Genomic DNA, 66,153 nt, shown 5'->3' on the forward strand with positions numbered 1-66,153 from the left:
ACCAGAGGCAAACGCTGGCTGGCAGTGTCCCCTGGGGGCTCTGTTTGGCACAGCGCCCTTCTTCCTGGAACTATCAAAGGCTCTGGAAGGCTATAAATACCAGCCGGGCTGAGCAGGCAAGCGCTGCCCTGTGGACGTGGACTTATCGCCCTCTAGTGGTCGATTGTAAAATTGCACGCATACAGAGAAGGAGATCAACCAGCCACTCACTCCATCCTCCTGAAAACATGCAAAGCCCCGCTTAGAATGTGTATGGCGACAGGTCAGGGACAGGAGAGCACGGCTGGGGGACATCCCACTCCACGTCTCTCCTGTCCATATGGGGGCTCCCGCACCCAGACTGAGTTCTAATTACCCTTCCCACATCCAAAAAGGTTCCTCCTACTGAAATGAGGGAGGGAGGGAGAGAAGGAGGAAGGGAAGGGAAGGGAAGAGAAAGGAAGGGAAGGGAAAGGAGGGAAGGAGGGAAAGACGGAGACTGACAGAGACTGAGACAGACAGACAGACAGACACACACACACACACACACACACACACACACACACACGGTGGGCTAACAGCTGGACCATTATAGACCTTGTCGGCTCCATCTGTATTCCAGAATATTCAGGACATCCCCGATTCTACGAAGGTCAGCTGCGCAGGTACGTGCATCGCACACCTGTGCTGTCTGAGGTGGACCCTTCTACTCCTGTGAGTAAAACTCCCGAGAGTTTCTGCAGGAAACATGAACACGTGCGTCCCTAGGATGACCAAGGACAGAGACCACCAGCTGCCTCCATGGGGTCAAGCTTGCTGCTGCAGTGTAAATTCTGCTGGGAAACTGTCCTAAGCTATTTAAGTCGTTGAGAGTGGACTCTTGTCCCCATCACCCGTCCAGTCCTGACCCAGGCTGTCTGGGAAGGGAAGCCCTGTAAGCAGCCAAGGGCGTGGAAGACACTGAGTTCTTGAGACCATCTAGGAGACAGGCCATTTCCAGCAGGGTTTACCATGCTATAAAAATGCCCACAGAGGGGCTGGAGAGATAACACAGTGGTTAAGAGAGAGCATCAACCGCTCTTCCAGTGGTCCTGAGTTCAAATCCCAGCAACCGCATGGTGTCTCACAACCATCCGTAATGAGATCCAGTGCCCTCTTCTGGGGTGTCTGAAGACAGCAACAGCGTACTAATATACATAAAATAAATAAATCTTTTTAAAAAAATGCCCGCAGAGATGACAAGAAGCAGAGTACTCATCCACGGAGGGAGCACTCAAGTGGAGCACCAGCCAGCTGCCTCAGCTTCTCAGGTGGTTTCTGCTGGGGCCTGCAAGTTTCTGATTCGATGACGTCACCTGTTTTCTCTCTCATTTTCTGTCCTCTGGTTGACTGTGCTGAGTGTCATTAGCGCCCGCTTTGACGATTGATATCTTCCCATCTATCTGTTGTTTCTCTGTTCCGTGGGCTGTTGAGAGGCAGACAAGCCACACGTGTGGGGTTGATGGGGCACATACGCAGCCTGAGTCGGGGCCGTCCGCGGGATGCTGAGGAGAGGGTATTGGTGGGGCAGCGGCATGAAGACCTCCCAGAGCAGCTCAAATCTCCAGACTGCTCCTTGTCCTGGCTCCAGGTCCCAGTGGACCCCTGAATCATTTCCCATCATCCTCTTGGATGCCCCGCCCCGCAGTCCCTTGGGAGCGGATTCTCCACCATTTCGTGAGTTGGTGTGACTTTGATCACATGTCTGAGTCATTTTGTAAACCCGAGACAATAAAGTTCATGAAAAAGGGAAGCGGAGATGAATGGAGATTTCTTTTATTAGGGGAGCTTTAGGCTCCTGGCCACCAGAGGCTGTGAGGTTGAAGACTGCTAGGAGAGACAGACACTGTGAATAGCCCAAAGGCGACCTCAAGGCAGAGCGCCTTCAAATCCCTTTAGTTCTGGGTTATTAAGGGAGGGTCACCGGTTCAGATCCTAAAGGGGGTTAGAAAGCCCGTCAGCATCAGGAAACAAAGCGGCCCGCCTTTTACGAAGTCCGCTCTGCTGCAGAGGATACGATCTATACCACAGGACCGAGCCTACATGCTTGCCGTCAGGAAGCCACCGGTAAGGACTGATAGCACTCGGGACTGACTCGAGTTTGGGCAGTTGGGAGGGAGGCCCAAGGAAGGGAGATGGAGAGACGCCGATGGCGTGTAGAGCAGCAAGGTCTCCTCACTGGGTCGTGTGCCTTGAGTTTTGGGCGAGAGGGCTGGAGCTCAGAGGACCTGTGAGCTGACGGGAGAGACAGGACATGAGCCCCTGCTGCTCTCTGTCTGAAGGCTCAGCAGGCCACCTGTGTGTGCTGGTGGAATGTCTGCATGGAGTCCCTGTTGGCAGAGGGTGGGAGCTGTCCGTCTGTGGGAGAGGCAGCATTTGCCCCTGCTCTGCAGGGATCTGCAGTTAAAGTTAGCTACCCTGTAGCTGGGCAGTCCCAGCACTCTGGGAGGCAGAGGCAGGTGGATTTCTGAGTTCGAGGCCAGCCTGGTCTACAGAGTGAGTTCCAGGACAGCCAGGGCTACACAGAGAAACCCTGTCTCGAAAAAACCAAATCCAAAAAACAAACAAACAAACAAAGTTAGCTACCCTGTGCCCAATTTCCCAGAATGCTGTGCTGTCTGGGATGGGACCCTGAGGATGTGTCCTAACAGAGATGGGGTGGTGTCTGAGACAGAGGTACCCTGGGACCCCAGAAGGCAGTACCATCCCAGCCTTGCTGTCAGAGTTCACGGGAGAGATAGGAACTACCCAGCTTTCTGCTGCTCCCAGGCCCGCCCACCACAGTCACTGTATTTTGAGTGCTTCCCTCTTCTGCTTCCCTCTGTGGCATTTCTGTCCCTTGTACCGAAAGGACCCTAACAGATGCCAAGCCAATGCTGTAGGCTCTGGAACAGTCTTCCTCAGGGCAATGAGGGAGAAGGAACACTGACTACTGAGTGGTCTCTGGCCGAAAGAGGAAACGCTCCCGTGGACCAGCGTGACAGCTGGCGGCCCACAGGAGAGTGCAGCAGGTGCCCCTGGGTGGGCTGCCATTCTCGGTGCGACTTTCCTGAGAGACTCTTGGATGGCTTTTAAAGAACAAGTCTGAAGTGGGGAGGTGGTGTCGCAAGCCTTTAATCCCAGCACTTGGGAGGCAGAGGCAGGATGATTTCTGAGTTCGAGGCCAGCCTGGCCTACAGAGTGAGTTCCAGGACAACAGCCAGGGCTACACAGAGAAACCCTGTCTCGAAAACCAAAAACAAGTCTGAAATTCAGTCAGAGACTGAGCCTGCGGACGGACGTTAAAGAAGCCCAGAGCACTGCATTGTGGGTAGCGCCTTCCTCGGGAGTCAGAGGTTGCTTGTGGAGCACAGGACGCCACAGCACAGCACCAAGCCCTGGTGGTGTGGCTCTGCAGACGCCCCTACCCCCTCGTCGCAGTGGGTCTGTGCACCTTCAGGGGGCACTGGAGAGCACACCCTTCGCCTCATCACAGCCCATGAAAGTCTTAGGATCAGAGCAGAAGAACTACGAGTATTTTTTTAGTTTTTATTGTTTGCTGTTATATTTTGATATAGAGTCTCACAAGGTTGCATAGGTTGACTTTGAACTACTGGGGATCCTCCTGCCTCAGGCTTACAAGTTGCTGGGACTACGGGCAGGTGTCAGTATGTTCAGCGTCTTTCTTTCTTCCTTTCTTTTTTCTCTTTCTTCTCTCTTTTCTTCCTTCCTTTCTTCCCTCCCCCCTTCCCTTCTTTTTTCCTCCTCCTCCTCTTCCTCTTCCTCCTCCTCCTCTTCTTCTTCTTCTCTCTCTCTCTCTCTCTCTCTCTTCTCTGTCTGTCTCTCTCTCTTTTATCTTAGATCGTGGTTTCCAGCCATGAAAGGGGGCAGGCAGATAAGAGGATAAAGGTGCTGAATCAGCTGTCGGAAGGGCAGGGCCAGCCTGTGGTTTGTGCTCTGGTTCCTTAGCTACCCCAATACCCAGCAGCCCCCTCTGCTCTCTGTGTTTCACTCAGTGGTTGTTCCTTTCTACCTCTGGATGCTAGAAGATGCCCAAGGCCTCAGCAAATCAGTCTGTCCTCCTCCTTCATCAACACTTAGACTTGATGTTAAAAAAAAAAAAATCCCGAGCTGAATGCTGTGGGCCACTGGCAGACGGGCCCACGCTGCCCGGGGAGGATTCTGTTCATTTACGGGACGGAGGAATGTGACACCGAAGGGTGATCCACTTTCTTTTCTAGTTATCTAACGAGAAACAGAATAATTAATACGTAAACCCAAAATGATTTCAAAGTCATTTCAGCCTCGGAACAAAGCATTTTACATTGAGAAAACACCAAAATTCCTTCAGGGGCACCGTGTGTGCCTGTTACTTTTAATTGTAGTCCCAACAGAACCTAGGATCACCTGGGCAGAGCGTTAGTAAGGAGTTGTGTAGATGGGGTTGGCCTGAGGGTGTGTGTGTGTGTGTGTGGGTCTGGGGGAGCAGGTCTTGTTAGCTAGGTGTGCAGACCCATCATCCTGAATGTGGCTGGTAACATTTCATGAACTGGCCAAACTGTGTAAAACACTAAGAAAGCAGTGAGTGTTGGGGTTCTGTCTAAGCTCCACCCCACACCTACCTGGCAATAGCCAGGTATGCCCCGCCCCAGAGATCTGGCCCACTCTAAGAGGGGCTACTTGCCCCTCCTCTCTCTCTTTGCTCTCCGCTCTCCCACATTCTCTCTCACCTCTCTGCCCCTGGGGCTCTTCCCCCCCCTCCACGTGGTCATGGCCGGCCTCCACTCCACTCTCTCTATTCTCTCTCCCTCTCTCTCTGCCTCTCTCTACCACTAACTCCCATCCCCTACTCTGAATAAACTCTATTCTATACTATGCCAGTGTGTGTGTGGTCCCTCAGGGGCAGAGGTGCCCAGGCAAGGGCCCGCCTGGACACCTTCCCCCACGTCCTGAGCCACACTCCCCTAACCCCCTATGCTCCCCCTTTTTAAGCCCCCTTCAGTGAGCGGCAGGGCTTCCGTGCCTCCTTCCCCTGCTCCATGTTGAGCCTGTGGTTCTCCTTCACTGACTGACTTCACCACCACAGTAGTGGGCAGGGACTTAAAATCGCAAACTGAAACAGGCCTCTTCTTCCCAAAGTTGCTGTTGGTCCCACTGGGGGTTTTATTACAGCAACAGAAATTAAACTAGGACACCATGAAAAGGCAGTGGGGGAGCACAGTCTGTTCCCCACATTCTTTCTTTCTTAACAGTTCTTAAGGTAAGACAAATAAAATGACTCAGAATTATTAAGGTTCGTAAGTAAGTTCATATTTTAATGTGGGGAAGATTGGAGGAAGCGGAAGAGTAATGTTTCAATGCTGGCTGGGAGTTGGTTTAGGCGGGAAAGCATTTGGCACAAAGACCAGTTCAGTGGCTAGAATCTATGTAACAATAACAAAAACAAACAAAGAAAAACCCTTGGTGGTGGTGCATGTTTTTAATCCCAGCGCTAGCTGAAGTAGGTGGATCAGGCTCCCCACAGTCTAGTTACTCATTCAGCTCTGAGGCACTGAGAGACTTTGTCTTAAAAAAGAAGAAAAAACAAACAAACAAACAAAAAGAACCCCCCCCCCCAAAAAAAAGAGGCTGTGGAATATACTGGAGGTTGTCCTCTGACCTCAGAACTTGAGCAAACACACACACACACACACACACACATGCACGCACGCGCGCACACACACACACTCACTCATTGTGGATGGCAACAAAGGCATTGCAACAGCTCGCTAACCATTCAGCTTTCAAACCGTGTATGAGAACAGAACACGTTCGTATCTTGGCATTCACATCAGCAAGTTTTGTTAGGAGGTTTGTGTTGGTGCATCTCCAGGACACATTCGACGTCTGCTCACGCAACCCTCTAAGAACTAGAGTACTGTGAGCTTCTAACGAGGCAGAAGAGACTCACTGACACTTGTTTTTATGACTAACTATGACTTTGGGTAGAGCTACCTTAAGACCAGTCTGAGATCCAGGCAGAGTGGCACAGGCCTGTGACCCTAGCTATTTGTATTGCTGAGGCTTGGGGATTGCCAAGTTTAAGACCTGCCTGGACACCTTAGTGGAGTCCCCCCTCTCTAAATGAAAGATGCAGAAAGGTACTGGAGTTTATCTAACACAGGGTAGCACAACTGCAGAACATTATGCAAAACCCATTATGCAATTTCCAATTGAAATGAACAACAACATAAAATCCACTTGGTCTCAGAGGCCGGCATGCTTCCTACTGTTGAGGGACTAACTTGAAGCACGTGGTGACCAGGATTTTCACCTCTGTTTCAGAACTAGAAGAGAAGCACTTTCAACTACAGACAAGCCAAGCTTACCTTCCACGGGATGCATGGTAAACTGGGCTAGAGTCTGCTAAACCCAGAACTCAGCCTGGAGCAGTATCCCAGCTTGCTCCTCAGGCTCCACCCACCCCAGAGGGGAAAGGGGAACCCCAGGGGACCAAGCAAGCTCACGTGACAGTAACAAGCCCAGGCACCCCACTTCCTACTTGGCTCGTGCCCCCTCCTGCCCGGGGTTGATGTTCCAGTTTATGAGCGCTTGCCCCTGACTTCCTCCTCCACAGCCTAGGGCTCGCTGAGAAGATAAGAGGGAACCATCCTTGTTTTGTGCTACTGGTGCTGGGGGTCACTAGGTCTGTGACCCCCTTCAGGAACGTTTCTGAATCTGTTTACATTCATTAGCACTTTTCAGTAATCCGGCATTGCCCACCCCTTATTTCGTGGACACCAACCCAGGAGGTGGAGGTGCTACGATGTTTCTTGTCAACCACACCTGGGAGAGCTTGGCTCATAGCGCCACCTCCGACTAGTTCTGATCTTGCAGGAAGTCTTTGCTGAATTTCTGTCGTTACTGTGCATACATATTTGGGCATGGCTTTTTTTTTTTTCTTTCTTTTTTCACGTGTATTAGCAAGTTTCACAAAGTTTTTCGGGGCATGTTGCTTTGTGCTCACGTGTTACATGGTAAAGGATGATGCATTATCGTTTTCCACAGTCTCACTGGTCTGCCTGGAGATGTAGCCTTCTGAATAAACCCGGGCACAGAGGAAACCAGGCACATTGTTCTTCCTTCTCATACACCACACGTCCTTCATGATCTTCATGAAGTAGTTTCTGAATTTCTGTCCAATAAATGCGTACAACACAGGGTTCAGGCAACAATGCAGGAAAGCCAGGACCTCAGCCACATTCCTGGTGTAGGCGAGGACCTTCTCCGTGCTGCATTCCCGGCCTATTTTGCCCGTGTTGACCGCAGTCACGAGGAGGACCACATTGTGAGGGATCTGACAAGCTAGGAACACGAGAACCACAGCGATCACGACGCGGATGGCTCTGTGCCTCTTGGAATTCTGGGCCTGCACCAAGGTCTTGATAATGAACAGATAGCAGAACATCATAAACAGCAAAGGGATGAAAAACCCAAAGAGCAGCTCGAGTCCCACACCCAGCAGTTTCCACCTGAGGGGCTCCGAGACGGACTTGTACTGAGGCTCACAGACGTACCGCTCCTGCAGGCTGTATTTCTTGTTGAAGATAAACGTGGGGCTCGAGATGATGAAGGAAACGAGCCACACTGCCAGGCAGATGACCTTACTGTGCGTCAGTGTTCTGGAGCGCACCCGGAAGGATTTGGTTGCCTGGACAATGGCAATGTACCGGTCCATGCTGATACAGGCCAGGAGCAGCATCCCGCAGTTAAAGTTGACCGCATAGGTGCCTTTCATCAGTTTACACAGCGCATCACTGAAAACCCAAGCGTCGATGGCATGAGTAACTGCCCAGAACGGTAGGGTGAGGACAAAGAGTATGTCGGTGATAGCCATGTTCAACAGGTAGACGTCAGTCATGGACCTGGCTTGCTTGTAGAAGGCAAAGGTCATCACCACCATAATATTGCCCAGGAGGCCAAAGACACAAATTAAGGAGTAGGCAATTGGTACAAATACCTTGGTGAACTTTCTGACCTCTTTTAGGGAGCATGGCTGGTCATCTGGAGGCAAGGAGTAATCCGTTTCATAGTTGGCCTCATAGGCCAAAGTAGTGGAATTCATTGTTTCCTGGAAGACAATGAAAATAGAAATCGTGACAGCGTGTTTTCAAGCCTCCACACCTAGCCACGCTCACAGTCCCTAAAAGTAGATTCTCACCCCCAGGCAGGAGTGGCTCTCTCCATGGGTAGGAGAGACAGAACTGGTGTCGAAAGCGAAGCAGGCAGTTTACCCACACACTCGCTAGCTTAGAACTTAGGAGAGTAGAGGGGAAGCTGGGGAGGGCATGGGGAGGCAAAGTTTGCTGCCGTCACGCTCTGTTCTGGAACGTTCTACCCCATCAGAACACACTGTTGCTCGATGCGAAAATACCCACTTGACAGACTTGCCTGGCCCCTTCGGAGGCTGAGAGCAAACAGTGTGCGCTCTGTCTCCGCGACTCAGACCAGCTTTGGTGGCTCAGAAACAGTCACAGCGAGCACGTGAATGAATGAGTCTCACCAGAATCGGTTAGCCATAGACTGTGAATTGCCAGTTTGTAATCTTTGGCCTAAGAAAAGTCATATCAGGAAAAAAAAATTTTTTTTTGATCTGCACAGAAGTCTTCACCTGAAATTCCAGTTAATTGTATACAAGGAAATCTCACAGAACAAAAACTATAGCTATCTAGATGCAGCTAGAAGCTCATGTTTTGAAGACTGGAGAGATTGCTCAGTGGTTAAGGACATCTGCTGCCCCTCTGGGGGCCCTGGCTTTGATTCCCAGAAACCACACAGCACCATGTCAGGGGGCTCATAGGGCTAACTCCAGTTCCGGTGGATGCGATGCCCTCTTCTGGCCTCTGAAGGCACCTGCATGCTTGTGGTATAAGCGTATCAGGATGAACATCCTGAGTAGACACAGGCTTCCTGCATGATTCTACCCTAGCAAGACGACACAGAAACTGAAAGCTGGAAACCAAGTATGGCGAGGCCTGCCTGTAACCTTAGCACTCAGGAGGCCGAGGCAGGAGGAAAGTGAGTTCAAAACCAATCTGGGATATATGGTGAGGCTGTCTTGAAAAACCAAAACAAATAGCAAAAGATAAATTAAGATCCGGAGGGAGAAGAAGAGATCAGGAGGGAGAGAGGGAGGAACGGAGAGAGGGAGGGAGAGAGGGGGAGGGAGGGGAGGAGGGCAGGGGACAGAAGAAGGGGAGGCAGGAGGGAGTAAGGGAGGGAAAGCAGGATGGAGAAGAAGAAAGGAGGAGGGAGGGAGGGCAGGAGGGAGGGAGGAAGAAGAAGAGGGCAAGAGGGGGAGGGAGAGGGAGGGAGGGAGGACAGGGAGAGGGAGGGAAGGATGGAGGGAGAGATTAAAAAGAACCACAAAATAAATTGTGAACAAGATTTAAACGCTGAAAATCTTAAAAGCTGAGGGCAGAGTATGTAGATTTAGGAGAAAGATGTCTAGCATTGGACAGATGGGTTTCTCCACCACCATCTATGTAAGCCCAGCACAAACTAAGTCAGAGCTCTCAGGGTTTTTAACACAGAGCCTCTGGCTAACGATTCTCATTCTACAACGGATTCAAGAGAAGAAATGAAGGTGGAGGGTTCACACAGCCTCCTTGTGAAACTTAGGACACCTCAGTGTCAGGTCAGGGGCTGATGACGACAGAGAAGGCGGGAGCCAGAACCCATGGGACGAACACAAAGCCCAGAAATGAGGCATATATGAAGAGCTGAGCTCTGAACGAAGTGCCAGGGTAAGTCCATGGTGGAAAAACTATCTAGAGATAGTGGTGCTGGCACCGCTGGGTACTTTGTGAAAAAGTCGTGCCTCACCCCACCCTTCCCACCACAAGAAAAGTGAACTCAAACTGGTTGTACCTCTAAAGGTACAAGAGCAGAGACAGACAATATCTAGAAGAAAAAATAAGAAAACCTTTGTGACCCAAGGAGTGGAAGAATTTTCTTACATAAGTTGTGAAAAGCAGGGTCTGGGGAGATGGCTCAGTGGTTAAGAGCACTAGTTGTTCTTCCAGAGGACCCTGGTTCAATTCCCAGCAACCACACATGGCAGTGCACAGCTGTCTGTAACCCAAGTTCCAGGGGATCTGACGCCCCCACCCAGACATCCAGGCAGGCGAAACACCAGTGCACATAAAATAAAAATAAACTATTTTAAAAAGTGGAGAGAGCATATATTGCAATGTAATCATAATAACTTGCACTTAATCTGCTCTTGGCAAAATACTTGAAAATGAAAAAATATATATATTTGAATTGGAAAATAACATTTGCAAGTCAATATCTGGTCACATCCAGACCTTACGAAGAATCCCAATTTCTCCACACCTGAAAGACACTTGAGAAAATATGGGACGGTCAATCTGCACACAAGATGTTGACTATATCCATTGTTGGAGAAGCCAAGTCACAACCCCCTGACAGGCCACTGAATGGTTGCCCACAAGATGGCCATGGAAGGCAAGGGTGTCTGCAAAGACATGGGGCAGCTGCAGATGTCCTGGCGGGGTGTGGGGGAACGTGAGGTCACACAAGCATGTGGATCAAAGAGTGTTCATCTCATGTAACACCGGCTGTGCACTGGCTGCTCGAACCAGTAACTGGATATTAGCATTCACCCAGGCAACAGGCAAAAACTCTAACTAACTTGAATTTTTAGAGAAGTTCCTTTTAATAACTCTCACTGGGAAGAACCTAAATGCCCCGGAGTCACCTGAGTGACTCATGTGTCACACAGTGGAATAGTTGGTGTGTGGCTACGCGTATGTCAAAACCCCTCAATGGTTGGCTTCAATAACTGTGTGTAATTAGGCCCCAGTAACGCTACCTAGAAAACTATAGAACATTCTTTAACACAAATGTCCTCTCACCGTCAGGAAGTGACAGAGCAGATCAAAGGACAGCTACAGAAAGTATATAGGCCAGTAGGACTGAGGGGGCCCTGAAGGGTGGCATTGGTATGGATTTGGGGCGGGGTAGGAGGCCTTAGGTGGTAGAAGGCACAGTAGGAGGTGTGGCGGTTCAGAGTAGTGCAGCGGTGGTCACAGGGCAGTGCTGTTGGGGAGAGTTGTGTATCCCTTAGTGAGACCAAAGCAGGGGAGTCTCCTCCTTACTTAGCTGGAGGGGGCTGCATAGAGATGGGATATGGTGATTTCTCCCCACATACATTGGGCTGGTAGGGAAAATCATTGGAATTAAAAACTACGAGGGTCAGCCAACCACACTGCATAGACTCTCCACCTAAGACCACTATTTATCTGCACAGTTTCTGAATTCAAGTATAACTGGTTGAACGGAAGCTTTAAAAAGTCTCCTGAGACTATGAGTTGACCTACGACATAGATTAAAGGTGAGCCTGGCTGTCAGGGAGGTACCAGGCAAACACGACCACCTTAAACAACGTAATTCAGGCCTGTACAGCTCCTGATGGCCCCTGAAGGAATGGCCAGAGAGATGGTGCAGTTCCTCATGGTCAGGAGGATCTGATTCCCAGGCCAGGCCCGAGGGCATCAGTTACAGGCAGACAATTGTTTGTCTGCACATTATATTCAAGAGAGGGTGTCTTAACTTACTCTCTCTGATTAGAATGATGAACCAAGTCCAAAAGACCCAGGCTTTGTAAGTCCCCCAGGACCAGCACCCTGGAGCTCTGAATAGCGCTGATCTCAGCACTGCTGGATTGGCAATCAGAGCTCTTGGAGAGAAGATAGCTGTCATGTTTACTTGAATGCCAGACACTCACAGTACCTGGAAATGAATCAGCCTTGTCAAACCACTACAGTTACCACAAGAATGGTGCACGCTGTTGCTAGGAAATCGCACTGGTTGCAGATTGGTATCTGGGCCACCACAGCAGGTAGAGCCCGATCACAATCCACCCCGGTGCCTCGACCTGAGCGGTGGTACTGCATTCGCTGGAGACACGGCCTGTCCATTTTCTGTTAGGAGAATTTGTGTTTGATGAGAAAGATGTTGGCGAATTCTTTGTTTCTGTTTTTGCTTTTTTTTGGGGGGGTGGATGGGTTGAGGCAGGGTTTCTCTGTGTAGCCCTGGCTGTCCTGGAACCCACTCTGTAGACCAGGCTGGCCTCAAACTCGGAAATCCGCCTGGCTCTGCCTCCCAGAGTGCTGGGATTACAGGCATGCGCCACCACCAACCGGCGTTGGCAAATTCTTAATTCAATGTTTCCTTCTGTCCTTTGAAGAGTTGAGAGCAAAATAAACCATCAAGATAACAAGGAGAGAGCGGCTGGAGGTCCAGAGCCTTCAGCCTGTTTTCCTGTGAACCTACAAGCAACCACAGCCAAGATGCCCACAGCAAACTTTCATTCTGGGTTGTTTCTCAGGCTCGTTCACACACTCATGGAGTCTTACCACATGTAAACTACATGTATGTCATCCGATTCTCAGTGTGCGATATGGTTGTCCTCAGTGTTTAAATGTTCCTAAGTCAGCAGTTCCCAAGCAAGTGTGGATTTAAATAGTCTAAAGAAAAATTGACATTAAAGGAATCTATGAAAAAAAAAGCCCCGTGTTATCTTTTAAAGAGAAACCTTGGGGGTTCAGTGAGGGCACCGTTAGCAGTCACAGCACCTTGCCTGCTGTCAGTCACCTTGACTAAAGTGTCACTGTCTACCACACTCCTGCCTCTTGTCAGCCTTCCCCCCCCCCACACACACTCCAGAGCAGTGTGGTCCTACAATGTGTGCCAGGAAAATATCAAAGTGCGTAACACCCCGCAGATTCTTCCTCACCACCAAGTGCGCATAGGTGAAGTTTATGACATCTTCAAAAAAATGGAACTTTCTCTGCTCACGTCTTCTTCCTGTCTGCTCTTTAAAACCATTCCACAGACACTCAGAGACCATCATTCTTAGGCTGCCTACTCCGTGAGGTGTCAGGGAAGGCTCAACGGCTGTCAAAAGTTTCAAAACTTAAGGCTTAGGAGATAGCTTCACCGTGAAGCCAGAGGATGAGGGTTTGGATGCCCAGATCCCCTGTAAATGCCAGGAAGGTCTGGGAGCTTACCTGTAACTTCAGCCTCTGGGGAATGGGGGTGCGGGGGAGAGGTGGGATTCCCAGAGCAACTGGCTAGTGAGGCTTACCACACACCAGGTTCGAGGGGCTCTGCCTTAAAGAGTCAGATGGAATAGCAGCTCAAGAAGATGCATGTCATCATGGCCTGAACACACATCTGCCCACACATGTGAACATACGTGTGTACATGTTCCACACAAGACATGTGAAACACTAGGATAAAAGCTTTACAATTTATCTGTAGGTACAGAAAAGGTGAGTGCCACCTCTGAGGTCTGGAGTCAGAACTCATTCAAGAGTATTACGAAGGACTCTCATGTACCAGTCACAGACTTGGTGGGTTACCACGTGTTCGCTGACGTGTAGCGATTGATCTGGCCCTAAGCCTTGGGTAGTCATGGTCACAAGACGACAGGTAAAGGGAAGTGTGATAGACTTTGCAAATCCTATGACTAAATCTGAAATTCGAAAGTTATCAGGAGAAGGAAGCATTGTATGGTGTGCTGGCACAAAGAGATGGATGGGACGCCAGTTGGGCAGTGGGACGGGTCACCTCTCTGTGGGTGTGGTGATAATCCGTGTGGAACCTGTTCCCAGGCACACTGGGGCAGACTTTGGCTGACATGGTATACCTAACGGAGTCAAGTGTAAGAACAAAGAGGAAGCTTGGGATGGCACGTGTCTGAGCTGCTTATGGTGAAGGCGGAAGTAAAGCCACAAGCAGAGCGGGTTTCCTGGAGAGGTTGGCAAGGGCTCTCCCGCTCCAGCAGTTGTTGCGAAAGGAACTGAGGCCTGCCCACAGCGGGGTGGGCCAGAGGCACACAGATCCTCCATTAGAAGTCCAGAAAAGGGCGTGCCCACGTGCCCCACAACAGAGGTTTGGTATCAGATTCCCTGGCTGCAAGAACCAAAAGGGAGCTCAGCCCCATGAGTTGCCAACTGAGTGGCAGGGGTAGGAGACTCCTAGCTCAGCAAAACGAATGTTCGTTTAACTTTTAGGCAAAAAACCACCAAAACCACCAGGCTCAGAATGAGGTCGGTGCCACATCTGCACCTGGCCAGATTCACACAGTGATTAGGGGGCGAGGGAGGAGCGTATTGAGCAAGCATGATAAAGTGTTGTTTGTCTGCCTCAAAACTGGGGGGTCAGCTAGAAAGGACATCCTCTGTCGTGGCTTGAGAGATCGCGACTTGAAAGAGGGGCTTCTACTCCACCCTAAAGCAGGACTCTGCCTGGGGTGAGAGATAACGCGAGTGGTAGAAACAATTTCAGACAGCTCAACCACAGCAGCACAGGCACCTCAAGACACGGCGACCCCCCACCCCCACCCCAGTTTGAGTGCATGAGTTGAACACAGGATGGGCTGGACCTCTTGGACCAGACTGCAGGTGATGGGTGAACGTGAGGTATAACTAAAGGTCCTGTGAGACCCAGGAGTCTTCCTGGGTCATATATACAGATATATAGATACTTCCCAGCCTAGAGCTGATAGCCCATGAGCCTAGACTTCTTATTATTGCATATGTGTCTGGAGTTCATGAGTGATCTGAGCAAGGTCTCTTGGAGACGGAAGGTAGTTAGTTACAGGGGCATCTCCAATCTGGTGAGGACTGGGGATAACACGGGGTGCTTTTCGTTACTCTGAAATCACGTTCATTCCTAGTTAGTCGTGCAGGGTAGGGGTAAGAGGGGATCGGCCCTGCTCTGGGAAAGGACTGCTTTTCTTTGCTAAGTGCCCACTCATGCCCCTGGGTTACCGGGAAGCCTGCAGTCAGATGAGGCCCGTGGGTCCTCGGATGCCTGTTTCCTCCCTTTCAAGCGGCAAAGCCTTAGTTTTCTAAGCATTGTCATCAGAAACCCATTTGCATGAGAAAGACATGTGCTCAACTCTGTATGGCCCTAGTTGTTCCTGGCTTAACTTCATATGATAACTCCATCCAAGACATCTTCAGTGTCACCCCATAACCTCATATGCCAAAAGAAGAGGTAGAGGGAAGTGTCTTAGCAATATTTTAGGATATACATTGAGGGTCACCAAATGGCACATACGGCTAATGCCCAGACACTTAAGCACGTCACTTAGCTGTCGTACTCTCAGTGATTCATAGAAAATCTCCCACCCAGGTCCCCCAGGTACTTCCTTTCCCCCTTCCTCCCCCTAACCTCTGTGTATATATTCAGATAACTTTAATAAAATCTCCATATCTGCTTCGGACTAGCTGTGCCTGGAGTTCTTTTTCCGCATCAAACCCATAAAACTCGATTTGGCATGTTTCAAGATTCCCTAAAAGATTATGGGTGTTTGTCGGGATGCCGGGGGTAACATTGTGGGGCAGTGTCTCTATCCCCTCATCAATGACAAACCTACCGCCCATGGGACCTTTTGAGCCAGTGTTCTCAAACATTGAGGAGTCTTTGGAAAACGCTGACCTCAAAAAGGCAGGCACAGGGGCTCCCCAGAGCCTGTCCCTGGACCATGCTGTGCTGGACTGCAGTGGCCTTACTATCTCTGCAATGCTGTTCCCCCTGATTCGGAAGGGAGAGCTTCACAAGTCACGGTGACCTCTCTCCTCTCTTTGGCATGCTGACCCATCTTCTACCCGAGTGGAACCTGTCTCTCACAACTGGAAAGATCAACCTGTACTCAAGCTGTGTTCACTCCCTTGACTAGCTTCTTCTTCTTCTTCTCCTTTTTAAAGATTTATTATTATTTGTAAGTACACTGTAGCTGTCTTCAGACACACCAGAAGAGGGTGTCAGATCTCTCTTTACCGATGGTCATGAGCCGCCATGTGGTTGCTGGAATTTGAACTCAGGACCTTTGGAAGAGCAGTCAGTGCTCTTAACCCTTGACTAGTTTCTTATGCCTCTAGAATCAGAAACCTGCCCTTGGGGACGGCACAGCCTTGAATGGCTTTTTGGCTCTTTCAGAAGCACGCTGTCTCCTCTCTGTTCACTCTCATCTCTGCTCTGTCTTTCCCCTCCCTCTTTCTCCTCTCTGTCTCTCCTCCCAGTGCCCATATGATTAGGTTGGCTCACAGCTTTCACATTTAAGGTTTGAAACCACATAGGCCCGCCTCTTCCACTTTCCAAGGAAAGCAGTGTGGGGGTGCCAAAGCGTGGTTCGTGCTCACGGCCTGGGCCAACCCTGCTTCTGCCTCCAGGCTCTAACACTCCAGAGGCAACATTTTTAATCTCATAGAAAAAGAAACCACTACTAGAGGGAAAATTCAAGACTAGTAATACTTTCTACACAGTCTAAAACTAGTCTTTAACGTACTGTAATATGGTTCCCTAGAGCCGTTTTCATTATGGAGTCTGTGCAAGGAAACTGTTTCTAAAGGTGACGGGCATCCCACTCGCAGGGCAGTCAGAGCCTCAGCTGGTATCAGAGAGCAGGTGATAATCCTGGGAGAATGGTTAGGGCTGGCTTGGAGATGGGACAGAGACAGGCCACCCAGAAAGAGGGAGGGGGAGAGGGAGAGAGAGGGGGAGGGGGAGGAGGAAGGGAAGGGGGATATGGGAGAGAGTGTGTTTATGTATGTGCCCAGATTTGTATGTGTGTGCATGTCTGTATATGTGTATATGTGCATATGTGTATATGCATTGATGTTCACGTGTGTAGGTATGTAGGCATGGATACTTGTGTATGCATGCACAAATCTACATGCATGTGTCTAGAGGCCTGTATATGCTGTCTATCCATGAGCGTTTCTAATGGTGTGTATGGAGAGGCACATGTCTGTGCTTATGTGTACATTTGGACATATGTGCACGCATGTTATATACTGGCCTAGGTCTGTATGAATGACTACTCATGCAGAAGTGAGTATACATAGACAAGGTGCGTGTGTGTGAGTGAGTGTGTGTGTGTGTGTGTGTGTGTGTGTGCAGGCTGTAAACCAAGTTCCAGTCAAATGCGGGGCATGGAGATCACTGCTTTCCATCACAGCAGATAGGTCACAACCCATCTGAGACTATTAGCTGTGTTTAACCCCGACCCTCACCCCTGTCACCCTGTCACCCACCATCTGGGTCACTTTGCCATGCAGTTCCTACAAGACCTTCCTTCCATCGTAAGTTTTCTTACTACAGCACTGGGCATTTGGTGTGTGTGTTAAAAGTTCACTGGACTCCCAGGCTGGCTTCTTTGTTCTGCCCACCTCAGTGCGGCTGAAACTCTACACTGCTTCCTTCTGCTTTCGAGCCGGTTAGGAAGAACCCAGAAGGTATTTTCCAGTGACTTGCTTTCTTGTCTGGTAGCCTGCTTTTATACTGTATATTTTGTTTGCCTTGGTGTTTGAGGCAAAGTCTCACTGTTTGCCCAGGGTAGAGTTATACCCACAATCCTTTGCCTTTATCTCCCGAATTCTGAGAGAACAGGCTGGTGCTATGTGCACAGCTAATATTTCCTTTATTTATTTGCAGGATTTAAATCTTTAACTGCTTCAAGGGTAGCTGAAAGGCTGCTCTCCACAATGTCCCTTGCGTTGCCTAAAGCTCCCACTACCCGTGTCTTAGGGCTTGGTTTCAAATCTCTCTGTGTACTGAGTTAAATAAAGAATTGTGCCAGGCAGTGGTGGCACACAACTCTAATCCCAGCACTGAGGAGACAGAGGCAGGTGGATTTCTGAGTTTGAGGCTAGCCTTGTCTACAGAGTGAGTTCCAGGACAGCCAGGGCTACACAGAGAAACCCTGTCTCAAAAAACCAAAACCAAAAAAAAAATTGTATTTGTGGGGGGTCTAGAGAGATGACGTCATTGCTAAGAGCACACACCGCTCTTGCAGAGGAGTTGAGTTCCATTCCCAGCACAGGTTGGGCAACTCCAGCTCCCGTGGAACCCAATGCCTTTGGCTTCTATGGACACTTAGATTAATGCGTTCATGTCCCCACCCACATATACACAGAATAAAGAATAAATAGCAGTTGTGAAGGAGACCATGACATTGCCGGGACAAAGCACAGCTAGGGCAGGGCTGCCCTCTAACGTTCCTGAGGCCTGTGCTCCACTCCCAGTGTGACAAAAACAACTAGCTGGACCTGGTGGCCCTTTGCTGTGATCCTAGGACCTCAGGAGGGTGAGGCAGAAGAATAGCCTGGGCTACAACGTGAATTTGAAATCAGGTCATATACCCTAGTGAGACCCTGTCTCAGAATAAAGTAAAAATATATCTAGGAAGATAGCTCACTGATGGAGCACATGCCTGACATGCATAGTACCCTAGATTCCATTCCTAGTAACACACAGACACACATACACTCACTCACACATGCACACACATGCACACACACACACACACCATACACACACATACCCATAAGCATATACACACCACATATACATATGCACACACCACATATGTATATACACCACACATACCACACACCAAACATACATCAAGCATACATCATACACACACCATGTATACACACATTCCACACACATACTATACACAAACCACACACATACCAGATACACACACATACACCATACACAAAACACATATACACACATCACACACACACACCCTTCCTCTCCAGACTGATGTCTTTCAGATACTTCCTAAAGAAACTAGAAGTAACCACACCATCTCCAAAGCTCTGGTGTGAGGCAGTGAGAATAAACTCTCCACCAACCCATATAGAAAGAGCCAGTTTCTGGAAAAGATGCTCCTCTCCTAAAACCACATAACGGAAACATAGGGATTTCCTATGTGGAAGCTTGGTGCACCCACGTCCCATAAGAAAGTGTCCTTACCATAGGTGACAATGTCCGCGAAGCTAAGACATGTCTGCAGAAAACACTGGGGAAGGATGCATGCTCACCCCAGGGAGTGCTGAGCTCCAAGGTGGGCTGGCCAGGTCCCCCCGCCTCAGTGGCTGTCCAGGCTCCAGTCCTAAGAATGTGAGGACTCTTCCGTTGACAGCAGCAACCAGTAGTGCTCATTGAGAGACGGTAGTGAGATGCTAGAATTGCCAGAAGAAAGTTCACCAACTCACCACTTCCTATTTAAAAGCAACGCCTATCTGCCTGGATGCAAATGGTTAACCACGTACAGCCTGTAAGTTTTAAAGGAATTATTAAATACCAATACCATCACCGTCACTATCACCACCACCATCATCACCGCCACCACCACCATCACCATCACCTGACTTGGAGTCAAACCAGTGCACAAACAAACAAACAAACAAAAAAGGCAGGGTGGGGGGAGAGAAGAAGAGAAGAATTTGGTTTTGTGGTTTCTTGAGGAAGAGCCTTTGTGCTGTTTTCTACCTGAGGTGTTGGAAAACTGTATCCAAGTCTCCTGGGACTGAGGATGCTGGAGCCGTCTGGAGGCGGGGTTCAGAGAAACTGAAGACAGGGTTTAGAGCCTGGCTTGTACCCTGCAATGTCCCAGCAGTCCTACAGCCACAAGAAAGCCGCCCTAGGCTGCAGCCAGTTCCCACAGTGGTCCCCACCTCAAGCACTGCAGAGAGTGGGAGAGGGGTTTGCATAGGGCAGAGATGGAGGAACAGTCTTCAGTAGAACCATGTCTATGCAGTGAGATTGAAAATATGCACCCCCGGGCTGGAGAAATGGCTCAGTGGTTAAGAGCACTGACTGCTCTTCCGAAGGTCCTGAGTTTAAATCCCAGCACCCACATGGTGGCTCACGGCCATCTGTAATGGGATCGGATACCCTCTTCTGGTGTGTCTGAAGACAGCTACAGTACACTTAACATATAATAATAAATAAACCTTTTTTGTTTTGTTTTTTGTTTTTTTGGTTTTATTGAGACGGGGTTTCTCTGTGTAACCCTGGCTATTCTAACTCACTCTGTAGACCAGGTTGGCCTCGAACTCAGAAATCTGCCAGCCTCTGCCTCCTAAGTGCTGGGATTAAAGGGTTGTGCCACCACTGCCCAGCTAAATAAATCTTAAAGAGAGAGAGAGAGAGAGAGAGAGAGAGAGAGAGAGAGAGAGAGAGAGAAGAGAGAGAAGGTAAGAAGGAAGGAAGGAAAGAAAGAAGGAAGGAAAAAAATATGGATCCTAAAGCAGAGTTCCTTGTGTCCACAAACTGCCTGGCAGGGGTTCCCATGACTGCCCTGTCCTTAGCCAGATCCTGGGAAGCAGCCCACCAGTGAGGACTCACTCAGGAAACTCACTTTCAAGTGTGTTTGCTGTGTAGGCAGCTCCTCTGAATGGAGACACTCCCTCCTGGATTCCAAAAGTAAACAAAGCTTACAGTTGAGGAAACTCCTGAAATTTACAGGATCCATAAGGATTGGAACTCTCCAAGGATCGGTGCACAGTGAGAACTCGGAAGGGTGGAGACTCCGGGCTGGGAGCTCCGGGGCTATCAGTGCCACAGGGGAGGTCCCAGGATACAGCCATCTCTGAGTCACATAACCCTCCTTTTTAAAAGCCCATTTTACGTGTGTGAGTGCTCTGCTCGCATGCATGTCTGTGTGCCACACGTGCATCTGGCGCTCACAGAGGTCAGAAGAGGACATCTGAAGACCTCCCAAAATCGAAGGTATGGACAGATATGAGCCGCCATGTGGGCAGCGGGGATCGGAACCCAGGTGTCCTCTGCAAGAACAAGTGGCCTTAACCACTGAGCCATCTGTCCAGCTCCATGGGGCGAAGAGATTTTTTTTTTTTTCTTCACAGCTCCAGTAGTTTAAATGCAAGCAAAGCATAGACTCACAGAACTGTGAAGTTCTTCACACCTCGGTGGCCAGGAAGCAACTCCCAGGAAATACCGACCACAGCTCAGGGGACACACGGCGGTCGGTTCTGAGCAGGGCTCACTGACCCCCACTCTCACTTCCTAGAGGTGCTGACCACGTGGCCTCGCAACCCGAGTTGGCTCAGTCTGGATACACTTCACCTTACACCTTTCTGCACCACAGAACCCTGAACTCAGTTTGTCCCCGAGCTTGAATATGAAAGGAAAAACTAGAACCTGCCCTGCCCTGCCCTGCCCTGCCCTGCCCTGCCCTGCCTTCCCCTGCCCTCCCCTGCCCTGCTCAGATCCTCCAAGGAGCTGACTTTCACAACGGGATCTTTGTCCACGCAGAGTCCTGCCTGCGTGGCCGAGCTTTTCCACTAAAGACCCCGTGGCTTCCTGCCCTTGGCTCTCCGTGGGAGGTGAAGGGTCTGCAGACCTTGTGTGCACAGCCATCCCTGTTGTTTGAGCAGACACCCTCCTTTCCTCTTCCCTGTTCTCTGCCAGAGCCAGGGTGTAGTGAGTGTGTGTGTGTGTGTTTGTTTTCGAGACAGGGTTTCTCTGTGTAGCCCTGGTTGTCCTGGAACTCACTCTGTAGACCAGGCTGGCCTCGAACTCAGAAATCTGCCTGCCTTTGCTGGGATTACAGGCGTGCGCCACCACCACCCCGCTCAGGGAGCAGTGTTCCAAGTGGCCTGGTGCTCTTGCCTGTGGGAAGCCTGTGTTGCACCTGTATCCCTCCAGCCTAGAACTGTCACACACCCCTCCCTCCTAGGAAGGAAAGCTAAAAACCCCTCTCCTGGCCTGGCCCTCATTCTTCCCCTGCTCCGGCATCTCTGGGACATCTGATCCTTTCTGGAATAGAAGCTGGGAGGAGTGTACACACACACACACACACACACACACACACACACACACACACACACACACACACACACACACACACACACACACACACACACACACACACACACACACACACACACACACACACACACACACACACACACACACACACACACACACACACACACACACACACACACACACACACACACACACACACACACACCTGGGAATTCACTGGCTGCACAGAGGAAGAGGCCAGACCTCTAGGATGCTTGGGAATATATGTACCTGGCTTGTTTCTCTTCCCCAGTCATCCCCGCTCTTTTCCTGACCTTGTTCGTCATGACGTCATGATGTCAATGTCATGATGATGAGACAGGACCTCACTGTGCAGCCCCGGTTGTTCTGGAATTCATGGTGTAGAGCAGAGACCTGCATGCCTCTGCCTCCTAAGTGCTAGGATCAAAGGTGCCCACCCTACACCTGGTTGAACTTTTTTGTTTTTAAACTGCGCCCAGCTGGAAAGTGACTCTCTAATAGAAAAGCCCCCCCCCCCCCCAGAAAAGACTTGAGTGAAAGAAATCAAAATCAATAAAACAGATGTAACTTTGTCGAGGACCAAACAGAAATCCTGCGTTTTGGGCTAAAGTAATGTGAGGCGACCACCACGACGGCGCATCTTTCCCTGAAAACGGGGGCTTTTCTGACCTCCCTTCTCCACCCTTGAGAGTAAAGTGAGCCACAGAACACTGCCCCCCCCCCAGCTCCTACTTCCCCCACCCTCCCCCTCCCCCTGCCTTCCAGGGCTCAGAGCCCACACCAGATGACTTCCGTTCCAATGGCCGCTGTTCCCTGGCCTCTGTGGATGGTGCGGAGCTGCGGTCTCTCCAGCCCTAGGGTGCTTTGTGTGTTCTCTGGTTTCCACATCTCAAAGAAAAAGAAATCAACACTGTACCTCGCCTTCAGAACTCCCAGGTGCGTTTGTTTTTATCTGGGAATGCCCCATGCTAAGCTCCGCCCACAAACGTGAACCGTCACAGCGTCACTGCTGGATGCTCTAAGTACGCAGAATGTCAGCCCCTCTGCCGGCAGCAGTACAATTTATATCAGCACTTTCTGGTCTCAAAAGCAGTCAGTGTGAAAGTCCAAGCCCGGTGGCGCACACCTGTAATCCCAGCACTCTGGGAGGCAGAGGCAGGCGGATTTCTGAGTTCGAGGCCAGCCTGGTCTACAGAGTGAGTTCCAGGACAGCCAGGACTGTTACACAGAGAAACCCTGTCTCGAAAAAAAACCAAACCAAACCAACCCAAAACAAAAAGAAACTAAGTCCAGAGGCAGCTGGCTGGATTGGTGGGTTGCTAGGCAACGCGTTTGAGCTTTCACCTCTGGCAAGCAGGAGAGGACCTGAGTGTCCTCTGAGGTTCTCAGGTGGAGGAAATCAAGGACTGTGGGCGGGCCTGCAGTGGCTTGGGCACTCCTGACCCAACTAGGCTCCCAAAGCCAGACATTGGTTGTGTCCTAAGTCGGCCTCTGCGTGGTTAAAGGCAGCCTGACATCTCCATAAAGACTCAGATGGACTAGGGTGACTTGACACGGCTTTGCAGTTATGATTGGGGGGGAGGGGGGAGAGGGAGAAAGGGAGAGAGGGAGAGGGAGAGGGAGAGGGAGAGGGAGAGGGAGAGGGAGAGAGAGAGAGAGAGAGAGAGAGAGAGCATGTGAGCTCGCATGAGGTCCAGAGAGATGCCATGTGAGGTCAAAGGGCAAATCGAAGCAAGGGAGAGAAACCAGAGTACTATCTTAGAAGTTCAGGTTTCTTAAAAACCCATGCGGGGTGACTGGGGAAGGCAGGAGGAAAAGCAGTTAAAGGAACATCTGCACGGGGAGAAGGTTCTCACGAAAAGCAACTGTGTGTCTAAGAGCTCCGGGCCCAGCAGCCTGAGAATCACCTCTTGGTATGAGTGTGGGGGAGGAAGCTCTACTTCAGGGAGGGAGTGAATGCTGAAGATGCCTAGGGCAGCCTTGGAAAGACTCCCACAGGAGACAGCCAGCAGCGAACACGGGAGTGTACTGTCACTCTTCGGTGTCGTCACGCAATGCCACCTCTCATGCTCCACGCGGTCTCCCGATGCCCCTTCTGGCTTCAGTCACAGCTGCAGGGGACTGGGAGGTAGAGGCTGTCCAGGAAAGAAAGACACACAGAGACACGGGGAACGGAGATGCAGAGCTCGTGGGGCACAGGGTTCATGAGATGGTGGGGGACTGGGGCATACAGACTGTGGAGGACACTGCAGGGGACAAAGGCGGAGAGACAGAGAGACTGTGGGGACAGTGATGCACAGACAGTGGGGGAAGAGCTGAAGAGACCATAGAGAATGCACACATAGAGTCTGCGGGGACAGCTAAGGGACTTGCTGTCCCCTGATGGACATCTCTTATCCAATAGGACTCAACCCTTAACCAGTAAGAACCGCTCAGCAATTCTTGATCATTTGCCCTCGGTCTCTTCTCTCAGAGTGGCTAACACCTCTGGTTTTCCTGGGCTTTCCCTCCATATGACCTGGGATTCAGGCAGTCTGCTCCTCTGCAGCTGTGGGTAGGCTCAGGGGAGGGGTGAGGGCTACCAGGAAGTCAGCCTCCATCCAGGGGGCAGTGACCACAGGGGAGTGCAACTGTCCTGTGTGTGGAGCATGGTCCAGCTCCCCCATTGTACCATGGGAAAGCATGGGCCAGTGCCTTCAGCTGGGAAAAGGCACATCACCTGACACCTGGAAATGGAGGGTACCCCTTTCTCCTGCTAACTGCCACCCACTCAATAGGTCACTCACAGATCCCTTCCTGTGGACCTGTGTTCTGAGGGAAGGTAAAAATTAAAGTGAGGGAGGCCAGCTGTGTGGGAGGGGCTGGCTGTGTGGGAGGGGCTGGCTGTGTGGGAGGGGCTGGCTTGTGGGAGGGGCTGCTGTGTGGGAGGGGCTGCTGTGGGGGAGGGGCTGCTGTGGCGCCTGGCAATGCAGGCAGGAAGTTGACATGCTTTCCTCTTAATACACCTTTGACAGCTTCCCTTCTGTGGGGCTGTTCTGAAAACACAGAGAGAGACACCCGGTGCCTATGGCTGATGTCCTGCCCCGGGGTGGGTCCTGTCTGGTCACTGTTTCCTAACCATGATCTCCATTAAACCAAGAGTTGGTCGCTCTTTATTGAATAGGACATTTTGATTTGATCATGTAGAAGAGGTAGGGCCTTCAACTCCATTCCGCCTGCCGGGAAAGGGCCATGCCGACTTATAGAGATGGGTCTCCCCCTCTTCAGTGTTCCAAGGCAAAAAAATGTCACAGCAACTGCCCTGGCTGCCACCAAACATCACAGAGCCCATGGGTTACACCAGGGAGGGCTAGCGACCCAGATGCGCCTCTGGATGCCTTTCTGTGGTGATGGTACCAAAGGGAGGAGGCCTGGAGAGAGGCGGGGCCGGTCCTAGCCGGCTCTTCCATCCTACACCCTCGAGCCCTCTTGGTCTAAGCCGCAGGCCCCACTCAAGCACAAGGCCACAGTTATCAAAGGCCCTACTAACTCCTAACGACAGAGCTGCTGACCTGGGGCCTCAGAGTCAGCTGTGGGGAGCATGGCGAATGGGAGGCCTGTTTCTGAGCGCCTTGGAAGGGAAGAAGCTGGAAGGAAATACAGACGTGGCCACAGGGGCAACCCACACTAAATACTAGGTTCCCTCGTCCCCGGCGCTGTGAGGAGCCGTTTTTAGCAGTGTGCCTCTTTCCTGTGATGAGTCTGCCCAGCCCTACCTTGGTCCTGACTGGCTATCCTACCCATGAACATCTTGGAACACAACCCCTAGATTTCTCCTTGGTTTTTCAGATATAAGCCTCTCCTTCCACTTGCCTTCCCCCCCCCCCCCCCTTGGTTTCCCCTCTCTGCTTGGTCATCTGTAGGATTTTTTACTCTTTGTCTAAAAGAAACATTTTAATAAGTAAAAGGAAATGTATGGTTGGCGGGATCCATTCCTCTGTTGGGAAGTGTTACATTTTGTTTTCTTTGAGACAGGGTCTCTTGTAGTCGAGACTAATCTCCAGGTGGCTGTGTAACTGAGGGTGAACTTTTTTTTTTTTTTTCCCAAGACAGGGTTTCTCTGTGTAGCCCTGGCTATCCTAGAACTCACTTTGTAGACCAGGCTGGCCTCGAACTCAGAAATCCACCTGTCTCTGCCTCCCAAGTGCTGGGATTAAGGGCGTGCGCCACCACTGCCTGGCAAGGGTAAACTGATGCTCTGGCCACCACCTCCAAAGTGCTAGCATTGCGGGTGTGTGTCATCTGTTTTGTGCAGTACTGGGGAGCAAACCCGGTGCCTCTGTCCAGACCTACCTTAGATTCTGAATGCAATCTCTCCCTCTTCTTTCGCTGCCTCCCTGCCCCCTCTCCTTCTTTTCTTTTTTTCTTTCTTTCTTCCTTTTTCTAGACAGGGTTTGTCTAGCTCTGTCTGTCCTGGAGCTAGCTCTGCCTCTGCCTCCTCTGCCTCTGCCTCCTCTGCCTCCGCCTCTGCCTCTGCCTCCTCTGCCTCTGCCTCTGCCTCTGCCTCTGCCTCCTCTGCCTCTGCCTCTGCCTCTGCCTCTGCTTCTGTCTCCTCTTCCTCTGGGAAGAAGGCATGGGGTTAAAGGCATGCATCCCCACCGCTGGCCTGAATTCAGTTTCTTACCATCGACTCCTGAGCTCTGAATGACTCGCTGGAGGCTTGCGGTCTTATATTCAGCCACAGCAGTGATGACCGCTGGTACCTGCAGACATCTCATCCTACCTCACTGTCAGTGAAGGTTACCCATCTGAGCATCTTACACACCTGACTGTGAAACCCTACGATGGGAAATCATGCTGTCACACACCACCCGATGCAGTTCCTTCTAGCCTTGTCTTGCCTTCCTCAGCCTTCACTCATAGCCTCTGCCGAGGACAGGGGAGCATCCTCTCTTCAGCAAATGGAGCAGTGTCGCGCTCACAGGACTGTGAGTCTGACTCAGTGGCCCTGTGTGAGTGCATGGAGTTGGCATGCCTATGTTAGTGGATTTCTGCCAGCCTTTGCCACTGACTCATGGTCTACCCGCCCCGTTGACTGACATTCCCACGGACTCTTTGCGTCTAGAAGTTCCAGGCTGAGAAATCAGACAGCCCTATTTATCAGAACTGTGCCTAAAATAAGTCAGTCTATATGAAGACACACCTGAGTGAGCAATCTCCCCTGAGAAGCACCCGGGCTGAGGGCAGGGGCTTGCGGTATCTATTTTGGCTACGGCCTCTCGTCTCTGCTCATTTCCTCTTTCTGGGGCTGGTTTAGAAGATATTATTAGGTAGGAGGTCTCCAGGTAAGCCAGGACTCAGGAAGCCCAAGGCACTTAGTACACAGGGGAGAGCGTGGACGTCCAATACTGTCCTAGTAAAGCACAACGGCACCTTTAAGTGACACTCTTTAACCCAGAGCACAGAGAAACCCACAAGTTTGTCACTTTCACTTGGAAGTCGATGCTATCGGAAGAATGCTGGCCGACCAGTCGCGCCATCATGAGTTCTCTCGAGAAGTCCATAGAGGTGTTCAGTGGATTTGTGTATTCTGCTCGGTGGGCTCTGAGCTTACCGGCTGCTTTTTCTGTCAGTAAGAGGCAGAGGCTCCTGCTCTGTCCTGGCCTTGTCCTTTCGCCTCAACCCTTTCCTCCTCTCCTGGGGCCATTTTCTCTGCTGAGCTTCATCCAATTTAGGGGACCACCCTGCGTGCTGCCCAGGACAGCCCTGGGTAACAAGGAGGCCAGAGCTTGGGTGTGTGGAATCTGCACTACTTTCTGTCCCTGTCACAGACAGCGCCTCTCCAGAGGGCTCTCTCGGACTGCAAACGTTTCCATGATTCCTTGCCAAGTGCTGACTGCCTTACAGTAGCGCTGCCTGTGCTGCGTTCTAGGTGTGTGCCTGTGTTCTCAGTTTCTGTCAGCCTTTGCCACTAACTCAAGGACTATCTTCCCTCATTGGTTGGCATTCCCACGGACTCGTTTTGCTTCTAGAAGTTCCAGGCTGAGAAATCAGCTATAGGCACACCCGAGCATCTCCCCTGGGGGAAGCACCCAGGCTGAGGGCAATAGAGAAGACCCCGAGTAAGTCACTCAGAGCTCAGCAGTTGATGGGAAGACACTGAATCCAGGCTAGGCAGTGGTGGGGCATGCTTCTAATCCTAATACCGGGGAGGCAAAGGCAGAGCTAGCTCCAGAAAAGATGGAGCTACACAAAGAAACCCTCTCTTGAAAAACAAAAAAAGAGAGGAAGGAAGGAAGGAAGGAAGAGAGAGAGAGAGAGAGAGAGAAAGAAAGAAAGAAAGAAAGAAAGAAAGAAAGAAAGAAAGAAAGAAAGAAAGAAAGAAAGAAAGAAAGAAAGAAAGGGGGTAGGAGTCAGGAGAGAGGAGGAGGAGGAGGAGAAGAAGAAAGAAGAAGAAAGAAGAGGGAGGAGGAGAAGAAGAAGAACAAGAACAAGAACAAGAAATGGAAGAAGAGGGAGAAGTGGGAGAAGAGGGAGAAGGAGAAGGATGAGGAGAAGGAGGAGGGAGGGAGGAGGAAGGGAGGAGGGAGATAGAGAGGGGCAAGGCATACATGGAAGACCAGGTTCCATTCCCAGAGCTCAGAAAGCCTGGTACAGTGGTACATGCCAGTAAGCTCAGCATTTAGGAGATGGTGGCAGAGGATCAGGGCTATCCTTGGCTACATTGTAAGATCAAGGCTAGCCTGGGATATTTGAGACCTTGTCTAAAAAAATATAACCAAACAAAAAATACATCATATTCTATCTCCTTATGGGGTAGAAGGGGCAGAGACCCTAACACCTGAAAAGCTCGTACTCCGACTCCTTTGCTGCAGCATCCAAGGGCATGACTCCTTCCCAACCCTAGACATGGTTGGCGCAACATCTGATGTTCTAAGCCCCGTAGAATACTCACGTCACTCAAAAGACTACCAAAGTGAGCACCGGTCTTTCATCTCAAAGGGACTGAAGGAACCCGAGTCCTTAAGCGCCCAGGATTTGGTAATGTGACAACCACACTATTCTTCTGCCTTCAAAGCCTGTGTGCCACCTACAACTACAGCAGAAACCTAGTGTTTCCCAAAGTCCAAGACTTAGTGTTTCCCAAAGTCCCAAACAAAACTTACCAATTATGTTCCAACCCACAAGCGGCAGCTGCAGCTTCTCTCTTAAAGTTCAGATTCCTTAGATCTTTGCTTCCACTCCCAGGTGTGAAGACCCCGGCTCAAGTCACAGGGGATTGAAAGTGATGACTTCACACCGCAGGTGGCTAGGACAGTGTCTGTCTTTGCTGGTCTGCTCCGGGCTGGGCTCCTCAGAGCAGTGTACGGCTTGTTCCTCACCCTCCTGGGGGTGGATACCTTACCACAGTGCTCTGCCTTCAACACTCTGCAGACCATGTGAAGGTGGCAAAGGTGGGGGCAGGAAGGCACCTTATGTAACTAGGTCAGTGATTTCACTGTGACATGCAAAGATTTTTTTTTGTTGTTGTTTCAGAATTATTAAGTCTGTGGATTGCTTCTTGATTCTTGGAAATTACATATCATCTAGATAATGGTAAAGTTCTTGGAAAGGGGGTCCTGTCCACCTAGTGGACTATAGTCAGCTACCCATATTTTTGCTACTGGAGGAAGGAAGTGTAAAAACCTCAGCACCCCCAGGACAGTCTTTGTTTGGCCCTTGGTGGAAAACACCAGTGATTTCTGGTAGGCAAGGTGGGTGACAACCCAAGGCTCTGGCACCCATGCCTTTCCTGTCCTTGTGAATCTCAGCGAGTCTAAAAGGCCATTAATAGTTACATGGCACAAGGCAAGGCTACTGTCCATTTACTTCTGGTAAATAATTTTTGAAAAATGGAAATTGTTATCCTTATTTCTCAGGTGTGAAAGAGCCAACTCACTTAGGTGTTGAGCCATCTGGAGGCATGGATTCCGTTGATAAGACGTTTTCTACAGAGCTACATCCATTTCTCCCATCGCCAAACACTCATTCAGTGCCCAGCCTGTGCTGCACAGAGTTGCAGGAATAGGAGAGAGGGAAGAGAGAGAGAGAGAGAGACCGACAGAGAGAGAGAGAGAGACAGAGAGACAGAGAGACAGAGAAAGAGACAGACAAAAAAGACAGAGAGAAACAGTCAAAAGATAGAGACAGACAGGCAAAAAGACAGAAAGAAACAGACAGACAAAAAGACAGAGAGCAGAGAGAATGAGAAACAGAGAGAGGGGGAGAAAGAAACAGAGAAGGGGAAAGAGAAACAGAGAGACAGACAAAAAAAGAGAGACAGAGACAGAGACATAGACAGCAAAGAGCAGACAGAAACAGACAGAAAGAGACAGACAAAAAACAGAGAGACAGACAAAAAAAGATACAGAGAGAAACAGAGACAAAAAGACACAGACAGACAGACAAAAAGACAGAGAGACAGACCAAAACAGAGAGCAGAGAAAGAGAAACAGAGGTGGGGGGAGAGAGAAACAGAGAGACAGACAAAAAGAAAGAGCAAGCCAGAGACATATAGAGCAAAGAGAGCAGAGACAGAGAGAGAAAGAGAGACAGAGAGACAGAGAGACCGCAAGCAGGGAACCGGACAAGTCCTTGGCCTTGAAAGATTTACATGCTGATCAAAGGATGGCAAACACCGTGCCATCAAGTGTTCCCAATGTGGCAGCCTCTGCTGTGCTGCAGCTAGCTGATGGACTCCGTTACATACGTCACCATAGGTGAGAGGGTCTCTGGTGGAGAAGAAGGAAGTGGTTTTCAGGACGGGGGATCTAACCCTGAAAGAGAACCGTGGCCTCAGAGTCAAGAGTGATGTTAGAAAGCTGGGACAGAAGCAAGGCAGGCGGCAGGAACCTGGGCACCTCCCATGTCTACACTGATGCAGGGGACTGCCCTTCCCTGGAAAGGAGCTGTGGGCTCATGCTGCTTCTGAAGCACCTGAGGCTCACATACAGCTGGGGGAGACTTTCAGTTCTCATGACACCGGCTTGCTTGAGTTTCTATCATCCGGGTACATGGGAGTGAACTGTCCTGGCCGAGCTGTGACGTCCCTGCATCACAGCAGCAGCACTGGTGCTTCACAGGGGACAGGATTACAGAACAGAAGTCACTCTTGCCTTCCGATCTGCATGGCTCAGAGGAGGGAACGAAGGATCCGGCCTCAGGTCTGCCTGAGTTCTAGATGATTCCAAACCCCACATCTGGAACTGGTTTATCAATACCAAGAAGGCTGAGCTTATCTGCCTCTGGTTTCGACACAACACATTTGATGCCCTTATTTCTAGTGCCTTATATTTGATGCTCTCATTCCTATTGGCTTAGGGAGAACCTGATGAGAGGGAAGCCTCCAGTGGTCTGGGCACAAAATAAATAAGACTTTCCAAAGCTGTCTGAGTTCAAGCCCGTACTGCTCAGCTCTGAGGCGAACTGATGAGTTACTGTGGGCTCCACGAACCATCTATTCTCAGAGCCTTTCAAAGACCCCAGTCAGGAAATCACAGTCCAGGTCTACAGATGTTAGGGTCAAGCTCTTTGGTATTTATAGCCTGTCCACTGACGATCAACAACTGCAAACCCGAACCTCATTAAACACACCTTGCTACCACATAACCATGGGGTCTCGGGGTTGCCACACCCAACACCACTTCCTCATTCATTAAAAGCAGCCTGCCCAGGCTGGTTTGGGAGCATCAGTAAGTCACCCAGCGCTTTCTCTAGCTCAGCCCCAGCTCAGAGTTTCAGGGAAGTTCCTTGTGGTAACGGACATGGTGGGAAGGCTTTGGCCTGTCACATGTGTAGCACCATACTGGCAGGAGCGGAAGCAACTATAGCAGTCCACAGAGCATCTGAGGTAGAACGTAGGGACAGAATTAGCTAAGGTGACATGGCCCACCTGCCAGGGAAGGACCTCAGACAAGGAGACTGCTCAGGGATGATGGAGAAGAGTGACCTTTTAGACGCAGGTCATAGGAACCCTAGCATTCAGTAGCACCCTTCAGGAAGCCCCAAGCAGTCAACTAGACTGAAGAACCTTCTCTAGGGGGTGTCCAGCCCCTCCCATCAAGCCTCCACAAAGGCCAGTGACTCGATGTAAAAGAAAGGATAAGGTAGTCTTGGGCTCAACAACACAGACATCTATCTCATCATGGAGGTCGGTCAACATTTCCGCCCAATTTGTCAGACCTGAGCCCCATGTGGTACAGTGGTTTGGGAAACCCCAGTCAGTGACTCAGACACAGGCCACTTAGATCTGGGTTCAGACGGGCAGAGACATGGCGTATGACTTCGGACTTCTTCGCGCTGTTGTTTCCATCCAGGGCTCTGTCCGCTTGACTGTATTTCACTGAAAAACCCAACTCAGTGTGAAAAGAGGGAGCTCAGGAGATGGGGGTTGATTCATCAGCCTCGTCCTGCACCAACTAGATGGAAGCAGCCATCGCGGAGCAGGCTGGGAAGGGCAGTGATTTCACTAGCCGGATGTGTCAATTTCTATCTCAGGGTCTCCTGGAAGCACCCCTAGCCTACTCACACCCAGGATAACTGTGGGCTGCAGGAATTGTTCTCGCTGTGAAGGAAGAGGTCGGCTTTTCCACACACAGAACTGTGGGGAGTGTGAGTAGAGACTTGGAGAGTCCCCCCCGAGGCGCTGCTGTGGGAAAACATTTCAACCTTGCTAGTTTGCCTGACACCTGACAAATGGTGCCTCTTTAGATGATTGAATGAAGACTGTCGCTATTGATCCTGACACAATGTGACTCGTGTCCTTGTTAGAAAGACGGTGGTGGCCATGAGGTGGCTCAGCAGATAAAGGTAGCTGCTGGGCAGGCCTGACAGCCTGCTTTGGAACTCAGAAACCGCCCTGTGGAAGGCAAGGCCTGCCACCTACAGTTTTCTGACAGCCACCATACTCCTCAGATGGTTGTCCCTCCTCCCCAATAAATAAATGTTAAAGGAAGTAAAATAAAGAGGAGGAGGTGTCTGGAGAGGTTGCTCGGTGGTTGAGAACACATCCACAGGTCTTCCAGAGGACCTGAATTCAATTCCCAGCACCCACCTTGGGCCTCACAATTGCTTGTACCTCTAGTTCCAGGGAGACCAGATGTCTCTTTTGGCCTCCACAGCATCAGGAGGCCTACACTGCAGAGACATATAGGCAGGTCAAATACTCATACTCATAAATCAAAAACAAATATGGCGCTATGTTGCTGTGTCCTGTCCTTACACAGTGTAAGGTTAGAAGGAACTCTCTGGGCCCCCCTTTAATAGGAACTCACCCCATTCATGAGGCTCTCTACTTTTCTGACTCAATCACACCTCATGTGAATTACTTCCTGAGTCTTGGAGGCGAGGACTTCAGTACCTGACTTTGGGTGACACGACTCTTCAAAACCATACCATTTGTGCGGTGGTTTCACAGGGCATGAGGATGGAGTCTTAGCTTCCCAACAGGAAAAAGCCCCTGACCTGCCTCCTCCCCAACATGCTAACCAAGGGCCAGAGGAACAGAAACTTGTCGGCAACTACAGAACCGTAGTGACATCCTGCCCTGCCTGCCCAAGCTGCTGCCTTAGCACCAACAGCTCAAAATGTATGGGTGCTCCTTGCACATCAGAGGACCCTGATGGGGACCCTTGTCCTTCACCGTAGGAATGGACTCAGGACAGAGGAGGAAAAAGGCAGGTTCAGCAGCTAAGACTTGAGCAACCTGACACTACTTCTCCTGACACATATAGCTCTATGCACAGACCTCCTGAAGCTGGCCATCTTACCCGTCCACCATCCAGGCAATATGGCGTGTTCACCACCTGCACAGACTACCATCAGAGTCTCCCCTCCTGACACCTGCTGTCCCTGTAGAGGGAACATTATACATTCCCAATTCTTTGTCCCTGGAATGCTTCCACATGCTGGTGTGTAGGCATACATTTTTTGCAACCTACTTTTAATAAGGGTCTAACCTCTTCTCCAGCCCACCACCCAGGAGAGGTAGTGGAAGAGAAAAGTTATTACAATGGGGGGGGGGGAGGAGTGGACCTGTTCAGCCATAGATAGTTCTTTGGGGGCAAGCTTGATCTTCTTGGGAAGCAGTTAGTTAGCAGTCCCATAGCAAACATCAAATATGATTCAGCAGCTGCAGACCAGTCCTCTAGGCAGGCAGACACCAGGCACGAACTGGCAACTATATATAGTTCAATCCTCAAGAGATTTCCAGGCTCGCCAACTGTGAGGTGAGGCTGTGGAAGCAGCAAGCTGTCACAGGAACCTCACAAGCAGTTCTTGGGCAAGCTTCTTCTCTCAATGGCGGAGTTATCACAAGTTGAGCTCAACGACGCTATGTAAGGCGAACCAAGACGGACATGTCTTTAGTGAAGAATAGTGAGGCGGACCAAACCAAGGCTGAGGGCTCGTCTCCCATCATCTGTGGGGTCATATTTCTACTTCTTCATCAAGAGTCCTTTTACATGTCTGTTACCAAACATCCTTTCACCTGTGTCTGCTTCAGGAAAACAGTCTTTCATGTGTTTGCTTTAGCAATACAGCCTCTCACCTGTGTGCCCCAGCAAAACATCACTTGGCATAACTAACTTTCCAAAGAACCAGAAGCTTCCACCTCCCTGGTGCTAGCTAATGGTGTGGAACATGGCTGAGGACAGTGTAGCGCCTGTGTGTCAGAAAATTAAAACCAATAGAGTTGTGTTAACGTACTTGAAAGTGGAGCCTTGGGCTGGAGAGATGGCTCAGTGGTTAAGAGCACCGACTGCTCTTCCAGAGGTCCTGAGTTCAATTCCCAGCAACCACATGGTGGTTCACAACCATCTGTAATGGAATCTGATGCCCTCTTCTGGTGTGTCTGAAGACAGCTACAGTGTACTCATATACATAAAATAAATAAATATATCTTTAAAAAAAAAAAAAAAGAAAGAAAGTGGAGCCTTTGGGGGTAGGTGGGAGGGGGACCTGCCCCAACCATGCTTCACACCAAGGTGGAGATATGCAATGCAATTCACATGTTATTATTAAGAAAATAGCAAACAGGCTGGAGAGATGGCTCAGCGGTTAAGAGTACTGACTGCTCTTCCAGAGGTCCTGAGTTCAAATCCCAGCAACCACATGGTGGCTCACAACCATCTGTAATGAGATCTGATGTCCCCTTCTGGTGTGTCTGAGGACAGCTACAGTGTACTTATATATAATAAATAAATAAATCTTAAAAAAAAGAAAACAGCAAACATAAAAACCAGATCATTAGCTGGGCAGTGGTGGCACATGCCTTTAATCCCAGTACTTGAGAGGCAGAGGCAGGCAGATTTCTGAGTTCGAGGCCAGCCTGATCTACAGAGTGAGTTCCAGGACAGCCAGGGCTATACAGAGAAACTGTCTCAAAAACAAAAACAAAACAAAACAACCATATCATTTATCCTGGAATCCCCATCCCTGAAAAGTTAGGATTTGTGTAGTTTATAAATTCTCCTGAGGAGATGCGAAAGTGGTTTTTCATGGTCATAAGTTTATAGATTAAAAGCTTATTTTAACAGCTTCTGAGAAGGCTTGCCATCGGTAAGGATGCTGAGAGACCTGCAGTGTAGAATGAATTCAGCCACGACATCCGCTTGGTGGAAGGATAAAGACATTTCCCTTAGGTGCCTTGCACTGCTCAGTGACAGAGGCGGAACATAGAGTAAAAGGTTTTATTGCCTTCTTCAGTTCCCTGAGTTTTCAAGCAGTTGCTGAACATGCTTTCTCACTCCCCCAAGGCACTGAGATGCGTTGTGGGAAATATTAAAAAAACTCAACCTGCCAACTCTCCTCGGGTTTGGACCACACTCCCGAGCTCCTGCCGGCCCACCAACTCTCCAGCCATCTCTCTGATGGGGGCCCCCGAGTTCCTCTCGCTTCCACACAACGCCCCCCACAGCCCACGGTCTGCCATGCCACCTCAACACCTAATCACCCGGTAGAACCATGGCTCTTAATTCTTAATTAACCGATCAGATATACGTATCGACAATATCACAATTTACAAGGTGCCAATACAATAATTTCAGAGCCAATTGATAATGATAAAAGTTTATCCCAATATTTCTAACCTTGTGAAATCATAACTTCTTGTGGCTGGAAAAGTGCCACATGGGCACACATCAGCAGCCATCTTGGTCTCTCTCTCTCTCTCTCTCTCTCTCTCTCTCTCTCTCTCTCTCTCTCCAACTCTTAGCTCCACCTCCCTTTTCCCTATCCAGTCACAGGCCTCCTCTGTACTGAGGTAATTGGACAGGGAAAATCCTGAGACAGAGATGCTCCTCCATGCACCCAGCTTCTGACCTCAGTCATCCTGTCTCCCAGGACTATGGCACGGGAGCCTGCTTCCTGATGGGCACAGGCAGAAATCCCCCTTCTCTCTCCATTTGGGGTTCCAAAACCTGGCTGGGTTCCCTGGACTAGTCAATGAGCCTCGCTAGATAGCACTCTTATATAGAGCCAAACTTCCCCGATCCCTCCCATGGCTATCTGATCCCTGAATATCTGCCCAGTTAGGATCTTGCTGTCCAGGGCCAGGAGCTGCTTCTAGGCAACCTCTAACCAAGACGAAACTCAGGAGACCTGTACACACGGTTTCTTCCTGGGGTAGCATGCCCTTTTTAATGTCCCAATACATACACTAAAAATGCATATAGCAAGGACCTACATTGAAATTTTGCTTTGCTTTGCTGGAATGAGTAGCAGTTGAGAGTCTATTTCCTTTCCGATTGCTAGGGAAATTCACAGGTTTAGAAGGAACAAAGTTTCACCTTCTATAGCCAGAAGGAAGAGTAGAACTGGACTAATTTTTTGCTAACAGTCAGTTACTGATGACATCAAATTGTGGGGACGTTTGCTACACGTGAAAGATGTTGGTCCCTGTGAATCAAACAGGTGGAAACACACTCATTATAATATTCCTGGCAATCACTTCCTTTTTACCTGCATTTTAAAGCATGGCCTGCTGCCTCCAGGATCATGCTGGAGTTTGCAGGATAGCTGATCACACTGTGAGCCCCAAGATTGTATTATTTGCTAAAAAAAATCTTTGTTGTGGTGTAGCTCAGCCCTTGCACACACCTTTAATCCAAGAGCTGAATAAAGTCAACCCTTGGTCAAGAGGCGGGGCAAGTACCAGCTGGCAGGGATACGTGGACATTGATTTAAAGGATAGTTAAGACAGTGTGGAGGAGGAAAAGTTTTATCTCTTTTGGGACGTCAGTGGAGTCGGAAGGTCAGCTGGTGCGTTCTCTGCCTCTCTGAGCTAGCAGGCTTTCACCATAGTGTCGGACTCCTGAGTCTTCAATTGGTCAAATCGGATGGTTGGGATTTTTGTTTATAAAACAATAATGACTTCCTAACAAAAATAAGTTCTAATGATTGGAATGGAAAGATTCGACCCTTCATCCACTCTTTTTTTCTGTCTGCTAACCAAAGGCGTAGATGTAAAGATTTAAACTCTTTGAGCTGGATGCCGCCATTTCTGTCCCCAGATGGAATCCCTTTTGTTCTCAGAATTAAGTTTCTGAACCACCCTTACCTTTGGCCATTCAGACGAAAGGTCCTCTGAGCCAGTCTTTGGTAGTCAGTGCTCCAGGAAAAAAAAAAGCAACCCTATAAATTCAAATAGAATAGCAACCTAGTAAATACTAACCAGTGGGGGAATTGATCCAGGCACCAAATATCTGATTCTAGAAAGACAGTGATAACAAAATAATGATTCTCCCAGCACGCTGTTGGATCCCTAAACATGCCTGCCCATTTCTTTTTCTCTGCGTGATGGTTTCCTACAAGTCTGCTTTCTGTTCCTCTTTTTTGATGGACATCTTTCCCCGTTTTTCCTTCTCACCAGGATGTCTTACAAGTCCTAGTAGGCGGGACCTATAAACTCTCTTTGGGCAACTGGTATACCTCCAAGCCTGAAAGTGTTCCCAGTTGAACTCACTGGTCAGCTATGACAGGTTCTGAGAGCATTGACCCCCCTTCACAATCTGATCCCAGTGACCGTCAGGTGTCAACGCCTGCCCCATTGGATCTGTAATGGAAGGCACCTCCTACCAGACTCAGAGACAAGTAACTCCATCTCCGTGCCCCCTCCCCTGATTTTCTGTCTCTCTCTGTCCAGCTGTGAAGACCACAAAGCAGGGATGGTTGATGATTTTACCCACAGTCTCCACCACTCTTCCAGAAACATCACCATGGGTGATTGGCTGCTCCTCTCATTGCTTCTGAGAGGGGATGTACCATGACTTGTGCTGAACACAATCACTCGATACAGGTTCAGTGTCAGCCATGCTTCATGGGAATAATAAATATTTTATAGAGAAAAGCATCGGAATGATGAGACTGTGTCTTCCCTTCGCAAACTTCTACAAGCCACTCCAGGCACACTCAGGTAGTTGCTGAGTTCTTGTAGGAGACGTAGAGGTTTTGTGTTACATGGTGGGCACCAGGGGAACCTGGATTGTCCAGCACACAGGACAATCCTTCAAGGGAGAGGAGTGCAGTACCTGTGAGTCACTCAGAAAGTGGGGGCAAACATGCTTTCTAGCCTGATGGTCTTTGCACTATTATTGTGGCCAGAGACTTTTCCAGCACCAGACCCTTCCCCAGACCCTCATTACAAATTATTTTTTCAGTCGATCTGTAGAACCCATGTCTATGGACTTTACGGAGTTTCAATGCAGTCACATCTGATCTGTATTTAACTTCCTATGTTCCACAAGGAGAAGAATTTTCACCAAATTGTGCTGTGCTTAAATATGCCTAAAATTAACCACTTGGGGTCAGACTCCATGGTTCCTCTCTCTGCAGGCCTTTAAGGCCACAGAGAGCCCCCGAAGGTCGCTGATCCTGCCGGCTGTGCCCGGTGGGTCTCTTCTTTTCAGCCCTCCACGAGGGAGCTTTGAACTCTGGGTCAGAAACCTTCTCTTCTATCTGTCAGAGGCACTCATCTGATTATGCCTTAACCGCTTTAAATCTTCTGTCATCTGTGGGCACTCAGGGCAAACAGATGAAGTACAAAAGGCTAAGGGTAGCTTAAGCTCGCCTCAAGATCAATCTTGGGCAAAACTAATGGTGGGTTATCGAGCCACATCAAACTTAAGCCTGGAAGCAATTCTTTCCTCTCCCCTCCCCTCCCCTTCCCTCCCCTCCCCTCCCCTCTCCTCCTATCCCTTTCCCTCCCCTCCCCTCTCCTCTTCTCCCTTTCCCTCCCCTCTCCTCTCCTCCTCTCCCCTCCCCTCTCCTCCTCTCCCCTTCCCTCCTCTCCCCTCCCCTCCTCTCCCTTTCCCTCCCCTCCCCTCCCCTCCTCTCCCTTTCCCTCCCCTCCCCTCCTCTCCCCTTCCCTCCCCTCCCCTCCCCTCCCGTTTCCTCCTTTCCCCTTTCCTCCCCTCCCCTCCCCTCTCCTCCTCTCCCCTCCCCTCCACTCTTCTCCCCTTCTCTCCTCTCCTCTCTTCTCCCCTCCCCTCCCTTCCCCTCTCCTCCTCTCTTCTCCCCTTCTCTCCTCTCCCCTCCCCTCCCCTCCTTTTCTCTCCCCTCCCCTCCCCTCTCACTTCCCCTCCTTTTCTTCTTGCTCCATTTTCTTTTTTGAGACAGGGTCTTATGTAGCCCAAGTTAGACTCAAACTTGCTATGTACCCAAGGATGGTCTTGAACTCCTGTTCCTACTGCCTTGTCTTCCAAGTGCTCAGATTATAGGCATGTGATACCCAGCTCAGATTTTATTCCCCTTTCTTAAAAAAAAAGAAAGAAAGAAAGAAAGAAAGAAAGAAAGAAAGAAAGAAAGAACCAAGGATCTTCCAGAGTGTAGTTTCACATCTGTTTCAGAATCAGGATGGCTCTATGGAGTTCTCTGAAGGTCTTGAGGACCTCCCATTTACTCCCATGAGTGAGTCCTACACAGGGTCCAGGCTCCCACAGGACAACTGGGGATGGGAGGGACTTAGAGCTAGACCCAAAGGTCCCTAGGTCCCAAACAGAACATGATGGGGAAATGCATGGGTGGTTCTGACTCAGTGCCGGGGAAGGTTTTAGTACACACTGCAGACTCTGTGGGCTCATAGAAAAGGTAGGGACTCACCTTACTGAGTCACCGAGCAGCTGGCTTCCTTCCTGGGTGGCTTGGAGCCTGGGTGCAACGGAGGCAATGTGGTCAGTGTAGAACTCTTTTGCCCCCAGCGCGTCTTGATTTGGGTAGACAACTTCAGATTCATTTAAAAATCCTCTGGGCAGAGCTAGAGAGATGTCTTAGCATTAGTATCTGAGTTTGGTACCCCACATCTATATAAACACTAGGAAAAACACCCACATAAAAGCTGGGGGCAGCACCATGGAACTGGGGTTAGAGTGATAAATTCTGGGAGCTCCTTGGCCAGCCAGCCAAGATAATTGATAATATACAGGTTCAGTGAGAGACTCTGTTTCAAAAAAAAAAAATAAGGAGGAGAATGATTGAGAAAGTCATTGACCACCACCCCCCCACACACACACACAACTTGGGCAGAATGGCAGCTCTCATTAGGGAGGGTCTTTGGTAACTACATTTGCTTGTGCTGATTAGAAGCTCTCTCAAGATCCCTAAACATGTCCGTTCATTTCTTCTTCTCTGCGTGATGGTTTCCTACAAGTCTGCTCTCTGTTCCTCTTTTTTGATGGACATCTTTCCCCGTTTTTCCTTCTCACCAGGATGTCTTACAAGTCCTAGTAGGCAGGACCTATAAACTCTCTTTGGACAACTGGTATACCTCCAAGCCTGACGGTGCTCATGGTTGAACTCACTGGTCAGCCATGGCAGGTTCTGGGAGCATTGACCCCCTTCACAATGCTCTCAGACTGGAAGAGGCTGAGGCCAGGAGCCTAGATCTCATTCCTTGTACCACATCCCAATCAGAACACACATCAAGCCAAACTGGACTCCTGGGGCTGGGATAGGAAGAACTGTGAAGCCCAAAGCACAGGGATGCTACGGTGGACCCTCCTCATCTGCTGCCAGTACCATCTGCCTACCAGGAAGGGTACCAGACCTGGGGGCAAGCAACAACCCCTGGACTAGCAAGGACATGAGCTGCCTCAGAGGGTGGGCTGAATACATTTGGGCTGAGATGAGTACGCTCAGTCTAGAAAGGTGGGGGCATCCTGGAAGCTGTGCTGGGGTTGTATAGAGCTGTTGTGGGGGAAGAAAACAGCTTGCTCTCACTTCCTCTAGTAAGTCTAAGGGCTGCATACCAGGAACTGAGCTGGGCATGAGGCACACAGAGGAGAGGCAGGTTTTTATTTTTAGTAGATACAACTTTACACAGGGAGAGTGGTCCCATGAATGGAACTGATCACCAGTGTCTCATATTCAGTTGACATGGGATAGCTGAACCTGGAAGTGCATTGTCAGAACACAAGGACAAGGGTCCCTGGTCTTCCCCACTGTGACTGCTCTGTTTGCCGGATGCCTAATGTCGTGTTATAAACATGAGCTACAGAGAGCTTTGATGAGAGGCTGAGGGGCATCACATAGAGTTGGACTAGCATGTGCAAGGTCTTGGGTTCTATTCCCAGCACTGCACAAAACCTCAAGTCAGAGCTACAGCAAGATATCTAAAAAATCAACTTCGAGTTTCTAGGTGATTAGTGAATTGTCCTGTTACATTGTGGTGTGGAAAAGTACACAGTGTCTAAATAGCCCAAGATCACATGAGACGCTGCCAACTGGAAGTGAAACAGAGGCTGTGGCGTGCTAGTCCATGCAGACCAGAGAGTCCTCACTGCTGTCAGACTACAAGCCCTGAGACACGGCGGTGTGCCCTCGAGTCCAGTACATCCACTGGGTGTATGCTGTGAAGTGTTTCCTCTATACACAGAGATGAGTTGACTTTTGGTTACTGCACTGGCTGGTTTTGTGTGTCAACTTGACACAAGCTGGAGTTATCACAGAGAAAGGCCTTCCAGAAGAGAATGCCAGCTATAAGGCATTTTCTCAGTTAGTGATTAAGGCTGGGGAAGACCCAGCCCATTGTGGGTGGGGCCATCCCTTGGCTGGTAGTCCAGGGTTCTATAAGAAAGCAGGCCGAGCAAGCCATTTAGAGCAGGTCAGTAAGCAGCACTCCTCCATGGCCTCTGCATCAGCTCCTGCCTCCAGGTTCCTGCCCTGTGTGAATTCCCGTCCTGACTTCCTTTGGTGATGAACAGCAATGTGGAAGTATAAGATGAATAAACCCTTTCCTATTCAACTTACTTTTTGGTCATGACGTTTTGTATAGGAATACAAACCCTGACTAAGACAGTTACTATAAAAGCAAACCCTTCAGAGAACTGGGATTGGAACTCAGCCCACAAGATGTTGGGTTGTGTGGAAAGAATAGAAACCCAGAACCAAAGTCACCTACCAGACTCCAGGAGCTCCCTGAACTCAGCAAAATGGTGCAGTGATAGAGACAGGAGAATGCCCCGATCAAGAAGCCATCCTTAGACACTGAGGGCCGCCTGCTCAATCAGAAGGAGCCTTAGAACAGTTGACGGCTGTCAGAAGAAATGTAACAATTGTCCTCATAGGCCAGTGAGGAAAGCCGGTTGTCAGGAGACCTTTGGAGGAGATCTGGCTAGGGCTGCCTTCTGCTTGACTTTGATTTTGAAAAACCTTGAACCTCTCAGGGAAAGGCAGGGAATTCTGCCCTGATGGTGGAGCACCTTTTGAGGGTCTTTTATTAGTTCCTGAAGCCGATGGAGGAACTAAGCCAGAGGGAGTGGAGAGGCGGCAGGACTTAGAGGCCTTGGGGGAGTTAGGTAAGGTTTAGGTTTCCTGCCAAGACTGCTCAGAGATCTCCCGTCACCCAGCCTGAGCCCCTTGGGAGCAGTCAAGGATGTGTACCTACCCAGTATAGCTGAAGAATGCTACGGTACAAGATTCCTGTGGAAAGTCCCTCTGGGCATGGCTAGTGGTCCCTCCGCAATGCCTGTTCCCAGGGACACAGAAACAGTAGCAGTGGAAAATAGCCTGGCTTCCATCCCCCACCTCCTGCCCCTACCGTCAGGCTAGGGGATGGACTGGTGTCTTCTGTCTCCATATCCACGCCTCTGACGGCAGGACAGGCCCCAGGGTGGTCCCACTCACAGGGATCTGGGCGTGTGTGGAAGAGTGGGTGTGGGTGGGACAGGAAACAGTAACCCTCTGCCAGCTTGGGCCGAAGACTGACCAGGAAGTCACTCTGAATATTAGATGATGCGTCAGGATGGACTAAATGTTAAGCTCACTGGGTCTTCAGGGGAAAGGAGCACCGAGCAACAGTACCCGCCCATTTCTGTGAGTTAAGAACCCCCGCCAAGGACAATCTCTGATGGATTCAAGAACGTAGCCTAGGGACTGACGACCCATGAGAGAAAGCCTCCATGTTCAGAGAGCTGGCTCTGAGGATACACCTGACGTGATATTCTAGGACAACATCCTGAAGACAATACCCGCAGTTAGGTCAGCTGCTACTTAAATTGGGAAGGACAGGAAGGTGCAGGGTCTGTGAGATGGCAGACTGGAGGCAGGGCCTGGGGTTTAGACACGGCTCTCTGTCTTGATTGTTTTGGTTCTTTTGGTCTGGACTTGTTTTTTTTAAAAAAGGTACTGAAACCGGTCCTGAAATGACTGCATTGAGCCATATGTAAATTGTGTCAGGAGATCTGAAATTAAAATGTATGGCCTCCCCTCCCCCACCCCAGGCCAATGGAAGACAAGGAGCCAGAGTCTGGTTCTGAGGCCAGGGAGGGCTGAGTGCCCGTGACTGTAGATCGTGGCTGTGAGGCCTCCATTAGGAAGGCTATGGAGGTGCCTGTCAGTGCAGCTGGAAGCCTGCACTGTGTTGTGTCTGTCCTCACTACTTCACCTAACTCCCAAGGAATGATGGAAGAGAAGACACTGGTTGAGCTGCTTCACTGTCTTACCTTCTAGCCCTAAATACCAGCACTTAGAGCCCAGGCCGGCAGCCCTTCAACAGAAAAGCGTGAGACCCTTAACTGAGTGTCCAGACCAGGGTTCCCAGCACAGGTGGACGCTCACAGGCAAGGAGGCCCTAAGGCAGAAATCAAAGGATTAAGACGCAGCATCTGTCTGTTCCCAAGCAGCTCCTGGGAAGGCGTCTAGGATAGAGGCCAGCTCTGCTCCTCTGAGATGGTGGCAGCCTGTGGTGTCCTTGACCTGTAAAAGCATCATGCCGACCTCTGTTGTCTCTGGGTGTTTGCTTCTAAAAGGCTGCTGCCATGCATGGAGACAGCCTCAACTTGAATCCGTAGCTAACCACACATCCCAAAAGTCATTTCTGAGGGTCCAGGTGGCTTTGCATAATGGGTTGATGCGGCCATCTAACGACACTGTCACCTGCACGCACAGGCTAGATTTTCTCTGGCTCTCTGTATAGCCAAGACCCATTCTGAACACTCAAAAGAATCCCAGAGGCCCGAGAACGAACCTGCAGCTTTCTACCCAGGTGAGTTCCTGAAAAGCGAGGTGTGTCTAGCTCCTCAGTGGGTGACCCCTGACTGTCTAGATCAGTGGTTCTCAACCCCCCCAATGCAGTTTAATACAGCTTAATACAGTTTAATACAGTTCCTCATGTTCCGGTAACCCCAACCCTAAAATTATTTCCGTTGCTACTTCATAACTGCAATTTTGGTACTGTTACGAATTGTAAGTGTGTGTTTTCTGATGGTCTCCCTGTGAAAGGGTCATTCTACCCTCAAAGGGGTCAGCATGGAGAAGCACAGGTCTAGACGCTTCAGAGTCTTCCTTGGATTCTTTTTTTTACATCAGATAGAGCAACAAGTCTTGCATGCTTCTTCTACTCGGAGATCCTAATACAGACCTTCCATCCCAAGCCTTTACTCTCTCTTCTGTGTAAGTGCCCCCCCTGCTCCAACCCCGGTCCTCCATGGTTGATCTCCGCCCCTCCGAGAAGGAAGACAGTTTTAGTGATATTTGGCGCATGTTTATATTCTGTTCTAGACAACCCCGGGGACCACCCAAATGCTTCAGAACAGAACCCTGCGTAGTCACCAAAACTCACGGGGCTCATAAAGGGTTGGCCATGCTCATACCTCCTACTTCCACAGTTTCTTCCCTCTTTGTTGTCTGTGCCAGTTGCCTTAGCAACCATGCTATCTCTTGAATGTGTTTCTCCATCCCCCCCCCCACCACCACCTCAGACACTTAGCTGACTCCTCCCTTTCTTTAGCTATTTCTGACTGTCCTTCTCACGAGAGTTTGGGTTCCCAGAGATTTGCTCTGCAACAGTTGTTCCCACCTCCTATCTGTCTGATTGCACAAGGCCCAGCCCAGAAGAGCCAGGATCTATTTTGTCCCCTGCTGTTCCCCTCTCCTCTGGGCCAGGGCCGAGCAAATAGCAGATGCTAACAGAGTCATTCAGACCGAAGGAGCACGTGGTGCGGCGGTTGCTGTGATAAACTTGAGTGTGGGTAGTCATGACGCTTATCTTGTTTGTGCAACAATCTGTAGACCCGATCTCATGTCGATCTGGAATCGTCAATCTGGGGCAAGCCAGTTTTTTTTTTTTTTTTTTTTTTTTGATTTGTCATCTTCAAAAGGGAAGAGGTTTCAACTAGAAAAAGAAAAGCCGTAGAAGAGGCACAGAGCTGAGGCACAGAGCTTCCGAGTGGAGGCTACCTCCTTTCCAATTTCTCCTTGCTGGAGATCCCGTTTATTCGCCCCGGTAAGGACCCTGTGGACACAGCAAAGTCCACACAGCCACCTCAGCCCTGAGGTACATCTGTCTGAGAATATTACTGGGTCACGTCCTAGACACTATCAGTTTGCGATTTCCACTTTAAGTCGGACATCCCCTCTTCACTACACTACATGGGGGTACCGTCTCAGTTACTTTTCTTATTTCTGTGACCAAATAACTGACAAGAAACAACTTGAAAGAGGAGGGGCTTCTTTGGAGTGATGGATTGACAGTACAGTCCGTCTTAGAGGGGAAGATGTGATTGGTCATAGGAGTGGCTGTGGTTGTGGCCCTAGGACCTTGCGCACAGCCCAGACCCAGAAGCAGAGAGTGAAGGGCCCTGCCGTTTCCCACGCTTTCTCACTCCCCCCCCCCCCTTTTATTTGGCCTTGGACCCCAGCCCATGAGCAGAGGCACCGACATGCAGAACGAGGTTTCTCCTCAGCTGAATTTCTCCGGAAACACCTTCACAAACACACTCAGAGGTGCGTCTTCTAGGCAATTCCAAATTCAGCTGAGACAAACCTCAGAAGCAGGTGTGATGCAGTGGCTGGCTGGTGTCCGGGTAAGGGACACAGGGCACACGGAGTGTTCGCTGGTGTGGAAGGCGAGAGAGCCCTGAGGCCGAGGGCACCCACAGTCGTATGGGCATCTCGTCTCTAGGATGTATTGACCTCTGTGAACCTCTATTTCCTCTTCTGGGATATGCGTAAATGTGGCTACTTTAAAAGCACATAGTAGCTGGGTGGTGGTAACACACCTTTAATTCCAGCACTCAGGAGGCAGATCTCTGAGTCTGAGGCCAGCCTGGTCTACAAAGCGAGTCCCAGGACAGCCAGTGCTACACAGAGAAACCTTGTGTCAAAAACAAAAACAAAAACAAAAACAAAACAAAAACAACCCCCAAAACAAACAAACAAAAAAACCCCTACAATCAAACAAAAAAACCCAAAACTCAAACCAAATCAAACAAAAACAAAACAAAACAAAAAGCACACACTAGACACACACTGCACACACTGATGTAAAGAATCAGAGGAGAAGGGGCTGGAGAGTTGGCTCAGGTTAAGAGCACCAACTGCTCTGGAGGTCATGAGTTCAAATTCCAGCAAACACATAGTGGCTCACAACTATCTATAATGAAAAAGGAGCCAGAGTGACAGGTGGCAGAGCAACAGGGGGCAGAGCAAGAGGGAGAAAGGGAAGGGAGGGAAAAAAAGAATCAGAGGAGAAACAGATCACTGATGTCTAAGTTATGTTCAGGCATGGGTTTTTTGGTTTTGGTTTTTTGGGTTTTTTTTTGTTTTTGTTTTTTTGGATTTGATTTTTTTTTTTTTTTTTTTCTGAGACAGGGTTTCTCTGTGTGGCCCTGGCTGTTCTGGAACTCACTCTGTAGACCAGGCTGGCCTCGAACTCAGAAATCCACCTGCCTCTGCGTCCCAACGTGCTCCACCACCACCCGGCTTATGTTAAGGTATGTTAAGATACCATAGATCTAAGTCTTTATGGATCTAACATGTCGGAATAGTGCTGAAAGATCTGCCTAGCCAGCTACAGTTCTGGCCGTTCCAGACTGTAGCATTGATGTGATAGCATTTTCTGGAAGCTCTCTGTCCAGGAAGTTGATGGGGCAAAATATGGGAATTCAGGCATAAGGACTGCGGGTGTATCTCCATGCACTTTACACTTTGCCCGACACGCAAAATTCCCTAAGTAGAAGATGTGAGCTGTGGAGAACCAAAAAGAGGAGGAGAGAACAAAAGAGCTCCCGGGGACGAAGTGGCAGAGACAGAGGACTTCAGCGCTCCTTTGGGTCACTTGGCTTTTCTCTGAAAGAATCGATGACGATGAAGCCATCTGTTGCCTTCATCTAAGTTGCTCCAGGGAATCAGTATTTACTTTGGCCATCTACACAGATGCCACGCTCCCCACCTCCAACCTCACCCGTGTGGTCAGCGAATAGGCGGAACCCACCAGAGCCTGCATCCGACGCGAGACTCACCTCCAGACCACTGCTGCAGTGCACCAAGGGCCACCTTCTACTCAGTGTCACAGAATGGAGGATGTAAGACTTGTGGGCCAAAGTCCAACCTGAGTTCCTCAGAAAATCGCTGATCTGTGGCCTCTAGAAAAGAGGGCAGTTACAATGGACCATAGTCATTGTAACTAAAAGGGACCCGGCAGCTCCAATTTTCTCCACAGAAGACCTCCACACTCCCATTGTAGAGTCCCACGGAGACTCTGCAGCTCCCGCTCTGGCCACAGAGGACCCTAGAGTTCCTCTTCCTCTTACTGAAGAAAATCTGGTATGGATCCAGGACACCAAAGTTCCCAGAGATCCCTGCTTCTTCATGAGGACTACCCCCCCAAAAAAACAGTTTCTTAACAGAAAGGGTCTCTGTAGGCTCTGTCAAGGCTCCGGTGTCTCAAGGTTTGAGTCCAACTTCTTGAATCTGGCTTGTCTGCGTGTACCGAGTGAAATCAGCACTTCTGGGGGAAAGGCAGCAATCTCTTACAAGTGTGGGACTCTCCTCCTGTTTATTCTCCAGGAGTCATTGACATGAAGTCAGCTTCCTCCTGTTAGCAAAGCCCTCAGCAGTGAGGCTGCTGCTTCAACACAGGGGGCCTCTCCTAGAAGCACACACCTCAGAGCTTCCAAGAACGAGACCCAGAAAGTTCAGGATGCTTAATTTTCAAACCAGTTCTCCCACTTGATTCTGAGGTTAGTTCAATTTAAGTTTTTTTTTTTCCTCCTTCCCCTCAAAATTGAAGTCTCAGTTTGACCACTGGCCTCTTATAGAGTTAATGAATAATACAGTTAAGAAGCCGGGAGTTCACGGATAGCCTCCAACAGATCTGAAGCAACCAGTTTATGCTTTTAAGCCTGATCCCACCATAGTGGTTCATTCTCATGTGTACTTCCGGTTCCACCGTCCCTACAACTTCTGTGCAATTGGTTTTATGTATTTCCTTCTGTAGGATGTAATGGGGTCTTAGTGATGGGGTCATAAAAAGAGAGAAAAAAGAGAGAAAAAAGAGAGGAAAAGGGTTTAGAGAGTGTAGGCACGGCGGTGTGGGGGAAGGGGGTGCCTAGGCGAGAGCCCGTACCCAGGCACCTCTTCCCCCCTGAGGGACCACACGCACACAGACATGGTATAGAATAGAGTTTATTCAGGGCAGAGGATGGGAGTTAGTGGGGTAGTGAAGGCAGAGAGAGGCAGAGAGAGAGAGAGAGAGAGAGAGAGAGAGAGAGAGAGAGAGAGAGAGAGAGAGAGAGAGAGAGAGAGAGAGAGAGAGAGAAGAGAGAGTTAGAAAAGTAGAGGCTGGTCATGACCACATGGAGAGAGGGGGAGGGGAGGGGAGTGCAAGAGGGGCAGAGAGGTGAGAGCACCAAGAGGCACGAGCAATAAGAGAGAGAGGAGGGGCAAGTAGCCCCTTTTATAGTGGGCCAGGTCTATGGGGCGGGGCATACCTGGCTGTTGCCAGGTAATTGTGGGGTGGAGCTTAGACAGAATACTGACACTTAGGCCTGTAGGGAAGCAGCTCTCTCTCCACCATGTTTCAGCTCCTAGAGGTTTCACGACTTCCTAATAGGGGACCAAACGATGGCATTAGACAAGTGCCTTCATTTCTTATAGTTTATGTGCGAATGAATGGAGACCGCGGTGGAGTTAGATCTGGGGTCGTCTGTCAGTCCTACCTTCACTAGCCCCCTGGGGAGAGACTACTTCAGCCCACGCGTGGCTGGGCCGTAGGAATTTCCCTCTCACCTGCTCTGTCTTTGCTCAGGGAAGTTTCAGGCTCATCTTTACCAGATAGCTGCTCTCTTCCGGCTCGGCAGGTTCCCAGGCCTGGCTGGCTGCTATGTTACACTCAGACAAGCCCGTGGCTTTGGAAGGGGCCATTTCTGCTGTCCCACCTCTTTGGCAAACTTTGAAGGGGTCTTTTAGGGCATACCCAAGTCTCCTTCCTTGTGCCCATCTTGAATAGGAGAAAGTCCCAGGGATGTCAGCTGCAGAGGCTGAATCCCTCTTCTCTCAGGAAACGGCCGGCATTTATATTTGTGACACGGGTCACCACCCACAACCCATAGAAGAAACCTCCCCATACTCTCCTGCCGACCCTAGCGTGTTCCGTGAGAGGTGAGAGGGCTCTGTGTCCCAGCCTCCAAACTGGGAGCTCACCGGACCCTTGTTTGGCTTCCCAGAAGTCTTTGCGCCATGGTTGCCCTGTTCCCGCCCAAGGCAGCGGGCATCTACCTGTTCTCCCTGCTGCTGTCAAATCGGGAACCAGTTGGGCATCCCAGCCATGGCAGGCTCTTCCCTCCCTGTCATCCCATGGCTCCCTCTGTGTTCTCCCCAGGATTCTGCTTTCTTGGTTGTGTCTCAGCCCACGCTCTGCGCTCTGCATGCAGGAGAGCTGCAGGCCCCGCCCCGCCTTCTCGTTAGAAGGAGCGAGGCTGTTTGCCGCTGGCTTCCTACAGTGTAAAAGGAAGCAGAAGCCTGTGTTTACGGTTAACGTTGAGCACGTGTGAGCTCCCGGGTGTCGCTGACAAACATGTCCCCCTTGTCCTCATGTAAGCCACTTCCATCCCGATGATGCTACAGTTTAACCGAGCCTGTGCAGAGCAGGCGCCTGGTCTGGCCCAGGTCTGGGAACAGAAAACGCTGGAAAGGAAACCAGAAAACAGAGATGCCCCTGCAGATGTTAACATCTGCAGAGAAGGAGGGCAGAGATGCCGTGTTCAGGGGCATCCTCAGGGGCTAGAAGATGAAAGCGTGCTTCTAGATTTACAAGAACCAGAAGACCTGACTTCTCTCAGGAGAATCAAAGTGGAGAGGAAAACAAAGGCCCTGACCCCTCCCACCTCAGGCTGGATCAGGAGGCCAGGCTGCTCTGGGGCAGGGGGGGATGGGGTGGGGTGTATGTGTGTGCTGTGGGGGGTGGGGTGGGGGGGTGCTGGTGGGTGGGTGGGTGGGTGGGTGGGTGGTGGGGGGAGGCAGCACACAGCGGATGGTGTCTCCACTAAAGGTTGCACAGTCTGGGGACCTGAAACTGAGATGTGTAATTGGCCCACTGGAACAAGTGGGGCTTTCCCGGAGTGGCAGACAGACAAGAAGTATGTGCTCCGAGAGTGGGGCAAGCCCAGCACACATCAGCCGTGTGCTCCGAGAGTGGGGCTAGCCCAGCACACATCAGCCGTGTGCTCAGAGCATAGGACAAGCACAGTATGCATCAGGCCCCAAGCACAGCCAGGCAGAGCTGAGCATTGCTAGTGCCACAGCCCCAGGCTCACGGTCCACCTGGCTCTCTTCTATGAACGTGTCATACTCATGGGCAAATGGAGAAGGCTAAACATCCATCTACACTGCATTTCCCCCAATATGCATTTTCTGGCCCTCTCCTGATCCTTGGGATTAAAAATAGATCTATCTATCTATCTATCTATCTATCTATCTATCTATCTATCATCTATCCATCCATCCATCTATCCATCCATTGGTGATCCATCCATCCATCCCTCCATCTATCCATCCATTGGTGTTTTGCCTGCCCGCGTGTCCGTATGAGAGCATCGGGTTCCTTGGAACTTGAGTTACCCAGACAGTTGTGAACTGCCACACGGATGCTGGGAATGAAACCTGGGTCCTCTGCCAGAGCAGCCAGAACCAGTTCTCTTAACCACTGAGCCACCTCTCCAGCCCCAATCCTTGGAACGGACTTGCTTTCCCCACAGTCCGACAGCATCCCTTCACACCCATCGACTCGATCATCCATCTTAACTCATGCCTGTGTAGTGAAGCCTCCAGGGCTCAAACGACAGGAGTCAGGGATTCTCTGGTCTCAACCTGTGCATGTTGCTGGGAGACGGGGCACCGGAGCAGTCATGACAGCTTGAGGCCCACTTCTATTCTTCGTCCTGGATGTGGCTTCATGCAAATCGCTCGTACTAGTCATAGTACAGTAATTGTAATAATAGTGCAGTCATGTTCTCACCATCCTGCAGTGAACCTATGTGCTTCCTGAATACGGTAAGCACAGCAGCAAAGGAACTGATCCTAGAGAGCAGGCGATGCAGTCTTGCTACCTGCCTGCAGCAGTAAATGGAGGAAAAGAAAAAAAAAAAGCTTCCTACCTTTTGTCTAATAGGAAAAAATTAAAAAGCCACTATGTTTTTAAAGTCAGAGCTGATCAAGTGGGTGTGGCCATTTCTGATTTTGAGATGAAGAAACTGAGAAGTGCGTGTATTAACTTTGCTCATTGTTATGACAAACTACCTGACAGAGGCAACTCGGGGAAAGGAGGATTTAGTTCATCTCACAGCGTGAGGGGTAGAGCCCATCATGGTGGGGATGGTTTGGCGGTAGGACTGTGAGGGGGCAGGTCACAAAAGCGGATGTCCAATTCGCTTTCTCCTTAGGAAGGCTAATGTGTGCGTGTGTGTCACAGGTGTATGGGTGCCCACAGAGGTCAGAAGAGGGGATCAGATGTCTTGGAGCTGGAGTGCCACTGTGGGAAGCCTCCTAATGGGATGTGACATGGCGTGCTTTGGGACTTAGGTCCTCTGCGAGGGCCATCTCTACAGCCACTAGCTTGAGATTTTTAAGTTGTAACTGTATATTGAATTTTGTCTAATGAAAGATTTTTCTATCATCTCAATTGGTCAAATCTATTTTTAGGTGTGTGACATGCACTGAGACTCTGGTCCTCTGCAAGAGGACTCCGAGCCCCTAGTTTGACATTTTTAAGTCGTAACCATGTATCGAATTTTATCTAATGAAATATTTTCCTGTCGCCTCACTTGGTGAAATCATGCATTATTTTTAGGCTATTAGTTTATCAGATTGTGTTGCTTTTCAATATTGAAAACAACAGACGGGCCCAGGGGCGTCCTGTCACTTCACCCGCAATGGGATCTGGGTTGATGGTATTTTTCTCTATCTATTGTTTTGTTTGTGAAAGACATTGGTGTGGTGCCTTTGCTTCTTCTGCTTTATCCATTTTGGCCTCACTGAATCATTTTCACTACAAACGCCAAGACTCGTTCCCCCTGTATGGCCTGCTTTGTTTTCTAGTGTTCTGAGGCGGTGGGCAGTGACTTCACGTAGCACACGGCATTCCCTTTGTCGAAAGATCTCGGATTCAGTTTAGGGTCTCTAGATGGACCCTTAGCTCAACTATTTCTCTTCCTTATTTTGTCTGTTGAAATTCTTTCTTTCTTTCTTCCTTTCTATCTTTCTTTCTTTCCTTCCTTCCTTTCTCTTTCTCATCTATCTATCTATCTATCTATCTATCCATCCATCTATCTATTTATCTATCTATCTTAGTAATAGTTGTTGTTGTAATAGTACTTGAGGCAGGACCTGGATGGATGACCTTGAGCCTACTGTGTAGACCAAACCAATCTGTCCTCTAGCTTTTGTCAATCCTCCTGCCTCTGTCCTTCCAAGTCTTGAGATGATAGGCACGAAACACTATGATTGGCCCTTCTTTTGCCAGTTTTGGGAGTTTGTGTATATCAAAGATTAGGTGCACTTTAAGTCGTCCGTTCCTGTGTGCAGGGCTATCTGTGGAACTCTGTGGGTGAGCACAGGGACAGAGAGCTGAGCTCATTTAGTGTGGGAATACAGAGATACAGAGCTAGGCTCACTGTGAATGTGCACAGAGACATGGAGCTACGCCCACTGTGCGACTACACGGAGACACAGAGCTATGCCCACTGTGGGAATACACAGAGACACGGAGCTATGCCCACTGTACGACTACACGGAGACACGGAGCTATGCCCACTGTGGGAATACACAGAGACACAGAGCTGTGCCCACTGTGAGCTACTTGCTTCCTTTCCTTTGACTTGTTAGAACACACAGGATTGTTTTATTTTTTAGAATGGATTTTGGTGTCATTGAATTCTATAATTCTTTTTTTTTTTTTGTCTCTGGTTTCACTGATTTTTTTTTAAGAGCTCATTGACTTTACATCTTTCTCCGTTTTACAGTTTAATAACAAAAGGAGTGTTAGATTCTTAACATAGCTATTGCCTTTGGGCATACAAGGATTTTTGTCAAAACAGGAAAAGCTGGCCGACATAATTCTTGGCGACAGAGATCGCCATGCTCTTCACACATTCCTGTTTACTCTTCTCATTCTCCTACAATGTGTACGCCAAGCAATTCAGAAGTAATTCAGAAAACCAAATGCAGCTAGAATGATACAGTACACATAAAACTGTATGCATCAGGGCTGGAGAGAGATGGCTCAGTGGTTAAGAGCACTGACTGCTGTGTTCTGAGTTCAAATCCCAGCAACCACATGGTGGCTCACAACCATCTGTAATGAGATCTGATGCCCTCTTCTGGCGTGTCTGAAGACAGCTACAGCGTACTTATATAATATAATAAATAAATCTTTAAAAAATGCACGCATCATTGTGTTCATTAGCTTTTTGTCCCCATGACAAAATACCAGACTAAAAACAACTTAAACAGAGGAAAGGGTGATTTTTGACTCACAGTTTTAAAGGTGAACCTCGACACCGTGGCTAAATGATGACTGACATTAAGAAAGGTGGCCATGGAGTCAGGGAAGAAGTCGTGAAACAACCACTTATCCAACCACTGAATTGCATTCCTAAGCACATTATCATGGTTAAAAGTTTGCAAAGCCTTCCTTTGAAGAGAAAGTTGAGTTGGTGGAAAAGATCACCCATCACTGAGCAGTTCTACTCGGCAAGACTATGGGCTGAGTCGGGTCTGGGAAATGAGAACTGAGATCACCCCCTGTTGTACGCCAGGACTCACTCTCAGCAGGTACATGACTTCTAAAACCACACAAGTCAAACCGCAGTGGAAAATTTAGCTTATCTGGAAAGTAACAGCAAGATAATCTTCTGCAAGCCTTCCTATTTGGGTACAAATCTAATGTGGCCTATATATTCTCTCTCTCTCTCTCTCTCTCTCTCTCTCTCTCTCTCTCTCTGTGTGTGTGTGTGTGTGTGTGTGTGTGTGTGTGTGTGTGTGTGTACCCATCCATCTATGCATGTGTGAATAATTTTTGTGTGTGTGACTGTACTTTTTGGGGGTGCTGGTGAGCACACAGAAGCCAGCATGCACAGGTGGGTGGTGGAGCTCAGAGGACAGCTGTGGGGAGTTGGTTGGTTCTCTCTTCCACAGTGGGCTCTGGGGGTCAAGCTCCAAACATCAGACTTTTCTACTTGCTGAGCCCATCCCACGCTTTTTCCACGTTCCTTTTTGAGACAGAAGTTCTCATTCAGCCTGGAACCCGCCATTTTGGGGGTAGACTGGTTGACTGGGAAGCTCAAAGGATCCTCCTGTTTCTGTCTCCCCGGAACTGGCGTTACAGATGTTCGCTACCACACTGAGTTTTATGTGGGTGTTGAGAATCCACACTCAGGTCTTCATGCTTGCATCCCTAGCCTGTCCTGCCCGCCTGCTCCTGTCCCCGCAGCCCCTCCTCTGGTCCACAGCCACATTCTCTCTTCATCTACACTCAACACAGTGAACCAGATGAATATGAGTTAGGTGATATAAAACTGCTCAAATGAATTCAGTTTCCATCTATGGGCCTTCGTTTTCATTTGCCTTTATGTATGTATGTATGTATACTAGAGCTTGAACCCAGGACCTTGCCAGGCAAGTGTTTCATTACTGAGCTATAGTCCTAGCTTAGAAAAATCAACTCCTCCAATCTTTCAGAACCTCCAATTTACATTCATTAGGGGAGGAAAAGTAAAGAAGTTGCTTTTTCTTAGGGCTCATTGCCATTTTTTTTAAAGCCCATGGTGATTTTTGTTCTCTTCAAAGAAGTGAAAAATCCCTTGAGCTAAGCCACCCCCGGGGCCCAGCAGCATGAAAGTGCACACAGGGGAGATGACCTAGTTCCTTTATCCTCACCATGGGGCATTTGATGCAGGCAATTTTGCTTAGACAAACAAAACCATGAAGCTGTTTTTGAGTGCTCTCTGGAGGGATGCTTTTAGGACAGCTGGTGCTTCCACTTACTTTGAACACGGCTTTCTTAGACCTTGGGGGCCAGGCTGTCTCCATCCCGAGCCTTGGATTGATGGTTTCTTGGCATGTTTCCTTGGTAACTTGGAAGGTCTGTTGGCTTCTTTGTGAAGTCTCACTGTCCTTCAGCAAGTGTTGCCAGTCCCAGCTGCCTGCCACCTGTCCCAGCTGCCTGCCACCTGTCCCAGCTGCCTGTCACCTGTCCCAGCTGCCTGCCACCTGTCCCAGCTGCCTGCCACCTGTCCCAGCTGCCTGCCACCTGTTCCAGCTGCCTGCTGCCCATCCCAGCTGCCTGCTGCCTAACACCCATGATTCCAGTTGAGGCCTGATAGTTGACCTGCCTGGCAGTAACTGGTCATTTCAGAAGTCCCAGAACCCCAAGGAGTCATCTAGGGAAAAGTTTTCTCTTATGCTTTGGGGAGGAAAGTACCACTTTCCTGGCTCCAGTCTTCAGGTATCCTAAGGGCTGTGAGGTAGAGCTGTGAGGAAGACCTCGGCTTTCACCAGCAACAGGCTGTGAGAGCACTGTGGTCCAGACACCGTCTGACTGCAGAGTGATCCATCCTCATCTCCTGTCGCTGCCAAATCCGTCCAGCAGAATAAGGGAGACGCTTCTCGAAGCAGTTTATTCAAGAAACCTTACATCAGGAAGCCCCTGATCCTAGCCCGCTGCCCCAGTTATATCCAAGCCTGCACCAATCAGCGACCGCTGCGAAGGGGCTCATGATAGGATCAGACGATGGCCCGAGAGTGGCTTGATATGACGTCAAAGGGTGCATGCGCACTTCTCCAATGCGTATGTGACTCTTAAAGGGGAACAACAGGATGCAGGTTGAGTCATGCGACCTGGCAGCCAGCACGGGAGCCATCTTGGGATGGCCACCACACCTGCTCTCCACAATCTCCCTGAGACAGCATTCCTTTGTTGTGTTAGCTGCTTCCTCCAGGATTATTTGACCCCAGGCTCACCTTAACACCTACTTTGATTAACATTTAAAGCTCAAAACGAGGTTGGAGACGGAAACACTGAATGTGATAAAGAAAAGGGGGATTGTCTTGAACTCACTGGCATAGGAAAGACTTTCTGAATAGGATACTGCTAGCACAACTAAATAAAAGGAACCTAGTGAAACTGAAAGGCTTCTGGCTGGCCAAGGACACCATCCTTTGGACAAAGCAGTAGGCTACAGAATAGGAACAGATCTTTACCAATTGTGTATCTAATAGAGGGGTTAGTAGCTAAAATATAGAAAGAACTAAACAAAAACACGTGGCTATCGAGAAAACCAAATTCAAAAAGTAAAGAACTAAAACCAAAGTTCTCAAACCATGAAACACAAATGCCCAGAAGGCACTTAAAGAGAGGTTCAGGATCTTAGTCAGCAGGGAAATGCAAATCAGAACGACTCTGAGCTTTTCATCTTACAGAATGACCCAGTCAGAGTGGCCAAGATCAAGAAAACGAATGATGGCTCTCAGTGGTAGGGCGTGGGAAAGGAGGACACGCCTCTGGGAATCAGTGTGGCAGCTCCTCAGGAAGCTGGGAATAGAGCTACCTCAGGAGTCTTCCCTACAGCTCCTGGTCACATACTCAGAGGGCTTTGCATCTTGCTACAGGACATCTGTGCACCCATGTTCATGGCTGTCCTATTCATCATAGCCAGAAGCAGCCTCGATGTTCATTTGCAGACAATGTGTAATGAAAATGTGGCTCATTCACACAATGGGGTACTACTGAGCTGTTATAAATCATGGCATCCATAGCTAAATGGACGAAGCTGCTAAAGTCATACTGAGCGAGGCAACAAAGACCCCAACGACGACTAAGTTCTATGTTCTCTTCTAGGTGGACATTAGTTACTCTTTAATCCTTCAGTAGGCATGCTTCAATCCATATAACCAAAGATGTTAGGGAGAGAGAGAGAGGGACTAATGGGTGAGGGGAGGATCTCCCAAGGAAGGAGAGATAAAATATACAGTTAGACACAGGGTGGAGACTGGAAAGGGAGGAGTAAATGGAGGGGTGGGGGAGGGAGTAAAGAAGGGAACTCCCCAAACAACTTAGGCTATTGCAAGGCCATTGGCTGCTCTCCAGGAACTGGTGCTAAGGCCCTGTTGGTAAAGACGATATTCTCACTGAACAGAGAGGTTGGGCTGGTGCCTAACAAGAGCCTCCCCCCTACTGCCTAGTGTGCATGGTACTCAAAGGTTCTCTGTAAGCTACCAGAGGAGAAAGGTATACACAAACCCAAGTACCAACCCTTTGATCTACAGGGGCGACCTGCTTGCAAGATGCGCTAGTTTAATAGGGTCATAAGCACTGTGCGAGTAACCACCCACTTTTTTTTTCTTTAAAGATTTATTGACTTATTTTATATAAGTACACTGTAGCTGTCTTCTGACACTCCAGAAGAGGGCATCAGATCTCTGTGAGCCACCATGTAGTTGCTGGGATTTGAACTCAGAACCTTCAGAAGAGCTTCTTGACCGCTGAGCCATCTCTCCAGCCCCCAACCAGCCACTTTCAAATTCGGATTTAAGGCCCATTCTAGAAGATGGAACCCAAGCCTGGTGCTTGAGTGGCCAGAAACTGAGACTAGATAGGCCATGGACCTAAGGAAAACCAAATTCTATTGTTCTGCTAAAGGAGCTTGCAATGACTTGACTCTTAATCACATTGTGCTCAGCCTATAGATGATATTCCATTCAGCCATCATCAGAGACACTGTCTCCTGCAGTAGAGGAGAGCTATACAGACATCTGTCACTGGGCAGTGCAGAGTGAGAGGCCTTGGGGCACCCAGTCCTAAATAGGATGTCTTTATCAACCCCTCTCTTGTGGACCTCTCAGAAGAGGAAGCAGAAAGATTGTAAGGGCCAGAGGGGATGAAAGACACCAAGAAACATCTTCAGACACAGCAGAACTGACACAGAGAAACTCAGAGACCAAGACACCATACGCAGGGCCTGCATATGGTCCTGCCAGGTCCAAGCCAGGCAGTCTCAATGCTGAGGTGGTAAAGAGGGCACAAGATACATCCCTAAGCAACTGTCTCCAATGGACCAGTGCTTGCAAAGAAAAAATTAGTTTTCTCTAATGGAGACTCAATAGGTAAACCACATTTAAGGGCAGGCCCCACAGAGAGTTTGTTTTTGTTTCTTATTGCTTTGAGCCTTTTTTTTAAAAAGATTTATTTATTATTATGTATAAATACACTGTAGCTGTCTTCAGACATCCCAGAAGAGAGCATCAGATCTCATTACAGATGGTTGTGAGCCACCATGTGGTTGCTGGGATTTGAACTCAGGACGTCTGGACGAGCAGTCGGTGCTCTTAATCGCTGAGCCATCTCTGCAGCCCTGAACTTTTTTTTTTAAACCTTACTGATATTTTGCTTGTATGTTATGGTTTCATAAGCTTGTATATTGTGTTTTCGTGGGTTTGTGTGTCTCTGTGTTTCACGTGCTTCATTTAATTTTTATTTAGTTATTTTGCCTGTTTTCTAACGAGAAAGAGAGAAGGTGTGGAGTTAGATGGTTTGGCGGTGGTTGGGGAGGATGTGGGTGGAGACGAGGGCAGGGAAATATTGTATCTGGATATACTGTATGAAAACATTGATTTAAAAACAAATAGAGCTGGAGGGATGGCTCAGAGGATAAGGCACTTGCTGTACAAGTCTGACAACATGATTTTGCTCCTCAGGACTTGCAGGAGGAGGTGGGAAGAGTTCTGATTTCCACAAGTTCACTGCGGTATATGCAGCCTCCCCGTGTGTGTGTGTGTGTGTGTGTGTGTGTGTGTGTATGTGTGTGTGTGTGTGTGTGTGTGTGTGTGTGTGTGTGTGTGTGTATGTGTGTGTGTGTGTGTGTGTGTGTGTGTGTGTGTGTGTGTGTGTTTCTGTCTCTGTTTAGCATACACAGTTTAAAGTTCAGCATATCTGTATTACTTTCTAAGGAATGTGTTGCAGGGCCTGGAGAGATGGCTCGGTGGGTAAAGCGCTAGCCCTGCTAGTGCAAGGGGCTGAGTTCAGATCCCTGGAGCCCATGCAGAGCTGCGTACAGCCGCGTCCATCTGCAATCCTAGTGTTCCTATGAGGCAGAGACAGAATACCCAGAAAATCAAGGGTGGGCGGCCTACCCCAGTACACACAACAGTGAACAAGAGACTGTGTCAAGCAAGGCACAGGAGGATGACCTCTGACCTCCACCCTCCCACCCTGGCAAGAACTCACTGGCACTCACACGTAAGCATGCGTGCACAAAGATAACACGGAAAGTAATGTTTTAAGGTAACATGAGGGCCAGTGAGACTGTCTGAGTTCTTTTGCTGTTACTCATCCTCATTGTGTAACACTCTCCCTTCATAGATAGACATGGAGAACAAAGGAGACCACCCACACGCCTCAAACTTTCAAAGAGTTCCAGTTCAGAAGCCACTAGCCATCGGTGGGCTAACACACTGAGAGGTGGAGGGTGGAGACCATTCCCTCCTGCTGCTGTAGTGCTGTTTAGAACACACCACACCATCCTCGGAACCTGTATCCCATCATGGCGCAGGGCACACGGTTCTTTAAATGCTCACAGACAGCTATGAAAGTAACTGAACTCAGGCCCCGTGTAAGAAAACACAGTAGGTGGTACGATGCATGTCATGGGGGAGGGGTGTTCTGGAAAGAGGGGAGCCTGGCACTGAGCAAGGCCCAGATGTCCTCCCAGAAACAGGGGTGGCTAGAAAAATCAGGAAGGTCTCATTCTCCAGAAGTGCAGCCTGGGAACCCAGATGCCCACTGAGGCACGGTGAGGATGCCCTCTGAACTTCATCTGATCTTCCTTCCTTCCTTCATCTGAGCTTCCATGGCTCACTTCTTAATCTTGGGCGCTTAAAAGAACGCATCGTTTTAGAAAGCAGGAGTCCCAGCAAATGTTGGGCTAGTTATACACGGGGCAGGTGTAGTGGGAATAGATCGACAGCAAAGAGCAGAGACATGGAGACTGGCTCTGCATCCTGTGAGGGGAGAACTATGATAAACTGACATGTAACCTGTCGGACCTGGACCAGTCACCAAGAAAGACAAACGAAAACAAATTTTAAAAGTTGAAAAAGTTATTTAGGGGATTACATCGTAAAGTATGAAAATATCTGCCACCTGGGAACAAAAACCAGTAGGGGATAACAAACAGATCTAAGCCTTATTAAAAGTCTCATGTGGCACACATATTCAACTATAAACATCCCATCCACAATACTTAAAATAGTAACAACAAGCAAACTGACCCAACCACACAGCGTCTACGGGAGACAGCATAAAATTCAAAGACATAACCGTCTCTGACACCCTTGGAGTTCAAAGGATGAAAGGAAATGGCACCCCATGCACTAGGACAAAAATGGCTACACTGCCACCAGACAAGACGGATGTAAGCAGCCAGCCAGGGTGGCAAGTCTGTAATCCCAGCATTTCCTCGTGGGACACTAATCTGAGGCCAGCCTGGTCTACTCAGAATCTCAGGTTTTAGCTGCTTCTGACAGGTAGAAACTGGGAACGCTGGTACCAAATGACTTGCTCAACACCGCTGTCAACATTTGCTATGCACAAGGATTCTCTCGACTGCTTATAGTCACACTGTCTCTGTTGCTCCACTTCCTGCAGCCCTGCTGACCCCACACTCTGTCCTAGGGACATTTTCTCTGTGGAGTGGCCCTCTGTGTATTCCAAGGAGCACTGTCAATCATAGGCCACACAATCCAAAAGCATCTTCCTGGTAGACGTTTGCTTTTCCCCTGCTTGTTTCCGTGCGCAGCCTGCCACCCTCTCTCGGCCAAGCTTCTGCAGTGTGGCAGGTGGCACCCGTCTACACCATGTTACTCCATCACAGACTGAGCTAACCTGGCAGCTGAGTTTCAGCACGCTATAGAACAGGGTCAAGGCCTGAAGGGAATTGGAATGGGCAGCAGTTCTAGGTTTTCAGGGTTCACAGAGAGCTTCCAATGGGGGTGATGACGACCTTCCCATCTGAAGGTGACAAGGCTTTGTGCTTCACAGACCACACCTGGGGGCCCGTTAGAATCTGGTATGCTCGGTGGCAGAAAACTGGTTCTAACCTGAGCCTTCAAGTTTGGGAAGACTGGCAATGCATCAGTGTGCGTAAGATGGGCAGGGCAGGGTCCTGTGGGTAATATGCAGTAGTGTAGCCAACCCAGGAAGTCATAGTACCTCAGCGGTACGCACTGTCCAGCAACTGGGTGTGTTCCTGCTGAGGAGGTGGTGGTTCCCAGGGAGACGGGTTCGTGGATGAAGCTTAGATCTGTTAGACCAGTTAAGACCATAAAAAGTCTTAACAGAAGGTGGGACTCCAGGCCAGTGACGATGAGCAGTCTCACCATCAAAAGTTACACTGTAATCCTGCAGGCGGATTCTACTTGTGGACAGAGGTGTTCCCTTCCAAGGTTCCCAGACAGCTTCTAGAAGGTGGGGCTGTCCAAATCATACCCACAGGGAGGCTGTATGGATTAAAGTTTGTTTCCTGTAGGCCTGCCCCCCTTCCTGAGAAACAGGAACCAGTAAGAAGAAGGTCCTCGTAGCTGTCTGCATCCTTGCTGGCATGAGGGTGGGCGGACGAGGGCCCCCAAGTTGATTTTAGTTTGTGCTGGGAGCATGGTTATCTCATACCTGGTAGCGAGCAGCGTGTCCGTCTTCCTCAGTGTTCTTGCTGTTTTAACCCCCAGTCTTCCAACCCTAGCCTCTGTTCTCACTGCAACATGCAAGGGACTTGCAGTGTCATCATGGGCCCTTTTCCTTCTCCTCCTCACTCCGGGGATTCTAAAACCAGATAGCTCTCTGGGGATGGAGATCACTGGCAAGTAATGGCCCTCGCTCTCCTCCCCCCTCCTGTGTGGTGTGAGGCTTTAGGCTTTCTGACCTGGGTTCAGATCTCTGACAGGACTGTCTCCTTCCTGCCTCTCCATCCAGCTGTGCTGGACATTCTGTTCTCCACCCAGCCAGAATTCTCTCTGTGACCACTCAGTGCTGACCTCACTTACAGGAGGGCCTTTTGCCAAGTTTCCCAACTATTCTAATTTTGGTCTTTTTGTAAATAGAATTCTTTGAATTCATCTGTAAACTCACGAGTAAGGTCGTGATATAGCTTGTTAGTTCAAACCTTCCATCCCTGAATATACAGCCCAATGATTTAAAATTCAAATTCACTGGAGAGCCAGGCACAGTAGTATGGGCTTGCAGCTCCAAACACTTAAGACTGGAAGGGCTGGCCGGGCGGTGATGGCGCATGCCTTTAATCCCAGCACTTGGGAGGCAGAGGCAGGTGGATTTCTAAATTTGAGGCCAGCCTGTCTGGTCTATGGAGTGAGTTCCAGGATAGCCAGGACTATACAGAGAAATCCTGTCTCTGGGGTAGGGGGGGTGGGGGTGGGGGGGGGAGAAAGACTGGCAGAACTGATTGAATCCTCCCCAAGTAACACATCAAGAAACCATGTAAAAGGGGGAAGGGACCAAAAAAAAAAATTACACACACACACACAGAGGCAATGTATACATACTCAAAAAATAAAAGGAAAAATTTTAAATCAATCATTTTTCATTCACAGCAATGTGTTTTAGGTAGAAGTCGTCAACTCAAATCCAACTAGCTTGACCGGTGTGACTTCATTCTCTGGACTCCGTCTCCCCACTAAGGCTCTGTCTACAACAGGGGCTAGCAGCACAGCCTGTTCGTGTGCACATGCTACTTGGCCACTCACCAGTCCCTGCGAATCCCACTTTAAACGTTCATACTGGGTGCCAGTGCTCTTAGGTAAACTAGGCTTTAGCAGTTCCCGCTATTTTGGAGCTTTCAGACAACACACAGGGACATGGGTCATTCCAGAGTGAGTGCTGTACGTCCCCCCCAATCCAAACACTCCCTCTTGCAGGGAGAAGGCAGGCACAAATGCTATGGAAACGTGTACACTTGTAAAGTTTAAGAAGCTACAAGCCTCGTGTAAGTCCCTTGCCCAAGGTTAGACATGCAGCATAGTTGCCAAGGACGCCTCTCGGCAGGGCCGTTCCAAGGTGGCTGGGATGTTCTAAGGATGCAGGGTGTACGTCGTCATGTGAGTCGGTGTGGGCTCTGCAATCAGCCCCAACAACCTGACAGGTTCACCCAAGTTGACCTGAATGGTTTCTTGGGTCTCCTGTCTACGTGGATGACATCTGTGCATGTCTCCACAGCAGAGATAAATCAAACCCAAGGCTAAGCTTGAGTGGAGAGAGGAGCACTTAGTCTAGTGTGTGGGTTTTACTGACGATCAGCCTTGCGTGGCTGTGAAGAAGCCATTTCAGACACGGTGAACACAGGCAACCCACCAGGACACAGTTCTAGGACAGTGAACGGAGGCTTTAGACGGTGAGGACCAAGGAGGCAAGAGCACCATGAACCACTGCTGCATTGGACTTGAGGGACAAGATGGTGGCTGCTCATCAAAATCAGACAGCATTTTACAAAGCAAAGTCCTGTAGAGCATTTAAAAAACCCAGCACTGTAAAATACAGGTTACTGCCGGCCAACATTTAATTCAGTTTTCAAAGAAACATTTATTAACATGCAGAACCTATCATCTCACACACTAAGGTTTAACAGGTTAACAATATCTAAGCAAGGAATACCGTAGAAACCACTTCCCTGCTGAAGTTCACATCTTTTACAAGTATTCAATACATGCATGTGGTCTGGCCTTTTCTTTCCACCCTCTCAAGACCTGCCAAAAGGTCACTCACTGGGTGATAGAAAGTGACAAATTTCACATTTGACTGTTGGAAAGTCTTCCTCAAATATAAAAAGCCACATCCTGCCCTGCATGCAGGCCAGTTCCCTCACTGTAGCGCCTACTAAATAGTAAAGCACAGTCTGATCCACACTCCAGGTGCCCAGCGGCCCAGGGCTTTCCCACAGTACTGAAGAGATGGCACCGGGCAGGGCAGTTCCTCCAAGCAGACAGCATCCTCACCCGGAGCTGTTCCAGCCATGCCGGGGCAGACTGGAACACAAGCACCCAGGGCTTCAGGCGCCCGTCTCTGTCCTACTTCCTCTTGGTGATTTTAGCTCAGTTTCACTCGGTTTTACAAAGCCAGACTCTACTGTCAGAGAGCCTGAGTCTTTACTACATTTTCATTTCCTCTACACTTGTGGCCTGATAAATGTCACTGTGCTTAAGCGACTATAGAGAGAGCACTGATACAAGCCACAGCACCTGTCTGTCACTCACCATGGACCAATGGTTTCCAATTTCTCTTTTTAATAATAAAGGTAGCTTTTAATAGTCATAATTGAAATACAATGCATCTAAGTTTCACAGTCCCAAGTTTTAGCAGTATGACTGTGCATGTATTGGGCTGAGTTTCTATTTCCACATTTTAAATACTTTAGCATTATAGATGCCAGTGGCCTATATCCCTGCAGCACTACATACAACAGTGTAAATTAAATCTACCAAAAATTCTATTATTGGCTTTATTTTTAAAGGACTACAATGCAATTATGTACAGTATACAAAGTTTGTCAAACTGAATATACATGGTCTTAGGCCATTACTACTATTTCACTCCAATTTGGATTTAAATATAATTAACTTACAGATCTGAAATGAAAGCACTGCTTAATGGTTTCAGATGCATTTTGGTATTGAATGTTTCAAGGCATTTTTAGAAATAATAAATTACGACTGTAATGAAGTAATCTATGAATACAGCTGCTTACAGACAGCAGGAAGAATGTGACCTTAACTGGTAACTGGTATTGACAAGTCTATGAATTAAGAATACTAATCATTTCTAGTTTAAAACAAGCAAAACTAATAGTACAGAGTACTTTAATATAACCTTAATGGTCTAACAAACCTTCCAAATGGAAGGAGATACAAAATAAAGTTCATAGATCCAATTTAACTTGTACTGATACTCTTTAGCATCATGGATTTACCAGGTCAGTTCACCAACTTTAGGCTAACCCACCTGATACACACCGAGTGGGTGAGCTCTCCATGGCCTCAGCTACGGCTTCAGAGATCCCTGGAGCAGCCACAGACACAGTGGCACAGACCATGGCTGTCCTGACCCTCCATCTGCTCTTTAACACTGATATTTAGGGTCCCTTGCTATAATGAGCCTGACTACAGATCATTTCCTTGGAGATATGCAGCTAAACCAAATTAAGAATATTAAATCTCCTAGACATGGGCTCATATAGGAAGTATTTGTTTACTAAACTGAAAAGTTAACTTTTAAAAATATCTGCAGTCTTTTTGAAATGCAAGGCACCAGCAGGAGCGGACATTCCAGCAAGAGTGACTGAGGGAAGTGGAGCCACTGAGTGGTTCGTCCTCTGTTGATCAGAATACTTCCTTTTCCTGGCTAGGCAACATCTTCCAGATAGTCAGCAACATCACTGAGCTGGGAGACGGTCAGGTCCTGTGTGAGGTCGTCGAGCTTTGTTGTCCAAAAGAAAGAAAACTCAGGGTAAGCAAGGTCTGAATCAATCTGGATGTATTAGAATTTAAATATATGATTTAAAATCCTATGATTTATCTTCTGTAGCCTGCTTAGAGGGGCCAGCCCTGGACTAGAGATGGCTTACAGGGAACTAGGTGAGAACAAGTCTTCTCTGCAAACTTTGTGACACTCTTTTAACGCTGCTC

The 66,153-nt window shown here is 49.2% G+C and overlaps 2 protein-coding genes and 1 long non-coding RNA gene across 10 annotated transcripts in view; all 3 read right to left on the reverse strand.

Moving 5' to 3' along the window:
- Nucleotides 1–5,291: 5,291 nt before the first annotated feature.
- Nucleotides 5,292–29,120, reverse strand: Ccr6 (C-C motif chemokine receptor 6). 5 transcript variants are annotated; one of them, XM_052169913.1, is made up of 3 exons: nucleotides 28,833–29,120; nucleotides 23,595–23,822; nucleotides 5,292–8,107 (listed from the first exon to the last, which is right to left on the reverse strand). In XM_052169913.1, the coding sequence occupies exon 3, from the start codon at nucleotides 8,099–8,101 to the stop codon at nucleotides 7,007–7,009; it is 1,095 nt and encodes a 364-aa protein (XP_052025873.1). In that variant the 5' UTR covers nucleotides 8,102–8,107; nucleotides 23,595–23,822; nucleotides 28,833–29,120; the 3' UTR covers nucleotides 5,292–7,006. The 5 variants fall into 5 exon arrangements, with proteins under 5 accessions (XP_052025873.1, XP_052025874.1, XP_052025872.1 ...); XM_052169914.1 differs by lacking the exon at nucleotides 23,595–23,822 and adding an exon at nucleotides 28,622–28,762; XM_052169912.1 differs by lacking the exon at nucleotides 23,595–23,822 and having other exon boundaries at nucleotides 28,833–29,119.
- A 4,540-nt stretch (nucleotides 29,121–33,660) lies between these two features.
- LOC127674080 (uncharacterized) lies at nucleotides 33,661–48,024 on the reverse strand. The gene is made up of 4 exons (XR_007975280.1): nucleotides 47,439–48,024; nucleotides 39,802–39,955; nucleotides 37,262–37,335; nucleotides 33,661–34,036 (listed from the first exon to the last, which is right to left on the reverse strand). It is a non-coding gene; the product is annotated as an uncharacterized LOC127674080 (long non-coding RNA).
- A 15,983-nt stretch (nucleotides 48,025–64,007) lies between these two features.
- Nucleotides 64,008–66,153, reverse strand: part of Cep43 (centrosomal protein 43) — a 30,068-nt gene continuing 27,922 nt past the window's right edge. For all 4 annotated transcript variants that reach the window (XM_052169917.1, XM_052169919.1, XM_052169916.1 and 1 more), the window contains one exon: nucleotides 64,008–65,944. In XM_052169917.1, coding sequence (XP_052025877.1) covers nucleotides 65,870–65,944 — 75 coding nt within the window. In that variant the 3' untranslated portion in view covers nucleotides 64,008–65,869. The remainder of the gene's footprint in view (nucleotides 65,945–66,153) is intronic.

This window comes from Apodemus sylvaticus, chromosome 23 (genome assembly GCF_947179515.1).
Source record: "Apodemus sylvaticus chromosome 23, mApoSyl1.1, whole genome shotgun sequence".
NCBI classification, from domain to species: Eukaryota; Metazoa; Chordata; class Mammalia; order Rodentia; family Muridae; genus Apodemus; species Apodemus sylvaticus.

What these genes read in the sequence shown, in the direction of transcription:
- Ccr6 (XM_052169911.1), bottom strand. Translation starts at nt 19,032, where the DNA reads ATGAGCACTACTGGTTGCTGCTGTCAACGGAAGAGTCCTCACATTCTT. An exon ending in CGCGGACATTGTCACCTATG is followed by an intron (nt 8,108 to 18,843) that starts GTAAGGACACTT and finishes ATTGTCTTCCAG; the next exon opens with GAAACAATGAATTCCACTAC.